The following is a 58101-nucleotide window of genomic DNA, read 5'->3' on the forward strand; positions in this document are numbered from 1 at the left end:
TCGACATGCCACGTAGAATGCATTTGGCTGGATAACGCGGCAAGGAAGGGTCGACATCACATGATACTTTTTTGGTAAGAAAATATATTAATTTGTTTAAGGGATAATTAGACAGCATATAGTAGTAGGTAGGGTATGAGACAATAGTAGGAATTTAATAAAAAGTAGTGGAATAATAATACTAGCATAAACAAATTAATTTTATCAACTATCATTGAATTCGCTATAGCTTAGATGCACTAGTTGGCGTGGTAATTAAGGCAATCATTTTTTTATCAACAACAATTAGAGAACAAAAAGAATTTTGTCTCAACTAACACTTCAAAAAGTTAAAACTAGTTGAAGATTACATCACTAATTCAATTAATAATTTCTTCTAACTAACCCTCTTTAGAAAAACTATTGAGAGAACCATCGTTCTTTTTGGGTTCTTCACATAACATTCAATTTTTGTTAATTTTATCCTCACCTTACAAATCATGTAAGATCTTCATGTAACACCTGATATTTGTTATTCAATTGGATTTCTATTTTTTTTTTTTTTAAATTATGTAGTGACTCCAATTATATCTAACTCAGAGAGAACCAAAAAAAGAAAAGAAAGGGTTGTTTAAAGCAAGTGATGGGACGGGGTGGGGGTGCATGATGCATGAACCGCTCCACAAATGGGGGCGCGGGTGCAATTACAGAACCCAGCAGCGTTAGTGGCATTTGCACCAAATGGGATGATGGCAGAGGTGGCAATAGCAACTTCGCATTAACGGACAGATGTCTCTGCCGCAGGGAGGCTGCACCGCCCCTGAAAATGGCCATCCCATTTTGAATTCCCCCAAAAGCTTCAATTATTCGTCCCCCCCCCCTCTCCCTCCCTGCTGTTGGGTCAAGTCAAAGCGCACTCCCATCCTCCCACGCGTTGACCGTAAAATGTGTATTTTATTTGATATATTTTTTTATTAAATAAAACCCTGGGCCGACATGTTTTCAAGGCCAAAATTTAATACAAATATGTAATGTAGAAGAATAATTTTAAATACCATGATTAATAACGATATTATTAATTATATAACATCTTCTTCTTGTTATTAGAGGAGATTAAGGAGATTATGTACCATTGTCTCCTCTATTTAACACTTCTTCTAATAAAAATAAAACACATAATTGATGACATAATTATTAGGTATGACTCTTAACATTAATCAATGTAAAATGGGCGAGCTCCATAAGAAAAGCGAACCTTAGCATGGTGGTGGGCAATAATATTTTGCATATTATTGTGGTAACTACTAACCGAAGGTGTTTAGGGTTTCACCCAATAATTGAATTCAATTGCATTAATTCGATTTCTTTGGTTTGGTTTGAGTTTTTTAGTAACTTAGTTTGGTCTTGAGTTCGAAAAAGTTTTAAGTGAAGATAGACTTGATTGTGGATTTAAGTCTTTGAATAATATATATATATATAATATAAATACATAAACATTCAATGATGTTTGACATTTTTTATGAACTTATTAGTTAATTATTAGACAAAAGGCATAAAAATACCCTTCAAATTTGGATAAAAGGTCGTTTGGCCCCTCAACTTTAAGTTGAATCTATTGTATCTCTCAACTTTCAATTTCAAACCTATTATATTCTTCAACTTCTAATTTTGTAACAATCACTCACCAAGATCCAATAAGCATAGCATGTGAGTTATATGCGCGGTCTAATGTGGGCTTCTCATTGACTAGGACAATGAGAATGCGCCACGTGTCTCGACACTACAAGAGATGAGGTAGGGCCAGCCACAAACGAGGCAACAGAGGTCATATCCGACGACCCCTGGCCTTGCGGAGGAGGAATGTGAAGACAATAAAGACCTCTGCCTGTACTTGGCATTGTCGATTCATAACTTTATTTGCTTAGTGTCGCCATCAATTCACAAACACAAATTGGACTGGACCGCGTGGTGATTCATGAACACAAATCGACATTTCTTTGCTCGATGCCATTATTTTCGTGCAACACAAATCGTCGCTACCCCTTAACGCATTTGATTCACAAACACAAACTCTGATTGCTCAATGTCATCATCGATTCGATGATAAGGAAAGAGAAATGAGGGTTGGTCAATGACAAAAAATGTGAGAGGTCAATTGACGGCATGGTAGGCGAAAGGTTGTCGGCGTTGAGAATCAAGAAAAATAAGATGATAATGGTGCTACCTTCACGCACCTCAATCGTGTGTGTGTTTCACATGCTATACTTACTGGATCCTAGATGTGTGATTGTTATAAAATTAAAAGTTGAGAAATAATAAGTTTAAAATTAAAAATTAAGAGACACAATAGGTTCAACTTTAAGTTAAGGGAGCCAAATGGCCTTTTACCAAAAGTTGAGGGCCATTTTATGCCCTTTGCCTTATTTGTAATGAGTTATCTGCTATTATTAAAATAAATAATTAATTGTTATATACTATGCTTAGTTGTGAATTATTTGTTGAGCATTAATATTATTGAGTCAATTTGCTCATATTAATTAAGTTTTGATGATTAATAAAAATATTTTTTAGATATAAATGTATTTCTTTCTCATATAAATAAGGGTGAGCACAACTTCGATTAAACTAAAGTAACCGAACCAAACCGACAAATTTAGTCAGTTCGGTTTGGTTTTTTTTTTTTCAAAATTTTGATTCGATTAATTTTTTTAGATGATTCAATTTTCGGTGTTCGGGTCGATTTTTACTTGAAATAACTGAAATATCATAATCGAACCTCCACCCGAACACCCCTTCCCCGTGAGCACGGCACCCCATGCGAGTTTTGGGTTCTAGCAGAGATAGGACAACACCCCACACGGGTTCTACAGAGCGCGACACCCTAAGCTCCTTTTAGCAAAACACAACACCCCACACGACGCGAGTTATGTTCTCATGTTCTCGATCCCTTGCCTCATTCTCCCTGCGTGACATCTCACTACGAATCTGCGATGTCCCTGAGCCTCTCATGTTTGTCTCCTCTTGAATCTTCGTCCCTTCTGACGGTGCCATTGTGCCTGTCCATGGTGTTGCCGTCCTTTCTGACGGTGTTCTCCATCCCTCGCCTCACTATGAGTCCTTTCTCTCTCCCTCCACCATCCCTCACCAATGGCGAAGACGAAGACGAAGGCTAGAGATGAAGACGATGCCGATGGCCCATTCAGTAAGTTTTTCGGCTACTTTTATTTTATATTGAAACTTAGATCTACTAAAATCCAACCATTAGATGCTTTTGATTTTCGGGTATATGGGTCGCCGTGGTTTGGGGAATCCGATGATTCGTTCCGATCATCGGAATCAACGGTTGGCTAGGTAGCAAGCGGCAACAGCAAGGCCGAACTAATGTTCAGTCTCTTGCTTATTTTGTGTTCCAGTTCGATTTTCGGTTCGATTATCACACTTTAGATTTCGATTAGTTTGGTTTTGGTTAGTTTGGTTTGTTAGGGTTAATTGGTCTGTTCAATTCGATTCATGATTTTTGATCGATTCGGTTCGGTTATAACCGATTGCACACTCTTACATATAAAAAATAAATTTATTTTGAATTAAAAGTGGGTCCAAAGAGTAAATTTATTTTTGAATTAAAGGTGAATTGTCTTTAAACATATTTCCTTGTTTTAATCATTTATGTCTCAAAAGCTTATATTTAAATTTTCAAATCTTGATTTCTCATGCAAAAAGTAAATTTATTTTGAATTAAAAGTGAGAATGTTTTCTTATTGTTTGAGAATGTATAAACATTTTTTGAATTTCAAACTTTATATTAATCTTTTTTTAGTGGCTAAAATACTTATAAATACCTCACAAACTCATTTTTTGAGTATTCATTGCACATATTGCACATCCAAAGTTTCCAAAAGCTTTCAAACTAATTTTCAAACATTTCAAAACTCTCAAAGATTCATTGTTCATCTACTGAAGAGCCGCAAGGCAAGAGAAGAAAAAGAGATCATAAAGCCGAATCCGATCTTCTCCATTCAAACTGAGGTCACCGCTTATTTATTTATTTAAATATTATTACCTTGTATAATTTATTCTTAATTGCTTATTTGTGTCTAAATGTGGACAAATTATTTGTAACATTTAAATTACTATTATGGATTGTATAAATTTCATAAAATCGTTAAAATCTAGGTGAATTTAGTTTTTAATGTAAGATAGGGAGAAAATCTTGGTGTTAGTGGTTTTCTTAGAACCCATTGTAATCTAGGAGTGTATCTAGTTTCCAATGCGAACTAGTGTGAAAACTTTGGTGAGGTTAGTGGAACCCTAATGGTGGTTGAGATATTGAGAAAGTTGAGTAAGTGTGTGTGAAAATATTGAACCACTATAAATTGTCTTGTGCTTCATTTATTTATTTTTGTTATATCTTGTAGCTTACAATTTATTAATCTCAAACTTATATATACATAGTTACAAAATTTTAATTTGTTTAAAATTAAATAACAAGAATTTAATTAAAAAAATAATTTATATATATTTTTAGAGAAAATAATTAATTAATAATATTTATTAAAAGAGAGAAAAATTTTAAAAGCTCAATTCACCTCCTCTTGAGTGGCCATGCTTTAAGAGACCAACAAATATTATTTCTTTTTCAAAGTTTATAGAACAAATTTTTTATATTAACATATTATTATAGATAATTGGAACTAGGAACCGAACCAATAAACTTTTAGTGAGCTGGGTTGGTAACTCGTTTATGGGCCTAATTTTATGTACTTTATAAAAATTAATTTAATTCTAAATTAGTATCAAATCTGACCTAACTTGACCCATTAACACTCCTAGTGATAACATAATAATTGTAAGTATTAAAATATATTATTCTTTGGGAACTTTAAAGATAAAATGTGTGAAACTCAATCTAGATAGTTTGGTTTAAAGATGAATAAAATATTTTATGAAAAGAGTGGATAAAATAAAATAAGTATTATGAATTATAAAAAATTTAAAATCAAATAGACTAATATATCTGAAATTTGAGTCAATTTTTAATTTTATTCAATTTTGATCTTTACTTTAATTTAGTAATCAAACTTTCACTTTTATTTCAATTTAAAACAAATTTATCATTATTTTTCTCTTATAATAATTTATCATTATTCATTTTAATAAATATTATTATGTACCCAATATTGCTCCCATCGCATGTCTGCCGGAAACCTAGATCCTCTACTTTCCTACTTCTTCCCGAGGAGGCCAATCTCTGCCGTGGAAGCAATTTCTTCCAGATAGCTGTCGCGAGCTCGAAAGAGCATGCTCCTTGAGTCCGCGACGTGTACGGACGGACGAATGCAATGAGCAACGTAATTGCGCAATGGCAAAGACGAGAGCTGGGATTGTCCGCTCTGGCCATGCTCACCCAAACAAGTAATGCACCCTTGAATAACCCTCCCTTTGATCCCCGAGAAATTGAAAGAGCATAATTAATCGCATTCACTCCCTCAGAGTTAAGAGATTAATTTTCTCTATAATTTATCTGATGGTAATTGCACTTAACATTTTGAAATTGGGACGGTGAAGGATCGAGCAGTGCCCAGTTTTTTATCCCAAACGTTTGTAGGTTTATGAGGTTAGTAGTTCGGATATTGTGTGGAGCGGCTTCATGGCTCTACAAGAGGCTGGTGTGTTGGGTAGGGAAAGCCCAAAGCCTGTATGGGCTTAAACCCACTGATACTGGAAGATTTGGGTGGATTTGATCCCATGGTCTTTACTCTTCACACTGGGCATTTCCATGTATATCTGGTGTCCTTTGTACTTGGTTTGTTGGCTGCAATTTTAGTTTGTCTTGGACATATCTCTATTTGATCTAATTCCTGTTAGGTTCACACAAGTGGGGGAATATTAGTTTACTCTGGGCATATTTAGGTATCATGCCCAGAGTAATATTTAGGATATTATTTTACTCTGGTAGGAGAGATTGCAATCTCGTTGGTGTTAGGGAAACTCATGGTAGCTCTACTATAACCTTCTATTTGTGCGTTGTGCGTAGTATTTGATTTGAGTTGTTTGTCAAGCAAGAAGCCTAAGTAAAATAATATCACCACCTTGCATATGATTCATTGCATAATTGTGTTGGATGAATCTAACAAGCTCTCAGTCTATTGTCTTTGTCTCGAGATAGATTATAGGAGATCAGTGCAAGTTTTGAAAATTTATCGACTGGATTTATTTTAGACAGTTAGACTTTTATTTCTCAAAATATAATTGTTGTATCTTTGGAGTCTAACTGTAATATCCCATATTTGATTAGTTATATAGAGGTTTTGTCTCTTCTATAAATAAGAGGGCAAGGCAGTAGTCAAGAGAGATCTAATATTCTTTTTTAAGCTCTCGGTTGCAATTGTGAGTACTTGTTGTTCTAAAGAAAGTGAGGCTTGTGTATGAGTTATTGGGCTTTCTTGGATTGAATGAGGGATTGTACTTGAGCGATAGGATTGTATGAGAGCTTGAGTTTTGTATTGATTAGTTTCTACTGAATATAGGCTGCTCGATTGAGGGTGTTGGACTACTCGATGTAGAGCCAATTCAATTGGCTTGAGTCAGGATAAAATGTTGCGTCTCATGTGGTTTGATGTTTCTTCGTTGTTCTGTTTTATGCCTTCAAATTCTGTTCTTTACTATCTGATATGTTGTGATTTGTTGGCTGGTGAGTTGTGAGTGTGTTGAGTGGTGTTTGATTGGTTTTTTGGGTGTTTATAAAGGCTGCCGGTGCTCCCAATTTGTAACGCAGTCCCTTCAAGTTAAAATTGAATCTGGAACAAGAGATTCAAATTTCATTAACAGTGATCTTAAGACAATAATTCTAGCAAACAGAAGAGACAAGAATTTACCTAAAATCCCATCTCCACAATATTGGTGCTGTTTACTTTTCAGTGCTTCTGTTTGTTGTTCAAGCTCCTTGTATTTAACCAGAACAAGCAATGCCTGTCTTTTCTGTTTGCTTGAATAGGGTGTCAAGTAATCCCTCGAGGTATTATCTTTTCAGCTGATGTTATTGGCTCGACCAGATTGGTGCAATTGTAATTAGGATACCATGATCTTCCTGCCTATTAACTTGACAAAATCTTTCATCCCATCTGACTAATTCTTACAAGAAAAAGTACAATGGCCAGTACGCTTGCATATATCTTAAAGGTGATGGGAGAGGACATTACAGCTGTAGTTGGGCATGCGTGCCTCAGGTATCATTTTATGATTCACAACTTTGCTGGCAGTTTCAATTTCAAGACTTAATATAGTTCCTTATGCCCTCCCCTTCCTTCTTGTGTAAAGTTTTTCTTGTTGAAAGGGGCCTCCTTTTTTCATTTTTGTCCTAGAGGTAAGTCTAATCCTGTAGATAGATGATTGCTGCACTTTAAAACCCTGGCGGATTGAAATTGTTTGATGCATTTTCTCTCTCCAAGTAAAAATTTATCCCGAAAGAGGAATTTGATATAGTGTAGAAGTTTCTGCTCTGGTTTGTTGGAGGAAATATCATCCCTGGGAGTGCCCACAATTTGTGTATTAAAGGTATTTCCGTTAGTCATTAAGTTGCATTAACTTTGTATATTTATCTTTACGCCTCAAGTGAAGTGGTTAAGAAGAAGTTCTTTCTTAGTTTGTGGACAAAACAAATGCAATAGTTTTCTCCTCAACCTTTGTAATAAAAGCTTAATGGTTATACAACGGCAATTGGTGCTATATTTAGTAATGGTATTTAAGAATTCCTGGCTGGCAATGGGAGTTAATATCTAGACAGCAATTCCACTGTCTCAGTGTCTCTCTCTCTTCCTCTATACACATACACATATGCACGTGCACATAGATACTTAGACTGCAGGTGGTAATGCATATTTAACTTGTTTGATCCTACTTCTGAAGGATTCATCTTTTGGATTCATCTTTTATGTTTTGTTAAATGTAGGCTGATGGATATGATGGTCTACTATTGCACCATAATGTTGCTGCGGTCACAAAGGTGGAATGAGAGCATGTAGACGACATCTTTGAAAATGAGTTGGTGGCTGATTAAGGCTTCAAGTATAGAAGGCAAAGTAAGTATTTTCTTTTAATATCCTAGATCGGTGTAGAACTGATATAATATATTTCCTGTCAATTAGAAGCCAGTTCATACTATTTTCAGGAGATTCCTGAAGCAAATAAGGGCTGCTTGACATCTAATTTTATGTGGGGATAGGTAAAGATCTTTTAGCCACATTGATCACCTTACTATTTTTTGATAAATAATTAAGTTTGAAGATGGATGCCTTCTTGAAAAAGATATCTTTTTGTCCTTTTGTGAAGTTGTCTACTGGATTATTATCAACTACGGATGGTCATGGTTACAGAAACGGAGAGAGGGTTAATGTACTTGAAATTGAGAGACTAACATTTTGTACTCCGTAGATTTCTTGGGAGGAAATGAGAACTGAAGCCTGTTATCAGCCTATCTGGATGTGGGTATGCATTGATCTGGCAGGGGACTCTGGGAGTTAAACATGGAGAGAGAGTTTACGCAATCAAGATTAAGAGATTGGCATCTTAGAGTCTTTGAATTTCTTGGAGAAGAAGAGACTTTGAAATCTTATCAGCCTATCTGGATGAAGGACACTATTTATCGAGGTGAAACTAAGGAGCTTATCCAGCTTATCCTGCCAGTAGGTTATCCCTAATTGATATTGGAGATGTGGAGGAAGGGACGCTATTATCTATAGAGGTATTCGGTCATATTGGAGAACATGAGAATATGATCTATGATGTAGGTACTTAGTGAACTGTGTTTACTCTAGGATTAGAAAAAATCTCTCTCTATACAACTGATCAAGGTAAAAGTTCCCCCTTAATAAAGGAAGGTTAATCACCTTGTGACCCCCCGTGGTTAAGAAATGGCTATGAAGGCCCATCTGGTTCATATTTTTTGCTCAAATACCCCCTCCATTACAAACAACATTAAATAAAAAAATAAAGTAAAAAAAGCCTCCAGCAGTGGTTCATGATAGTGCTTTCTTTACGAGAATATCGTTAATATTTCAAAGAGTGGTGGCATTACTAGTGGCATTCTAAAGCTTAACTTGAAACGTTGAAGAGTTAGATAGCCATTTTAAGGAAATATGCCAAGGTTTGTGTTTATTTACAGTACCCAATCCACCGTTTCAGATCCACTTGATGAGTTAGGCCTACTCGTAGATTGTTCTGAACTTCTTATATGTGTGTCGTGCATAAGTTAAATAATTCTAGATGGATAGAATGAATGAAAATTTAAAATTCATGTAATCAATCCCACACAGTGGGATAAAAGCTTGGTACGATGATGTCGTTATTGTCTGAGCTTTTTCAGTTTTTAGTTTTTGTTTTATCAGTACCATCTCCTCAAACCTATCCCTAGCCTGCCCCCTTGTACATTGAATTACTGAAAAACCATGATATATTTCTCAAAATAATTGGATACCTCTACTCTACTTGGCCACTTTTTTGTCCCTCACCTTAGTCCCTATCTTGGGAGTAAGTCAACTTGGGAAGCAGTCATGCTCACACATGCACAAGCGGCCATCTCTCTATCTATCAGCATGGTTAGCCTATATCGCACAATGTAGATATTTACATCTGGGTGGCATTTACTAAGGTGATTGTTTTCCTTACATGTACATAATATGCATAATACATATATAAACTTACATATGCATTCAGAAATGCAGGCAACTGATTCCAAGGTATTTATTTGGTCTTTCTGTAATGTAAATAGATTGGGCTGGATGGAGGATTGGGTTTTTAGGACAATGGACAAGGTCAGGCTTGAGGGTGAGTTTAGCTGCTTGCTGGGGTCGGTGGAGTTGGTTAATGTGCTCCTTGACGGGCAGATTGATGTGAGCTGCCCCCGCCCCTGCCCCATATCAGTTATTGCCATCCTCTGTCCTGCCAAGATTAGAGAAGTGCTTTCAAATATATAACAAGCGTGGAAAGGTTAGATATATAATTGTTTATTTATGATAAGTCTTACCTTTATGTCTACATATCCAACTAGGAGAGCACGGTTGCAGAGGTGAGACTGGGGTTTCATCCCCACCAACTTGTAACATTGATGTGATGTGGAGATTATTCAGATATTCAGTAGTTGTTGGTGTTTCCCATTATTCTGCTAATTAGCATGCTTGCATATTCCAACCCAAAAAAATGTCGCAAGTAGACCTGCAATCTCGTAGACTTTACAATTGTGAAATGAAACATGAAGTATTAAACTTGTATTTTATTTTCAACAATTGGACTTAGCAAGGTGGCATATTTTGTTCACAAGAAGGTATTTGAATGAACTTTACAGAAATTCCAAAGTAAAGATTCAAATATATTCTGTATTCTATAATCAATGAACCAAGAAAGATTGAGAACTGGAAGAGGAAGCCACACAGGGAAGAAGGAAGGTACTATAAGTAGATTGGAAGCTTTTTGAACTCTTGGTCTTGGACAAAGGTAGAGGTTTCTACTTTAGGTTTGCAGGTTTCTAGAGATAGTGTCATCCTCATAGGATTAGGGATCAGAATTCGGAAATGGAGAAAGGAAACGATGATTAAGTGTCATGAAAATGGACAAAGTACATACGGGTGGTGGCTGGAGGCCTGATGAGAGACATGAGTTTCATCCATATTCCCCAGGCTAAGAAGGGAGTTTGGAAAGAAGTGGGTTTCAACCTCAGCCTTAGTCACCTCTGGAACTATAATATCAAACAAGCCAGAGCAAGTTTTGATACCGAAAATATCCAATATATGTACTTCTCCGGATAGAAGGGTTTGTATGACTGGATTTCCCTATTTAAATGAACTAGTTGGATTTTTATAAGTTGAATGCAAGCAAATCTATTCTTTCTAAAAAAAATAAGACAGTTTGAGACCATAAACAATGAGTTTTCTCATCCTTCTTTCCGTTTTCCTTTCCCCTAACTTTTAGTATATTGTCCATTTTACATGGCTTTGTTGGCATATAAGTTGGACGTAGTAGACCAATTGGGACTTCAGATATCCTAGGATCCTGATTGTTAAATTATTATTTTAATGCATGGAGCAGGTACAAATTTTGGTATCATTAGCTATATATATTATCATCCATTTAGTCATTGTTATGGTTCTAAATGCTGTTTAATTAACCAGGAGATGTTACTTCTAGGGGCCAGAAGCTGCTCTATGAACAACAACAAAGATTCAGGTCAATTTGAAAGCATAAATTTTCCTTATTTGGAGACTCTCTGAACTGTTGATATAAAAGAAGGGCATCTGACCAACATCTCAAGGTCGTGCTGCTGGTTCTTGTGGTTTGGAAATTCATGTTTTAAATGTCCTGAGTGGCTTCAAAATAGTAGTGAAGAGAAGTTGATTACACACACACACCCCGCAATGATGGCTGTTCCTAAAGAGGATGAATCTCATGGGCCCATGGCAGGTGAGATCACTTGAAGACCACTTCACGATGGATGCATGCATTGGGGGCAGATGAACTGTTGTTCAACTACACTTGCTTTTGTTGAGTGTTCGTGTATAATCAATTCTTAACACTACTTGGTATTGAGATCATTCTTCATACGCCCTGTATGTTGTGCAGTAACACTTGACAGATCTACAGTTTGAGGTATGCATTCTAATGGACTCAATGGAGATAGAAGAGATCATGTGGATTCAGCAATTACTGTTCCAGACACTTCATCTGCAAAAACAGGCATGATCGATCTCTACTCCTACCGCAGGGCAGAGACCATACCCAGTTGCTTGCAAAACCCGAGTAACTAGCATTTGATCAGGGGGCTGCAAATTAAACCTTGCCCAGATTGCCTGTTATGACAAATCAACTGGCATTGTTGTCTTCCCAATCCCATGAGGTTTCCCTCGGCCAGTTTGGCATTGGGGGGCATATAAGAAATTTGTGGGGAAAAAATGGAAGTTGCAAGTCTTAAGATGGCTCAAACAATGATGTTGGAATGCATAGAATCTCAACCCAAACATCCTTTCTTGAAATGTTGCCCTACTATGAGACATCCATTCCTACTGATGACACAACCAACCAAGTTTACTAAGATGAGTAGTAAAGGCAAAAATGCATCTTTGGACGATCATAAGTGCTAGAAAAATCATAGAGTGGAATTGAATTGAACTGACACAAATCACAACTGCAAATTAGCCAATTCGAATTGTGGCACTGAAACCCTAGCTAGAATCATCAACAAAACAAGAAAGAAGAGTCCTCCCTTCCCAAATCCCCAACTATACACAGCTTTCAATCTCCCCCTTCCTCATCCCCAAAAAACCCACTTACTACGATTGAACTAAACACAAAGAATCCAATAAACTGCATGCAACTTACCAAAACAAAATTCAATCTGGATCCAATTCCTCTACCCTCCAAAGAAAGAAAACCAGCCCCTCTTCTTCGGCTCCTCTTCCACCATCACCGCCTGCATACTGTCCTGCTCCACCAGCCTCCACGCCGCCTGCTCGAACGCCAATCCGGCCAATGTCGGCGGCCTGTTCAGCACCAGAGGGTACCCTCGATTCGTGCTCCGAATAACCTCGGAATCCTCTGGAATCACCCCCAACAATGCCAGCCCCAACATTTCCTGAACGTCGAGCACCGACATCATATCCTCACCTTTGATCATGTCCGTCCGAACTCGGTTCACAATCATCTTGATATCCCTAATTCCGTCGCATTCGAGCAATCCCGTAACCCTATCGGCGTCGCGCAAGCTCGTTATGTCCGGCGTGGTCACCAGAACCGCCTCGTTCGCCGGCGTGATCGCCGTGATGAACCCAGCGTCGATGCCGGCGGGACAGTCGATGAGTATGAAGTCCGGGCAACCTTCCTGCCGGTCTTTGAGGGCGTCGACGAGCCAGACTAGGGCTTTGCCGCCGAAGCCGATTGGAAGCTTGGAGCGGGGCTTGGAAATGCAGAGCAATTCGAAGTTGGACCACCGCTTGTCGCGGACGAGGGCTTGGTCCAGGCGACAATCGCCGTTGAGGACCTCGACGACGGTGTAGTTGACGCGGTTCTCAAGGCCGAGAAGGAGGTCGAGGTTGCGGAGGCCGACGTCGGCGTCGATGGCGACGACGGAGAGGCCAAGGCGGGCGAGGGAGAGGCCGACATTGGCGGTGGTGGTAGTCTTTCCGACGCCACCCTTGCCGGAGGTGATGACAACCACTCTGGGAGTCTCGCCGGCCAGTTGAGGCTTGCGGTTGTACTGAAGCACTGATCTTACGGAGTTGGCTTTGAGTTTTCGAGATTTTAGGGTTTTGGATTTGAAGGGCGTGGGAGTGGGAGAGTATAGGGTGCAGGGTTTAGGGTTTGTGAGAGACTGCAAAGACATCATTGATCTTGTAGAGACAGAAGAGATGATGTATTTGTTACGATTTTATTGGAAGCAAAATTGTCGACGGAGAGGATTGATGAGGTTTCAGATTGAGAGAGAGAACAGTGGCACCCAGATCCACTGAGAATTGAACTTGTGTTTGGAAAGTCAGAAAAAGGGGAAGAAAATAGATTGTTATCTTTTTCTCTTTTGTTTTCGCCTTTTTTTCTGTTTTCCCTTTCCAAATTCCAAGGACCCGAAAAATAAATTATAATAAGAAGCACCACCTAATGCTAATAATAATGCTAATGGTTTAAGTTTTGGAGTTTTTTCTTTTTTCCGCTAATGGTTTAACATAACTTCATAAGTTTTGGAGTTTTGGTTTTATATATATTATAGTTTGGTTAATTTTGAATTTAAAATTATAAATTTAATCAATAATAATATTGATACAAGTTTTAATCAAACTCAAATTGATAAAAATTAGGTGAAGAGTCTTATCATAATGCATATGTTGATCTCATCTTTATTAAGAACATATTGTGAAAAATGTGGTAAAAAAACATATTTATTATATGCATTGTATAAGGGATAAGAAATATTTCTAGATAATAATTTCTTTTCCATTAAATAACATAAACCTAGCTCCAAACAAAAGGATTTTAATATTAAAATTACTACTCGTCTTTACCATTTTGTTGATTTCATATCTATTTTGTTGCTCATATCTTCTCATTTTGATAGGAAAAAAAAAAAATGAGGTCACTAGAGATACAAATATCTCCAATTAAAATCAACATATTAGCTATTTAGAAAATAAAATTATTATGAATTATCCGAGAAAATGTAATTGAGTTACCCACCCGATAATTCGTAAATCATCCAAATATGACATTGCTTAATATAAAGTTTTAAGTATAATTAATAATTAAATATTATAAAATTATCATTTAGACCCATCATATTTTTTTATTTTTAAGGAGATATCACAATAAAGAGTTTCTCTCTAATTTTTTCTAAAAACTTGTCATTTCATCCAATTTATACATGGAATATTTATTATTTTTTCACGTAATTAAATTATTTTCATCGTGTCTCGGGCATGCTTTTATTTTATTTTTTACAAAATTACTTCAATCTCATTACATATAATCTCACAAAAGATAAATATTTATAATAAATCACAATTATGAGCACAAATTTTAAAACTAATTAAGGAAAAAATATTATTTATTTATTCCTAAAACAGGAAAAGATAAAAATTAAGAAATGATTTAGAGACATTTCAGTAAATTATAATTTTCGAGACACATTTATAAGTTCGAGTTTACTGTGCAAATGGGGGTTAATATGTAATTTGGGGTTTAAGAAGAAATACATAAGCTTCAATGAGTTGTTACAACATATATAAAGATGAAATATTCAATTAAATATCAAATAATTTAAAGATTAATTTATAGTGAGTTTGAATAAAAAAATAAAAATTGAGAATAAAGCTAAGAAAATAGAGACAAAAAAAAAAGAAAGAAAAGGCAACATTTATAGTTAATTATGTGGAAGTTTCTACTTTTGTAGTTTGACATCATACCCTGCGTATCTCCGCTTATCCACACCACCAACCAATCATGTCCAGAATTAGCTGATCCACAGTTCTCCTTTTCTCATCAGCTTAGATCTCACATCAGGCCTATCCGACGGCTGATATCACATCCCAACGCCCCCCCAATTCGGCCCCAATCAAGACGAACCGACGCTTCTTCTCTGGCCACGTGGCAGCCAACCACCCGGGCAGATCACTGCCCAAACTGAAAAGTCAAGGCCTTCTAGATCAGCCCCACAGCTGCAACGCTTAATCAATCGCCACGTGTACCGACCTACTTCTGAAATGACTGTTTTGCCCTTCTCCCACTCTTCCCCGTCACTTCTCCTAGGCGATATCTCATGTGACCAGTTTTATATCTTCCCCCCCCCCCTCCCCCCCTCTCTCGTTTTTTGGCCTAGGAAATTAGGTTTTCCGTAGATCCAATCACCAGAAAGCTCGTGGATTTCTTCTCTCTCCGCTGCGCCTCCACAAGGTTCGTCGATTAACCCGTGTTTTTGATGTTTGGTTTCTCCTCGTTCTTTTCGATTTGGTGTCTTAATTGGGATGTCGTTCGTAGATTTCTGTAATTTTGCTGAACTCGGTGCTTCGATCCACTGCTAATTGGTTTTAACTTGGTAATTGGATTTGTGGATTATGTGTTAAAATTGTGGGTTGAAAGTAACGTGGGGTAAACTAGGGTTCCCTGTCAGATTTTGCTGAATGGATCTGGTATTGGAAGTTTTGGTTTCGCGTGATCTCGTGGATTGGATTTGATTAGGGTTTTCTAAGGCTTGTGGTTATTCGGAGCTTCTAGTTTAGGGCTTCAATTTCGTCTGTTTAATATTTGTGAAGTATGTTGAAATTCCACTCCAATTGGGGAAAGAATTCTTTACATGGTGTTGGGTATCGTCGTCTGCCCCTTTTTGGAGCCCTAAGTAGGGAATTATCTTTTTCTTCCGATTTAGAAATAATTATGCTTGTGGGCTTTATGTATTGTTTTATTTGTATATCTGATGTCATTTGAGTTACCAAGAGTGATGCTGAGATGCTGATTTTTCCCAACTAAGAGTTGATTTTGTTATTTTATCCTTGCTTTTTTATCTTGGTATGAAACTAGAATGAGATTGCGGCCACAATACAGGTTTAGTGAATTATTCGTTTATTCTCCACGGCTTAAGTACTTATAAATGGCATTAAGGGATAATGTATAATTTCTGTATTTGTTTTTATTCTACTGGTTGAAAACGTGACTTTTCTTTGAGTCTTTGTTTTCTCCTGTCAAATTTCAGGCTTTACTTCGGTTTTCTTCATTCTTATGCAGGGGGGAAGGCCATGTAAGTCTTCTGACTGTGCTGAAAGAATTGCCGTTCCAATTTGAATAAGCTTATTTGGTCTATTGGTTTCCAGAACATGGGTAAATGCAAGGGTTGTGGGAAGTTAGGAAGAATGGTACCTAGGGATGGGCTTGTGAGCTCTTATCGTTTCTCTCTTATGCAATCCCCTGTTGTTTCTGTTTGGGAGTGTGTTGTTCGTAAAATGAGGTATTCCTTCAGACCTGAGTGGGTGTAGGTGTAAGTCTTGAGCTCGATTGTTTTCAAATTTGATAAGTAATTAGGATAAATTAGTGGTATAGAAGTCAGGAAAAGCAGGGAAAAAATATAAAATTGAATAAATGGTTATGATGTATACATCCTAAGAAAATTTCAGAAGAAGTTGTTCAAACAAGAGTAGGTGACGTGACTGAGTAGGTAGAGAGGTGGTTAGTTTTTTGAAAATGGAATGTAACAAAGTGGCACCTGGTGTTAGAAAAGCAAAGAAGAAGCAGGTTAAGGATGAGTTGGATCGTCTGAAGCAGGCTGAGAAGAAGAAGAGGCGATTGGAGAAAGCCCTGGCCACTTCAGCTGCCATTCGTTCTGAGCTAGAAAAGAAGAAACAGAAAAAGAAGGAAGAACAGCAGAGACTTGATGAGGAGGGTGCTGCAATTGCTGAGGCAGTTGCTCTGCATGTCCTAGTTGGTGAGGACTCTGATGACTCATGCAAAATTATGCTGAATAAGGATGAGGGGTTCAGCCCTTGGGATTACGCCCGAAATGTTGACTTCTTCATGGGTGCAAGGAACGCAGTCCTTCATCAACATGATCTCTCAGAACATTCATTTGAAGGAACTCGGTGGGTTCCTAATATATATGGACCTGGATACGAGTGGGGAACCAGTGACAGGTCAGTCTCATCTGGGGCTTATGGAGAGGACCTTTACATGCCGTATTCTTATGATGCAGATTGGGGGACTGCAGAAATCTCTGCAGGCCTTCTTGCAGCACAGGCTGTTGCATCCCTCCAAATTGCAGAAGACGCCCAAGTTGACGCATATGTTTTCAACAGAATGTTACAAGGTTGATCGAACAGAGGCAGTTACTGATCCATCCAGCCCATGGTATCTACATCTTGGTCATGGTTCCGAAATAATTTTCTGTATATATTCTGAATGCGTGTGTATCTCGTTCACTAGATATTGTGCGTTGGCTGTTTTTGTTTTTGTTGACGTGTTGAGCTTGTATTTTTTCTGGTTGCTTCAAAGAGCTTTATATCTATCTCCCTATGAGAGTTTGTCACAATTTACAGACTTTAATGAGGAATATCTCATCTTTGTTTTCGCCTCATAGGGTATTTTGTTTCATGTATTATGTTCGTATTGTCCTTCCTGAGCATACTGTTCTGTTCAAGCATCTTTCAGGAATTTCCCTTCCCCAAGATGGGCGAAAATCAATTAAACTCACGTTTCCTGAACAAAATCGTGTGCTTGCGTGCAGTATGTTCAGGACAAGTTGTGGGTTCTTTTTTTATATTGTTTATAAAGGTATATGCAGGCAAATGAGATTTCCCATTTCCCACCCCGCAGATAAAAAGATATGGTTGTGTTGTGTTATTCGGCCAGCAGTGGATAGGATTATTCCTTATTACTTTCTCATCCACACATCACATTTTGTCGGAAAGGTGAAGTTTGTCTCTTTTTTTTTTTTAATTCTTTTGCACGCCCGTGACCTTGTCTGCAAGTTCCCAGATGGACTAGAGTTGGGTGGCTATCTAATTGCTCCCATTTAGACTTTGGAATTGCTACCTTGAGAATCTGCATCCTCAACTTGAAATGGAACATACGGTAAAAAGCACAAGGAAAAGTTTCAAGATTGAATTACTTGAAGCTCGGAAGACATTTTTTCACTTGGATCTTCCAGAGTCGGCTTTCTTTTCTTATTCGGTCTTAAAGAAAATTTGAGTGATTCCTATTTTCATCTACTTTGGCAAGAATCGACACACTTAACAATTTTGGAAAAAAAAAAAAAAATATCCTTACCAACATTATCATCTCCCCCTATGCCTTCGATATGCGACTCACTCAAGCAAAGAAAGGCCACCAAGTCCAGTTCCAACTCAAGACGACTCTCACCCTTGGGTGATATTTTGTCAAAGAGTTTAATCCGCCAAATGTGATTACAAGATCACTCAGGCTGATAGAACTTGCCTACACAGAATGGAAGAATTTGGTGCATGATCTCCAGGCCTTTGCCGTTCTAAGCTTATTAGCATGACGGTGGGAACGAATGACGGGCTTCCCAAGTCATCATCATGTTGAATTTTATTTTATTTTTGCTGACAATGTAGAATTTTATTTTAAATCACCTGCATACTTAGGAGGATAACAAGTCAAAATATGTTACAACGAAATAGATGGAGATTCCATAACAAAAAGATAGAATAGATAAAAAGGGGTATGGTAGGTACCTTAAGAAACTCTAATGGTAATTGCAACTTATTACAGCAGCATTCACAAACAGTTTGGCCGTCCTGAAGTGTCTCACTTTCACTTCGTACCTGCTTTTTACCAAAGACGTTCCTCAAACTTGAGAACAATTTTAGAACTCATGAACACTACCAAGTATACCCACCTGCCTGCAAATTTTTGATAAATATAGATCATCCTCATATGGCGTATTGTAAATCTACTTGAGCCCAAATCGCGAGCGAATCACAACAGGACACAAGAGATGGCAATAATTCAAACCCATTGGATAGGTGACAACGACTATAGCATTTTACACTTGATTCACAATGAACAACTTCACAATCACTTTTTGCGTGGTCCTTAAACAACAGGGAAAACACTGATGCACCAGCACCTGATTTGCAATCAACAACTTCTGCCACTTACTTTTGCGTAGTTTTTTAATTGGATTGCACCAGCAAAATACTTCCAACTATTGGGGCCTTGGATTCTGCTTAAGGGGTGCTTCAGAATCACGTTGCTGTTGCACCTGAAGCACTTACAGCTTCCTGGTCTTCCAAAGCTGAACTGCTAGATGGTTTGGCACCAGAAACTAGGTTCTTAAACCAAGTAGCTTGGAATCTAGGCGCCCCTCTGTTGGAATTGCTTGGGGACTCTGAAGCAGCAGCCGATTGGTTGGAAGTGACACCCAAGAGGAACCGGTAAGCCACTTTGCTGGCTGACACAATCTCTGTCTTAGCTTGTCTGAACTGCAACCCACAAAAAGCACCACACAAAAGCTAAATTTAACCATCAAAATCAAAGGAAAACATGTCCAACACATGGTAGAAGGGCCAATGATAATATAGCACACACAAAATTATCCCTGTATTTTCAAATCTATACCCATCAGACCAGTTAAAATTCTTGTTGACATATTCTAACAAGTTCAAACAGCAAGGGATAGAAAACTTGGATGCAGTTGAAGGGTATATAAGCAATTTTGAATACTCCATATGATGGCAGAAATCTAATCCATGTGAAGTGCGGGCTTGTGTATGTGCTGTTGGGTTTAGGCATAACTGAGTGAGAGGAGTATGATATGAGTATCTCACCCGTAAGGCTGTGGTTTCTGCTATTTCCACTGCTGTATCACCCGCATGAGCAAAGCGGTTTACCCAGCCTGTTACAGAAGAAGCTGTAAGATACATTCTCTATACTTTAAATAGAAACCATTCCATTCTCAGAACACAACTCTTTCTCAATAGAAAAAAATAATGTGGGAATCAGGAGCGGAGCCCAAAGGTTACCACGAGCCACTAATCAGGGAAAAGCTCTAGTATAAAGCATGAATATTAGTAATGCATCCATTATTTGGATTACTTGAATAATACAATAATGGTTCCTGTTAATTTGATTTCATAAAATATGAATATTGATCAAATTTATAGAATTTTGACTTTGCAGTCTAATGTTCACAGCATTTTGGAGTTGGTCTCTTGAGTGAATGAAAATTTCCCCCTTTTCTTGTTCAAAACCAAGGTAGTATAAAAGTACTTGCAGTTTTTAACTATTGGTGGTAGACAGATGGTTGCCCCATACATGCTCATTATACAGCTTGCTAGGGTGAAAATGAAATTGACACTCGACACAACAAAATATTATAATAGGTCAATGAATGAAAGGCAGATTTCTTCAAAATCCATATCTGCGCTCTAGTCCTTATGGCATCCTCAGCATCAAATCCAGCATATGGCACAATTGTTTGTAAAATTGAGGGAATGGGGAATTTCAACTCACAATTTCAAGGACCAGTAGACTTTTATTACGTGCTTATCAATTCCTCAATAAATACACAAGCAAATATGTAAATATTTACAAATGTCTTGTCTTGAAGAAATGGACAAAAAAATCCCCCAAAAGGGTGTCAAGTATATTCAGAGAGAAAGATACAGAAAGAGGCTGTGGTGCAAATTACCAGGAAGTTTAGGCACTCCAAGCCTTTCACACAATTCATCGCAGAAATGATTGCAGTTTCTTGATAAAAGATCATATGTGCATCCTGGCCAATCCCTACTTAATTCCCTGAGGATCTGACTGACCTTGTATACAGAAAAGTTTGTTGTTCCAAGAACAATAGATTCACGATATGTATACATTGGGTTCTTTCCAGCCGGGTAACTAAAAACTCCAGAACCTTGTTCACAGTAGCCAAATGACCATTCATCATCCCCATAAACCTGTCATCCATCACAATAACATATAACAACATGGCATGAAATCTCCAGATGCCTTACACTCAATTTGGATTCATAGAACATGGTAAGGTCATGTCTACACATGGCTAATGAAGCTCAACAAAAACTGAAGGAGCACGCCGTGCAAATGGAAATCAAGCATGAGAGCTAAAGTTCCATGAAACATGATGCAAAAGGTTCCAGTCTAACCAAGCAAAAAGATGAAACTGATGTAAGCATATTGGGGCACTGAAACCAATCCACATGTTTGGCTGAGTCCAGATGACAATTACAAATCATTTCTACCCCTCTAAAACTGGATGCATTTTGATTGCTTGAAAAAACCAACTTGATACCACTTAACAATAACTTGAATAAGGGAAAATGAAATGAGCACAGTTCATATTCTCCCATTTCAATCATTATCAGTTTTGTATTAGATTAACAAAGGCCAAAGAAAAGAGACCGGTTGCTAAAGTAACTGAGAAGAGAAAATCAGATTGAGAGAGTGTTAGAATGATCAAATTCTGCAGAGTATCATGATATCCAATCAATATTAATGCTCTGGACAGCACTAAATACGTTGATGGCACAAAAAATTTGGGATTACCAAGTAACCCACTGTCAATGTTCATAAAGTATTTAGATTACATGAATTTATAAGCACACACTAGAAGTTATTGTTAGAATTAAGTAGCAAGTAAAAATCATCTTAAAATAACTGAGTTTAAGAACATAAATATGTACAGTCAGGGAGTAAAAGGACAAAACAAAAAAGATGAGGAACATGACAGGAGAAGAAGATCAGGAAACGGATAATTATAATCATTAGAAAGAATGAAGAATAGTGAACAGGCAACAACCAAGATGAAGATTATGTAAATCAACATTAATAATATGTAAAACAGACAAGTCAATTGTATGGGATGAATTGCGTTCATGCACTATCAATCAATGGTTGAATGTCAGCATTGGGATGCAATATTCAAAAATGAAAAGGTTATCCAATCTTTATTTGCTGATATGTGCAGAAAATATCCAAGGATGTATGTACATATAAATACAAACAGGCATATATGTGGAGTTTGTAAGGAAATTGGTCAGCAATTTCCCCAAACCAGATGTCTGCAAGAAAAAAATTTCCAAAATCCATGCCTTTTAAAAGGCATGGTTCTAAACCACGGTTATGGTGAAGCAATTACTCAAAACCAAAAGTTCATTCTGCACAAAAGAAATCTTTTGATCAAAAGGATAGCAACAATCTTGTTCATGCTGCTGTTCCCTGAGCTACATTTTTGCAAAGTGTATTGCTATTTTCAAACAAACAAATAATTCATAGTTTCAAACCAGCAGTTTCAAATCATGATTCACACGAAAGCATGATTTACAAACACAAATTTATCAAACATTTTATTCTAAAAACACTGGATTTGGGAAAATCAATCTATAAAAAATGGGAGTGCAAACTTTGCTAGCAACGGTAAGGTAGCTCTTTTATGATTGAAAGATCGTGGGCTTGAATTGTGGAAACCACCTCTTTCCAAAGTAACAGTAAGGCTGCATAAAAAAAAAAAATCCTTGCAATGCAAAGAGCCTCACGCATTGGGGATGCCCTTTAATTCATAGAGAATGAATATTGCATAAAACTCTATATAAGTGTACATATCACATGTAGGGGCCAAAGGAACATCAATAAATGTATTATATGCATAAATTTGAATTTGATAGTTCTTCAAGAGAAAATATCAAAATGGATCAATTTATGTGCATCCTAAATTTGATAGTTGATATGTCAAATTCAAGAGGCAAAAGACAAAAGCTATTAGTTACCAGATCAACCCAAAACATGTCCATAAGGACTTCAAAGCTACATCTAACAGTCAGCATTATTAAACTGCAATGAGAACAATGTATCTTCTGCAAGTTACAGATGACAGTTTAACGTCAGAATGAACCCACTTGGTCTACTCGGTCTTTTCTCAAATTTAATAATTAATGTAAGCAACTTCATTCTGAACAAGTTGCTGTTTTTGTCCAGCTACCAATTCAGACCAAAGCCTAGACAATTCTCGGAAGCTACAGCTAAGTGAAAGCACTTATTACTAATAATGATAAACTATTCATCCAAATCCAAACCTCTCAATTGTTGATAAGAAAACACTCTGGAAATGCAATCCAGGCACTTCAAATTTCCAAAGAACACCGGATCAGAACACTAAAACCTAATCTGTCATTCATCACATGACATCTGTGCAGTACGAAACCATACAAGAGATATATATAAGTTCAGTTCAAGTTAAAATTTCCACATCAGAGCAACGGTTACCGAAGCAAAAACCCTGGATCTCACATCTTGTACAATACGTACGTATATATATATATAGAGAGAGAGAGAGAGACAGAGAGAGACCTGGACGGCGCTGTGGAAGATGCCGCCGAGGCCGATTCCGTCTTTGAAGATCTTGTTGATCTGAACAATGGTGTTGTTCGTCTTGTCCGATTCGCTGTTCGTCACGTCGTAAATGTGGAGGATGACCTCCGTCATCTTCAGCACCGCTTTCTCTGCTCTCTCCCTAAGTCGATCCAAGAATCCCTAAACCCCCAACCTCCCTCTCCGTGGACGGTCTTCAGCTCGGAGATAAAATTGGAATGATGCGTAGCGTAATTGAAATCAAGAAGCGAGGGCAATCTTTATCCCCACCGAACCGAAGAAATCATGAAGGAAGGAACAAAAGAGAATCCTACTCGTCGCCACCGTCAATTTGTTCTTTCTTGCTCGCTGGCGTCTCTCACCTCGATATGCTCAATCGCTGTAGCTTTTTATTGATTTGCCGGTTGCCGAACGCAAATTATAGCGTTTGATTTTTGAAGCTTTGGCGTCCAAATTGTGAGTTACTTGTGTCTGTCCGCCGTAAAATGGAACCATAGTGACATGGAGATGGAAGCCGATCACGCGCGACGCATGTGCGAGAGTTTGTTCTCGGCAAATCTGGAGGGAGCCCAGTATGCACGAATAGTGAAAAAATGTTCGAGCAAAAGCAATTCTCAATCGGAAAAAAAACAAAAAAAACAATTTATAATTCAAAAATAATTAATTAATCGATACATATATTTAATTAATTTACTATATCTCAATTAAAGTTGAGACTTGGTGGAATTTAATAAATTTTAGTATTTAATATTTATTAAATCAATTAAAATGTGACACTTGACTAGGGATGGCAATTGTAACCGAAATCGAGGGAACCGGACCGAAACCAAACCGGTCAACGCGGTTAAAAACCGTTTGACTGGGTAATGGTTTGGTTTGGGGAAAAACCGAACACTGTTTCAATGGGTATGGTTTGGTTATGGTTTTCACTAAAACCAAACCAAAACCCGAACCGAAACCGAACCGAATAGTGGGTAACCGAACCAAACCGAACCAAATCGAACCGAATATATTATATATATAATAAAATAGGTATAATATATATATAATATATATATTATATAAAAATTCAACCCAACCCACCCAAGCCCAACCCACCCGCGCCCACCCCAGCCCACCCGAGCCCAACCCACCCGCGCGCAACCCACCCCAGCCCACCCGATCTGGCCTTCTTTCTCCCCTTTCTCTTCTCCCTTTCTCTTCTCCTTCCTCTCTGGATCTGGCTCTCGCTCTATCTCGTCCGCGCGCCCTAGCTCCGCATCTCTCTTGCTCTCGCTCGTCCGCGCGCCATAGCTCTCCGCATCTCTCTTCCTCTCGCTCGTGCTCGCTCGATCTCTCTTGCTAGGGCTCGACTCGGCCTTTCTTGCTCTCGGCTCTCGCTCACCCTCGCTCGATCTCTTTTGCTAGGGCTCGGCTCGGCCCCTCTTGCTCTCGGTCGCCCTCGATCTCTCTCACCTCGCGTTTCCTTTCTCTTGCTCGTCGGCGGGAGCTCGCCTTCACTCTCTACCTCTCTATTTCTCTCGCTCGCCATCGTTGGCCCTCTCTTGCTCTCGGCCCTTCTTGCCCTCACTCGCCCTAGCTCTCTGCCATTCTTGCTCTCGCTTGCCTTCTTACCTCTCGCTCGACCCCTCTCGCCCTCGCTCGCCCTTGTTGCCTCTCGGTTCTCGCCCTCGCTCGCCCTCTGCCTCTCGGCTCTCGCCCTCTCCCCCACGCTTGCTCGAGGGCTCGGCCAGTCAGCCTCGCCCGCCTTTGCTCGCCTTCTACCAGTCAGCCTCGCCCGCCTCTTGCTCGCCTTCTGCCGGCCTCTCGGCTCTCACATAACTGGTTATTGGTATGGTTTTTTTTTTTTCGGTCATATTTTGTTTACTTATTTATGCTTGATTTGTTGTTGAGGTTGTTGTATTTTTTGTGCAAATTTTTACAGAATATGGCATGCTCATTTGTTGTTGAGGTTGTTGTATTTTTTGTGCAAATTTGGCATGCTCATTTGTTGTTGAGGTTGTTGTATTTTTTGTGCAAATTTTTACAGAATATGGCATGCTCATTTGTTGTTGAGGTTGTTGTATTTTTTGTGTAAATTTTTATAGAATATGGCATGCTCGCAAAGTGGTAGCACACAACAATGTTTTGCGAGCGGATCTTCGTCCGGTGAACAAACTCATCAATCAATACCGGTGGAGAGTTCTCGAGACGTAAATATTTCTGATAAAGAAATTGGTGGTAGGACTAGAAGTGATGTATGGAAACATTTTCACAGAGTGGTCATTAATAAAGAAATTAAGTCTCAATGCAACTATTGTAAGAAATTACTTGCGGGTAAATCAACAAATGGTACATCAACTATGAAGCAACATCTCAATAGGTGTCCTAAGAGAAGATTGGTAGGAGATATAAGGCAAATGTTTATAAAATCTGATTTGAAAGGAGAGATCTCTTCTGGTCCATATGATGAAAGAAAAGGAAGAGAGAAATTAGGAAAGATGATCATTATGCATGATTATCCTCTTTCGATGGTGGAGCATAGTGGATTCAAAGATTTCACAAGTACCATTCAACCTCTTTTCAAGTGTCCTTCTCGTAATACTTTGAAGAATGATATCATGAGGATTTACACTGAAGAAAGGGATAAAGTGATGAGTTTGATTGAAAACATTGACAGTAGGGTGGCTATTACAACGGATATGTGGACTTCTAGTAACCAAAAAAGGGGTTTTATGGCTGTTATAGGACATTTCATTGATAAGTCTTGGACATTGCATAGCAAAATTTTGAGGTATGACAAGTATTTTTTAACTTAGTATATTGTTTTATTGTTGTTAAATTTGATAATTGTAGTTCTAAACTTTAAATTTACTAATAATTTATAATTGTATGTCATTTAGGTTTATCTATGTCCCTTGCCCTCATACAAGTGATGTGTTGACCGATGTGTTAATTGATGCTATGCTTGGGTGGAATGTGGACTCAAGATTATCCACAATTACAGTGGATAATTGCTCTACCAATGATAGTATGATTGGTAAGATTAAAGCAAAATTGAATGTTGGATGTCTTTTGAATGGTAGATCTTTATTGCATATGCGTTGTTCTGCCCATATCTTGAATCTTATTGTTAAGATTGGTTTAGATGTGATTAAGCATGACATTGATAATGTGAGGGAAAGTGTAGTTTTTTGGACAACATCTCCAAAAAGAATAGAAAAGTTTGAGGACGTTTGTCGACAAATGAAAATGTCTTATACTAAAAGGTTGGGTTTGGATTGTCCTACTAGATGGAACTCTACTTATTTGATGCTTAAAACTGCTTTGGTTTATAAGTCTGTGTTTCCTCGACTTAAATTATTTGAATCACAATATAAGAATGTGCCAAGTGACGGGGATTGGGAAACTGCAAAAGATGTTTGCGACAGATTAGAGTTGTTTTATAATGTAACTGAGTTGTTTTCTGGGACAAAATATCCAACTGCTAATATGTACTTTCCAATAATTTGTAAGGTCAAGTTGACATTGAATGAGTGGGTTAAGTCTCCCAATGAAGTGATTAGTACAATGGCAAAAAGCATGTCAGATAAGTTTAATGCATATTGGAATGTGATTCATAAGTTGATGGGTGTTGCTGCAGTGTTAGATCCTAGGTATAAGATGACTTTTCTTGCTTTTTACTCTCCTAAGGTCTATCCTTATGACTATGATGAACAAATTAGCAGCATCAAGTACCTTTGTTATGATTTGATGGAGGAATATCACATTAAAAAGAACAAAGTGAATGATGTGAATAACCAAGAATGTACATTGGATGGGAACGTCACTCCAAGAGAGAATTTCATTTCTTTTGATGATGAATATCAATCTTTTCTTAAAAAGAGGAAAACTACTAAAGTTACTAGTTTCAGAACTGAATTGGACCTTTACTTGGATGAAGATGTTATAGTAGATAATGGTCAGTTTGATATTTTACTTTGGTGGAAAGTGAATGGGGTGAAGTATCCTACCTTGCAAATTATTGCAAGAGATATATTAGCCATTCCTGTATCTACTGTTGCTTCGGAGTCGGCATTCAGTTCTAGTGGGAGACTAGTGAGTCCTCATTGTAATCGACTTCATCCAAAGACAATAGAAGCATTGATGTGTGCCCAAAGTTGGTTGTCAAATGAAATGAAAAAAGGTGAATTTATTTCATTTACTAGTTATTTTTTATTGTTAAGACTTTAACATTTTCATATTAATTTATTTTCTATATTTATAATTTTGTTAGATGGAGTTGGCTCATTCATTTCAGATGGATATGCATCAATTTATGAAGAAGATATTGATGTTGTTGATGAAGGTATTAACTTTCGTAGCTAAATTTTTTTTAGCTTAAATTACAATTTAATTATGCAAATATTAATTTATTGATCTTAACAATTGTAGGTTTGGAGATGTGATTTTATATCCAAGAAGTTTTGTAACTTTATACAAGAATAAGGTAACTTTATTAGTATTTATCTTTATTTGTTGTGAAATTATCAAAAAATTTTATGAATGTTATTTGTCTTTATTTGTTGGTATGGATTAAACTAAAAAAACCATGGTTAAACCGAAACCGAATGGTTTGGTTATGGTTTTAAATTTTTAAAATCAAATGGGTTTTGGTTTGGTTTTGGTTTTAGAAATTTAAGTTTGGTTTGGTTATGGTTTTGACAAAAACCGAAACCGAACCGAACCATTGCCAACCCTACACTTGACCACCATCTCACTAGTTTATGAACCCAATCAGTTCATTGAGCTTTTACCTATCCTCGTTTAATAATTAAGATATATTAATTGAAATATATTAAATAAATATATTTTATCCCATGTCCAAGACTTTAAAAGACTAGGCGTAAATCTCACAATTTTTAAATAAAACAATACACTTTATTTTTTATATATTTCAATTTTTCCTTATATAGTAATTAAAACAAATATTTATATATACTCTTCCTTCCTTATATCATTTTCAGTCAATTTGTTATCTTAACTCACTCAACTCAAATATTTATTAAACAATAACTTTCAAAATTCATATCAATTTGCCTAATTTACCAAACATTTTTCTATAATCAAACTCATCTTCACCTCACCTCAATAAAATTCATCTTATCTCAAGAGGCTAAACTCAACTCAACTTACCTCATATCATGCTTAGACAAACTCTCAATTCCCTTAAATTTTGATAAAAAAAAATATAGATAAACTTTTATATTTGAGAAATAACATAGATTTTATTTTTTATAATTTTATAACTCTAATTATACTTTCTCTTTATTGTCACTTTACATATATTAAAAATTTTAATAAAATAAAAATATCAATCACAATTTTTCTCCCCTTCTATATCTCTTCTATATCTTCTATTCACACAATGAATTAACTCATATTTAATTGTTTTGTCATTTTTTCTTATTCAACAATGGACAATTCCCTAAATGGAAGAGGAGGATAAAAGAAAAAAAAGTGATGATATTTTTATAATAATAAAACTAAACAACTAGAAATAGAATTTTAAAATTACTATCATTTTCCATATACTAAAATGTCTATTTTTTTTTTACCAAATTTTAAATATATTTAAGTGTTAAAACAAATAGGTAAGTAATTTGTGTGTATTTACAAGATGCTACTACTTTATGCGTTTGGATTTGTGCCAAGTTGGATGCGAGCCTTAGCTCGTGCATTCCATTATTAACAGCTTAACAATTAAGGCTCCTTCTAACGTTTCACAAAAAATGCTCATCAAGACAAATAAATAGTGAGGCAACTTGATTTAGAGGCGTCCAACGCTTCTCGCCATTTCCAATTCACTTGCCAAAGTTTTGATGAACACCAATTCTAAACCACAATCGCTATCTCTCCTCTACAATGGCCATTTCAACACTAATGCAATTTGATTTGTCATTAGAAAAGGCCTGCCATTACAATAGATCCATATGTCGAAGGTCTAAGTGATCGTTTGGAATGGGAAATTGACTAAATAAGACAGCCAGTAGACATGGTAGAAGGTGAGCAGACACGGTGAAAAGTGAGCAGACGCAATGACGATGACTAGTAGACCAAGAGATAGCAATGGCTGAAGGGAATCGTTGATACAACGGTATAGACAAAAATAATTTTTTTACCATGTATCAGATATATGCAATAAAATATAACATACACTAACTTGCGTATATAAATAATACGCATATTCAACAACTGAATATAAATAAATGCATATCTACTGCCTAATATAAGGATGGAGTATATAAATGGTTTCTATACTGAGATTGAATCTACCTTAAGATGTGGTGATCCTAGTTAATTCACATCATTATGCTGAATAGTATCGTTCTGATCATCTCTTCATGTGTTAGACACAGAGATTTTATGTATCATCAATGCTCGCATCTCAAAATTATATGCATAACAATTATACGTAAAATATTTTTGATGATAGAATATTTTCAGAAAAAGCAGAGGAAGAAGAAGCTGCACGCATAAGAGATAGAGAGAAAAAACAAAGGCCCTGTCTCTATCATTTTATCTAATCTCCCCCTCTCTATTTTCTCATTCTCCCAAAATCAAACTCCATTTGAAATCCGCCCCCCTTTGATAATGCAGTGAATCATTACACTGCATTATGCACTATTATTATGTACTATGCACTATTCGCATGGGGTCAAGGGTCAACTTTCGACGAACAATTTTTAAAGACATTTTGGGCATACAATGTTAATACTAAATACAACACTATATGGTGTGTGTGACTTTCTAAGTTCACTACCCACTAACAATCAGATAAATACCCAAACCCTTTTTGGTATTGATCAACCATTGATCCATCACCATAACTTTTTCAAATCTTGATGATGTTTTGAGAGTTCCTGAATAGTGCCTAACAGTAGTTCAAGACAATATAAGTGACAGTAAAATTTCATTTTTAGTGAACCTGTTATAGTTGAGGATTACCGTGTGCTATAATCCTTCCATCACCTAACGTCTCGACTGAGCGAAAGTCATGGAGTAAAAAACTCACAAATTCAATAACTATGTATCAAAGCTCATTAATATGACTAGAAATCACCTCATAAAACACATTTATTGACTTTCAATATGCCTTGCCCAGAGACTATCCCATCACATTAATAATAGATCATATAGGACATTCATCCCATCAAATACCGATGAAAGCAACAGATCTTATTCTCAATACCTGTCTCCATATACTAGTAATACAAAACCACATAGATGAACATTCCTACCTCCCAATTTGATGGTTTGACTTATTAGTAAATCTCGCACACCAATACACAAAACAACCATGCTTGTTTAAATCTAAGAATCAACACACCATCACAACTTGATGACATGACTATTATTCACCAACCCACATGCTCAGTTATCGACGTCACATTCAACTAATCATTCTCCAATGACCACCCACAGGTTTACTAGAGACATTACATGTCATATAGCGCGTGACACACCATTATCCCATCAATACCCTTATATCGAATGAGATAGTAACCTCTGTATTAGTTCATACTCGATTAATCGAAATTCTCATCTAAAGAATCTAACAACTATGAATAATTTTAGAAGTTCTGTTATCAGAGAATCCTATCACACAATTTCAACACCTTGAGAACAAGATTATCACATAAAAGATCCATTGACTCATTCATATAATTGATTGAAAAAAATATAAATGAAAAAAATCTTGTCTTTTATTAGATTTATACAAAGATATAATAAATATATAAATAACAACCTCGCTCTATATTATCAAAATCTAGTATAAGAACACACAACACTAACAACGACCACCTGGCGATGACGACAACTAAATTGCTTGGTGATAACGATGACGAGAATAGACGTGACATGATTAGGGTTTGTGATTATTGATTTTAATTTTTTTTATTAATTTGTGTATTTGATTAGTGATGTGTATTTTTTATTGATTTGTGTATTTGATTATTGATTTTATGTATTTGTATATTTGATTATTAATTATGATCGTTGTTGAAATTTTAATTTTAATTTTAACATATTAAAACTTAAATTTATTATTATGGAATTATTTTAAATAATTTTTTTAAATAATTGTATTTAAAAAATATTAGTAAATTGATTTAAAAATATATTAAATAATATTAAATTTTAATATTGTAATATTTATTATTAAATTATAAAATAAATAATAAATTTTTATAGTAGTAAAAATTATAGGTAAGTAAAATAAATAAAATTAAAATTTATTAATAAAAAAATAAAATAAAAAATTAAATAGAAAAAATAAAAAAGAGTGTCGTTGGAATAAACATAATTTTTGAGATTAGTAAAAAATATGAAGTGAGTTATTTATAATATAATAATTAAAAAAAAAAAAGCATGGCTGAAAACAACCTAACACACCAACCAAAAATCTTTTCTCCAACTTGAGCGGCACATATATTTCTGTTGTTTTATTTTTTCTATTAAACAAATAATAAGTGACCATCGTTAGTACCACAATTAAGTAGAGTCAGACATATAACTTGTAAGGACTCAGTTTAATTTTAAAAATATTTTTTAGTTTTTAAGTTTTATTAATGATGTCTTTATATTTTATATTTTAAAAATATAATATTTATTTATAAAAATTTAGAATTAAAAAATATAATAAGGATCAAAAAGCAAAATTTTCAATGCTTGATCCACAAGATTGAACAATGAAAAACTGAAATTGTAAAATCGTACAATTATACTTTATTATTTGGGATGGTCGTTTTTGTACGACCCCCATCACTCGTGTCTTCAATTTTAGTAAAAGAGATAAATTACAGGTGGAGGCTTTGACTATAAAGAATTGAACCAAAGATCTACTGGTATAAATCCCAATTTATCATGATCTAACCACATGAATTTAATTAATATCCTGTCACACTTTATTATTTAGCTTGCGCAGTTTGTATTTGCCATCCGCTCCAACACAGATATCATGATGACTCCAAGAAGGGTCTACAACAATTTGATATATATATATATAGAGAGAGATATGTATACTTGCATCTATTTAAGCCATCCATTAACATGTTCTCTGAACATAAGATGAAAAAGGAAGTGATGAGGAGACCCTAGAAAGACTAGAATTCGAAGAAAAGAGGATTGAAACCACATTTATTACCTCTAAATATGTTCCTGCTGAAGCCTCCAGCTTTGTAGTTGATGTCAGTACTTAAGCTTATGGTTTGCTTATTTTCTGGTGTGAACCTGTAGACTATCTACCTTCATTAGTCATTAACTGGGAAAATACTCGGCTGCTTGTTATATCTGAAATCCCGCCATCGTCATCTCCCTCGTCTCTTAGACGGCTTGTTGGAATTTGGAGAGCAACTCTAGGTATTGGGAGCTCTGTTGCCGTGACATCACTATCTTCATGAGCTTCCCTCCGTGGTCCAGTTTCCTGGAGCTGAAGTGCATATTCCAAATTCCATAACACATCGCCCATTGTGGGCCTGTCGACGCCATACTCAGCCACACATTTCTCTGCTGTTTCGCCAAATTTTTTCAGAGAGCTCGGTTTTATTGTTCCCATGAGGTATGGATCAATGATCTGGTCGAGAAGACCCTTCTTCTGCCACTGCATTGCCCATTCAGCCAAATTTACCTGCTCCCTTGTCAGCAACGGGTCAACAGCAGGCCTAGCACAAAGGACTTCAAAAAGCACAACCCCAAATGAATAAACATCGGATTTATCTGTCAGCTGCTGCCTGCGGAAATACTCCGGATCAAGATATCCGAAACTCCCTTTGACACCGGTGCTTACATGGGTCTCATCGAGACATGGACCGGATCTTGAGAGACCAAAATCAGCAACCTTAGCAACATGATTTTCATCAAGCAAAATATTGGTAGATTTAATGTCGCGATGTATGATTCCCTGTGCTGAACCCGTATGAAGGTAGTGAAGGCCTCTTGCTGCACCGATGCATATTTCAAGCCTCTGCTTCCAAGACAAAGGTGATAATCCTGAACCATATAGATGATTTTTCAGCGGCCCCTTTTCCATGTACTCATAAACAAGAATCATTTCTGACTGTTCTTCACAATATCCGACCAGTGAAACAAGATGGCGGTGTCGTATTTTTGATAAAACTGTAATTTCTGACTGGAATTCAGGGAGGCCCTGCCTGGATCCAGGTACGCCTCGCTTCACAGCAACCTTCGTGTTATCTCTAAGAACCCCTTTGTAGACCATGCCAAATCCACCGGATCCAATAACTAGATTTTTGTTAAAATTATTCGTAGCCATCTGTATTTCAGCAAAAGGGATTCTCAAGCCAAGATATCCATTAAGCCCGGGAGATGCATGGGCAGTCCCGTCAGATAACCTAGTATGCGAACTGCCTCCATCGACACGTAAAGGTGTCCAACCCATACTTTCTGCAGGTTTTGGTTTCTGTTTCTTCTTCCTCCCTCTCAATATCCACAAAACTACAACTGTCACCAAACATATAAAAACAAAGCCTCCAACAATCGAACCAACCAAAACCCACGTACGAGTATTCTTGGACCCAGTTTCTGGAGGCGCAAAATTTATCATCTTCATGATCTCGACCCCATTCAAAATCGCATCCCTTCTCAACGAACTACTAAGAGCAGATGGACCGAGGCTTATTCTAACAAGTCCTGAATCATCCGAATCCAAAACAAAATCAATGTAGTATGGAGCTGCTAGTGCATGGACTGTAAGAACAGACAGATCAAGATCTTTGTAGGCAACAAACCCATTGATAAACACATTGAAGTAGAGCTGGTTAAGAGACCGGCTGACAATGTCGCAAAAATGCAACCGGATGAAGTATCGAGAAACCCCTGAACTAACAGGAAAATCCCAAGATATATTGAATTCTGCATTTGAAATCGAGTTATCCTTGTTCATGTGCTGAGCAGTCATATAAACATTATCAGGGGCAATCTCTCTGCTCGCACCGCCTATTTGATAATTTGGTATATGGGTTGTATTCGCGATCTTGGCAGCCGATTTCAAAACTATAAAATTCTCATCAGGGATCCAACTTCTCCAAAGGGTGTCATTGAAAGGGGTCAATTTTGATCCCCCAACGTTGATCCTATGAACAGTTTCTAAAATGTGAGATGAAAGATTCCTAAACTCTTCAGCCCCGTTAGGGCCAATCAATTTAGCCCCATAATCAACAATGAAATCATCTGGAGCCGAAAACAACTCAATTCCACTAACAAATGCAAAGCCTGATTGGCTGGCTGGCACAAACAATATCTCAAAATGTTCATTGTTAACAGCGACAATAAACTCCTTAAGCTCGGTGTATCCAACACCATAATCCCTCAGAATTGAAACCCCATTAGCCGAAACAGCGAAACGTGCATGACTAAGATTATAACTTTGAGAAGTGAATGGAGAGAAATGAAGGCGTAGAAAGTGCAAACCAGGGTTCTTGATGCCGAATTCATAACTCGAAGAGCTTGTAAAAACCCTAGCCGTCTTGTAAAGTGGAGCTGAACTCGAAGAAGGGTTTGGATTTGTTAGGGATGTGGATTTGCCCGAAGAAAGATAGCTCGAGTCGCCGGCAAAGAAGCGGCTATTTACGGTTGCATTTGAGCTCGATCCGCAGTTGATGAGGTAGTTATCTGGCGGCGCGAAAGCCATGGGCGAACCGAGAAGTGAGAAGTAGAAATTTAGAAGGAAAAAGTGAATGAATTTGGCGTCATTCATGGAGAAATCCTGGGGTTATTCCTCAAGCTCTGCAATTCAAGAAAATTCTCTTGGATGACGTGAAGATGGTGGTGGATTAAGTTTCAGGGATTTGATTTGGTGATAATTTGTAGGAAATTATGGAATTGCTTGAATGTGAAATCAGGATTGGGGATTGGAGAATGTGGAGACGGGTTCAGTGGGGGTGGCGGCAGAAGAAAGAAGGCAGGCTAGTGCTTGTGACTGTGAAGCAAAGCACATGGGTTTTTTACTTTTGAGTGGAAGCAGTGGTGGTGTACAGTCTGGACTGGAGGAAGCAAGAAGAAAGAAACAGTGAGTTTTGGCTATGGAGGACGAGAAAGATAAGAGGCTCTTTCTGGTAAAAATTCCAAAAGCTGGTTATGGATGTATTCTTCCCACCCGTTCAAAAAGAGGCCCAAATGCCAATTTGCAGGGAGGATAGATAGCCCATGGCCAATGGGACCATGCTACACTACCAAGGCTTTTTTATGACAAAATTACAGTCACACCTATATGCTTAAATATGGTCATATTTTCATAGCATCTATTTCTTAGTTTAGTATCAAATTTAGTAAATAAGGTATTTGATCTTTTCAGCTCAACTCATATTAAAATGTATTAAAGGGTCCTAAGTTAACATTTTAACATGTTAAATAAAATTAAGTATTTTTAAACATTTTTATATAATCAAATTTGATTCACCTTCTTATAATCTCAAACAAGATCTAAGTAATTAGCAGGCAAAAGGCTTAGTGGCATTTGGGGGACCCATTTCATGTAGGCGATAAGCTTTTTTAAATTTTGTCACCCAATCTCATAAAAGTCAATAAGGGTTTTCAGTGGGCACTACTAATGTTTTGAGTAACTATGAAAGCACTTCCTTCACAAATAGATAATGTGTTCCAACTCAAAGTGGTAGAATCCAATAATATATCGCATGCATGTCCATGGTTGCGTCTCATCATTTATTTGTCAAGAAATGACGCAAAATATTCGCAGCACTCAGCGGAGTCACTCATTTTTGCAATTAAATTTATGAATCTTATAAACAACAATCATAAATTGAGAAGAAGAATGAAAGTGATTTTTATCAACTCAAGGCTATCATCAATGATTGCACATGCACTTGGCAGTATTGGTGGGCCACATTCGTTGAATTCTGCTTGAGTTGGTTGGTGGACATCGCTTTCGTTGGTGTTTCATCACACCACCGCCATTTGGAATTTGTATGAAGAAGCCACAGTCCATGTATAATGTGCTTTCCTCTCTAACCAAATGTGTAATTTCAAAATCTCTCCTCAATTTTTAATCTAATCGGTTTATATTATTTGGTGTATATGTTTTAAGCACCATTGTTTGCATTTTTAGATTTATTTAATATGTTTCAAAGTGTATTATAGGGTTCTTCTCATAAACACTTTTTATTTAAAAAATCAGCTTGTTATGTTCATGCTTATCTGAGCCAAAGTGGACAATACATTATATTTATGGCTGTAAAAGTATTACACTGTTATTATACATTATTTTGGTATATTCTTTACAAAAAAATTGTTACAATAATTTAATATCATCACCAAAATAAATATTTTCTTGGCTCCATAGCTTGCTTTCGGCGATAATTATCGAATTCAGATTTGGGCTTCGAATTTTAGGCCCAACGTAACATTGTAATTAGCAGTGGCCAAGGCCCATGATCAAAATGTCGTCGTATTGGAAACCACCGCCACAAATATAAGCGACCATGATGAATGCCTCGAGCCGCAGATGTACAGTATAACCTCAGCCCTTTCCGTCTCTCTCGTTCGTGAAGCTCTGGATCTTGTGCTATTCTTGTTCGGCCAAGGTTGGGCGCCTCGATGACCTCTAAATCGCGAGCGAGCAATCAACCCTAAAGGTATATTAGATTGACTAGTGTTAATTTCTCAGTTTCAGTTACTTCTTGCATTCCTAGGGTTTTCTATTTCTGATCATTGTTGGCGATTTTGGATTCATCGCTCTGAACAAACCAGGTCACTTGTTTTTATGTCTACATCTTGTTTTATTCTGCTATACGTACTGCATTTGTGCATGTGTGTGTGTATAACTATAAATCCTCCGCTTCTTTATGATAAAAATTTGTGTTCTGTAAAGTTCTGTTCTGAAGTGGTGGAATATTGATATGTTAGTTTTGAAGTCAGGAGAGTAAGTTGGTGTGAAAAGACAGTGTCAGGTTAAGGTCGAAGGTTGAGTTGGTATTGGAATAGTTTGCGGTGTGTGTGGAATTAGGATCTGTATAGGGAAAGAAAAGGAAAAGGAAATGCTAAAGAATAAAATGAAGGGTTTGAAACTATATTTATTTATTTATTTGGTTGGGTTTTGTTCTTCCTTCTCCAATGAAACAATTATTTTCTCAAAATCTTTTTCCATGTAGAATTCAACTTGAATCTATATAGAAATATCTGATGAGAGATCTGCCTATTTGATAGAAACCCTTTTGATGACTATAAGTGAAAAGGGGTTTGTTGTCGTATTTATGTATAATAGGCACATATTTAATTGCAGGAGTTGAGTCACTGCGCCCTAGAATGTCTCACAGTCGTAGTGAATAATGGCCTGCTAAATTCTTTCACTCTGCTCCCAAATTTATTTTGTTGCATTGGAAAATGGAAATACTACTTTGTTCTTTTTTGTGGAAAAAACTCATTTTTTTAACTCTGATCATCTGCAAAAGGTACTATTGATTTGTCTTTTCTTTTCTTTTTTCTTCAAATTCATCCTTTCCACTGCATCAGGGAAGTCATCAAACTCTCAAAGACCCCCACCTGGGAAACACCAGGACATCAACAACTGGTCTAGGGGTTTATGTAGCTCCTAGATTAGAGACTCACCGGAGGCCAGTGGTTAGGAGAAGGGGAAGAAAAAGAGTATCAAACATGTTTTCATTTTTTTTAAATGGAAACCAAAACAGGACACAAACAAATAAAAACCAAAACAGAGTTTGTACCTTTCAGGGTTAGCCTCTATGCTTTTACCATAGGGCTAAATCTTTGGTACTCATTTCTATATTTCAATCAGTGAATGAATCTACGTAGGGGGCCAATAGATTTTACATTGTTCATAGTTGAGGATATTGCTTTCAAGCTGATTGAACTGTTATCCATTAACCATTATACTCTTGTGGGACAGAAGGACATTAGCGTACCATGAAACTTTAAGTTTTTGTGTTGCTTTATGTGGTACTTTGATCAGTCGAATTTTAGGTATATTGAAAAATTTTATTGGGGTGATTTGTGGAGTAGACCTTGTAGATATCTCAAATTAGCTAGAGGGAAAAATCTGATTTGAGAAAACAAGTTCTTTGCTTAATAAGAATCCTTGTATTGCAGGAATGAAAGTGTTGATATGATCGTATAGCATGTTATGAGAATTTTAGTAAATCTCAATATGAGTTCAAGTTAGATTTGGGTATAACTTCATCATTTTTTTGACTTGGTTTGCTTAAACTTGTAGTTATGTTGTTTTTTTTTTATAAATATTTTATTAGTTGTTATAAATTGGGAGCACTGGCAGCCTTTAATCCTCTCAAGAAACCGATCAAACACCACTCAATACACTCACAACTCACCGGCCAACACATCACAACACAAATAACAAAGAACAGAATTTAAAAGCATAAAATAGAACAAGAAAGAAACATCAAACCACATGAAACACAGCCTTTTATCCTGGTTCAAGCCAATTAGATTGGCTTTACATCCAACACCCTCAATCGAGCAGCCTTTATTTAGTAGAAATTGATCAATACAAAACCCAAGCACTCGTACAATCCTATCGCTCAAGTACAATCTCTCATTCACTCCAAGAAAGGCCAAAAACACATATACAAGCCTCACTTTCTCTAGAACATGTACTCACAATAGCAACCGAGCGCTTGAAAGGATGTTAGATCTATCCCGATTGCCACCTTGCCCTCTTATTTATAAAAGAGGCAGACACCCCCCCCCCCCCCCCATTATAACTAATCAAATATGGAATATTACAGTTAGACCCCCAAAGATACAACAATTACACTTTGAGAAATAAATCCAGCCGATAAATCTTCACAGCTTGCACTGATCTCCTATCATTTATCTCGAGGCAAGCACAACATTAGTTAGACCAAAATACTCTTTCCGTATGAGAACAAATTTTTTTACAACCTTGATAGGCACTTATTAGTTATCAGTATCAGGCATTTGAATGAGACTCGTGTTATTATAATATGTTAAAGGTGATTATGAGTTCTAGAAGTAAAAAGATAAATGGGCTTAGAATTTTGAGACAAAACTCGATCTAGGAATGGGTTGGATATGTGAGAGAATTTTCCTATTTAGGTCAGGTATGCCTTGAGCGACCTTGATCCATACCCAACTTGTTGCCATTCTTACCTAGAGCTAAAGAAGTTATAACAATGGATTTCTTATTACAGGAGGTGGTTCTATATATGTGAAGGATTGTTGTGATGGATTTCTTATTGTTGTCATTTGCTTATAGAAAACACAAGTAGCAAGCTTACAGTATTTTGTGATAGTTAGGTCTTTACCCAAATGACTTCTAAGTTATTATCCTTGGCATATTCTCCAAGTCATGATGACTAGCTGCAAACTATAGTATGGTTATTCCTTTGTGATGATTTTGAGAATATCAACTGGGAAATATGCTTAGGACTTCTTAAAAATTTAACACAATAAATTTTGTTATTTTTTTTCTCAGTACCCTAAAGTTAAATTTTTTGAATGATTGCCTCTCATAACTTGCTCAACGAGGAAATGAGTACACCTACTTAAGACGTCTTGAGAACATTAAATGATGCGATCACCAATCAAAACTCGGCACAAGGCCGACCCAACCAAACTGGAACAGTATCACCAAAATAGTAGTGCTATAATGTTATTTTAATACTTCTTAAGTTTTAGAATCCTTAGAGAGACGAGATTGAGAGAAGGCCGACAGCCAGTTTAGACATGGAGACGAATGAAGCAGCTGTTAAGAGGTAGGTTTTTGCCTCCTGATTATGAACAATATATGTTTATCAAAGATGTGCACAGGGAATGAAGAGTGTGGATGAATATACCTCTGAGTTTCTGCGATTGACGAAGAGAAACTAATTGTCAGAAAGTGACAATCAACAAGCAGCTCGTTACTTGAATGGATTGAAGCCTGCTATTCGTGATAAAATTGGGGTTCAGATGGTTATGAGTGTGCAAGAAGCAAGGAACTTAGCTTTAAAAGCTGAGTTAATGTTGAGTGAGAGATCTCGTAATGATAACTATCGTCAGTATAGTAGGAATGAAAATAAACAAGTAGTTTTTGATAAAGGCAAGTCGGTTCAAGGAGCGCAACCCTCCAATCCACCCCATACAGTCAACCCTAATAAGACTACAACGGGGGGAAACATTCGAGGTACTACTTCTAATATTCCAAAATCCCCTAATCCGTATGCAAAGCCTATTCTTTTAAAATGTTTCAAGTGCAATGGGGTTGGGCATCGATATAGTGATTGTCTAAGGAGGAAAATAGTTAACATTGTAGAAAAGGAAGAGGAAGATGTTGCTGAAGAAGAAGTATATTGCAGGCTTGATGGGGAGGATGACGAAGAAGATTATAGACATGGGGAATATACCTGTGTAGTGAGGAAGTTAATGCTATTTCAAAAGAATGAAGATACTACTCAACGGCATAAGCTTTTTCGCACGAGGTGTATGGTGAAAGGAAAAATCTTTGAGTTAATTATTGATAGTGGAAATCAGGAGAACATCATAGGAAGAGACGTAGTGGCAAAGATGCAGTTAACTCCTGAAAAACATCCAAGCCCTTACATGATTGGATGGATCAAAGAAGTTGGTGGCATACATGTGGATGAACGTTGCAGGGTGCCTTTCTCTATTGGTAAGTACTCCGACGAAGTCTATTGTGATATTGTTGATATGGATGCTTGCCATATTTTATTTGGGAGGCCTTGGCAATTTGATGTGCATGCTAAGCACTCGGGTAGGAAGAACACATATCAACTTGAGAAAGAAGGTGTGCGTTATACTTTGTTACCCATAGGGGAAAAGAATCAAACCAAAGCTTCTAAAGTGGAGGGGTGAAATTTTCTTACCATTACACATAAACACACTAAGTTTGTGAGGGAGTGTAAGGATACTCGAGAGGTTCACTTATTGGTTATCAAGGGAGAGAGTGTGAGTGAGCCACTGAAGGTGAATCAAATTCCAATGGAGGTGCAAGGATTGTTGAAGGAATTTCATGATATGGTTCCTGAGGAGTTGCCTAATGAGCTACCTCCTATGAGAGATATTCAACACCACATTGACTTGGTTCCTGGTGCTAGCTTGCCTAACCTACCACACTACAGGATGAGTCCTAGGGAGAATGAGATTTTGCGTGAGTAGGTAGAAGAATTGTTGAGAAAAGGGCACATTCAGACTAGCATGAGTCCATGTGCAGTGCCGGCATTATTGACACCAAAGAAAGATGGGAGTTGGAGGATGTGTGTTGACAGTAGAGCCATCAACAAAATTACTATTGTGTACAAATTTTCAATTCCTAGGCTCGACGACATGCTTGATCAACTTGATGGGACTGTGATTTTTACCAAAATTGATCTTAGAAGTGGTTATCATCAAATCAGAATTCGACCTGGAAATGAGTGGAAGACAACTTTCAAGACGAGAGATGGGTTGTTTGAGTGGTTAGTCATGCCTTTTGGACTAACCAATGCACTAAGTACTTTCATGAGACTAATGAACCAAGTATTACGCCATTTCATTGGTAAATTCGTTGTGGTGTATTTTGATATACAATAAGTCTATTAATAATACAGTGGAGGCAGAGGTCAACAAACATGGCAATGACTTAGACCCATGCCAACACAGATATGGCTAAGAAGGGGAAGAATGTCTTTGCTCATGTTCCCTTAGCAGAAAAGTTCAAGCGGTTCAAGAAGATGTCAAACAAAAGTTGCACAAATAAGAAGTACAAGGCGACAACTGACAAGCATAGAAAACACAAGGTACTTGAGATTGGAGATGAAGTCATGATATTCTTGAAGAATGAACGAATTCCAGCAGGAAAGCAGAGCAAGTTCAAGCCAAAGAAGTATGGTCCTTACAAGATTCCAAAGAAGACCAATGACAATGCTTATGTTATGGATTTGCCTAATCATATAGGTATTTCCAAACATTCAATGTGGCTAATCTCTTTTTGTACTTATCGGATGTGGATTTGTCCAAATAGGATCAAAATTCGAGGTCGAATTTTTTCTCAAGTGAAGGTGAATGATGTGGTCACCAATCAAAACTCGGCACAAGGTCGACCCAACTAAACCGGAATAGTATCACTAAAATAGTAGTGCCATAATGTTATTTTAATACTTCTTAAGTTTTAGAATTCTACTTAATTTAGGATTCTACTTTATATTTCTACTTGATTTATGATTCTATTTTATGTTTCTACTTGATTTAGGATTCTACTTCATGTTTGATTAGGGTTTTATTTTTATTAGGATTCTAGTTGACTTTTATTTATGATTTATTTCTATTAGGATTCTAGTTGGATTTTGTTTTCCAAATATTAGATGGATTTGGATTAGCCAAATACTATAAATATGCCTAGGATCTAGAGTTTATAATCAAGTTTTAATCAATCAAATTTCAGCAACCTATTTGGGTTTTCTTAGCAAAACAATCTTGTTTTTGCGTCTTCTTGAAAGTCAAGTTTCGGCCATTGAAGTTTGCTCTTTCAAGGGTTTATTTTGGTGTGTGTTTTTTCATACACGCACTACACGCTGCGTCATTAAATCTGCACAGAAGAATTTGGTGAGCTTGTTAGCTTAAATATGATGATGCCATCAGCTATTTGACAGTTGCAGTCTCTTATCTGATTTGTAGATCAGTGGTTCTAGCTAAAACCACTCATCTGTTTATATGGCTCAGATTAAATCATTTGATTTAGTTTGTTAGGAGTTGGTTACATCAGTTAGTTTTCTTCTGTATATAAACAAGTTGTATCATTTTTCTGATTCATTGAGAGAAATGACAGAATTCCATATTATGCGTCTTTCAATTTCTTCTTAAAATTCCATAGTTGGAACTTTCCATAGGCGCAGCTTTTTTAAATTTTGGTTCTTCCTATTTGACCCAAAGCGATTGATCTAGTCATCAGTAGTGATGATTAGATTCTTGTTTCTATGCCCTTATTTGCATGGGCATGCCTGGAGATGGAAGGTGTACCAAATTTGAAGACTTATGATGTGCTTGGTTGCAAGATGTTCCATTCCATTCCCTATGGTACTGGATGCATGAAAAGAGCTCAATTTATGGCTTTGCAGTGCCCTGTATCTCAGATGTGGCGGTTTATTTATCAGAATATCTGACTCTAGCGATACAGTCTGCTCAATTTTGAATGGGGGAATCAGGATAGTCACCACCTTCCATCATGGCATGGTTTGGGGGGGGGGGGGGGTAACGGTTGTCATGGCCTGCAGATCTGTTTTTGCTTCCAAAGAAACACCTATTTAATGCATAATAAGCAACTAGTTTCTTGATGCTAGTGTAATGTATACTATATCTAACAGACACATGGAGTAGGCAAAGGGTGTTGTGGTACTATTAATGAGGCCCAACTTTTTCCCATGTGCGCATTGAGGGGACAATCCTAAGAGGAGTAGGGATGGCATTAGGTATCTGCAAAACCTGTCTCAGATAGGGAGTTGGAGAAAAAGACATTGTCATGACCCTAGGGTACAAAAGTCATTAAGCATGCGGCAATTACTGATTTGTATTTTTCTTGTATTTCTTTAGTTACATTTCTGTTTTAGATGAGAATTTGTAATACTTTCAGTTACAAATGATAATTGAAAGCACTAGCAGTAAGAGTAGCTATATAAGCTACCCGAGAGGCTCTTTTGGAGGATATTTAAGTAATAATTGATTGAATGCTTCTCTCTCTTCAGTTCTCTCCCAGATTTCTCTCTCGCATCTTTGTGCTCTTCTCTCCCTTTCTCTCTATTCTACTTCTATTCTTGTGGTCTCCCTCTAATTCCTCTCTCTTTCTCCCCCGAATTCTTCTCAATTTTCCATCTAAACCCTAGCTAAACCCTAGGGTTGTAACAGACGGGGGTGGTTATAGACAAAAGAACGAATTTTCCTCGAGGATATGGGTTAGGGACTGGTACAGGATCCTTCAACCTGTCCTTGACCCATACATATTTTTAAAATATTTTTTATTTATTGTATATACATATCATTTTGTTTTTTTTTTATCTAGGTATAAGATTTTTATTTACAATATAAAATATTTTATGTTTAGATCTACTCATTATTGTAAAATTTGACCGTATGTTACTTTATCTTTTATTTTTCTTTCTGAATCTTTAAATTACTTTATTTGTTAACTTTTTTTCATTATTTTAATTTTTAAAATTTTAATAGTAATTTGAAATATGAAATGTTAATATGGTGGGAAAACTATGTCTGAGAGTAAAAAATAATTTTTAGGGATATACTATTTTAAAATTTTTAATATACATTGAGCAGGTAATGGGGATGGAGAGGAAAGTGTCACTGGAGGATGAGAGAAGGTGTCCCCAGTCTAAACTCAATCCATTGCCATTCCTAAAAGGGGATGGGAGTCAAAATCAAGATGTAGAACTGAACGGGCACATACATGCTACTACGTTAGCATGCTCCATCGTGAAAGTATAATTATGTGGAAAGGCATGTGTCATAAAATGTGTGTGCACCACCATGTTATTTTTAGAAAACCCATTATATGCTTGAACTATGATGTTTAATAAACAAGAACATGTCAAATGTTAATCCCATTAGGTGTGGTTGATTGCATAACTTATACCTCATCAATCATTTGTATCCATGGCAATATGTTTTGTTAGACTCTTTTAACTTATATCATACCTAAGAGTTCCCCACCAAGTTTTTCTTCATCTTTTTCTACCTGTTTGCTAAAGATTATATCAATCCATTCTCTCTCATGATAGCAACCTCTATTGCTCTTCTTTTCACATGGCCAAACTTTAATCATGTTTCGTATATCTTGTCTTTAATAAGAACCACTTTGATCTTATTATGAATAATTTTATTTCTAATTCTATCATTTCTTGTAGGGATGCACATCTATCGCAACATTCCCATCTCCACTATGTTCATATTTTATAGTTGTTGGTTTTTTACTGTCCAACAAGTTTCTGCCATACAACAAAGCTGGTTTTATAGCCATCTTATAAATTTTTCTTAATCTTTGTTCAATCACTCTCTCCTCTCCCAAAGGCTCGTGTGTGTGGCTCATTCGCTTGATTGCTCTATAATTTCCACAACTTTGAACATCTTTATTTTTATAAATAGCCACTAAAGTACACTTCCTTGCCATCCTTTTTGATTTAAGGATATCACAGTAAATAATTTTGTTAACCCAAAAAAAAAAAAAAGCTCTCTTCTCCCATGCATTTCCATGTTTCTATTGGGGTATTATTTGGTCCAATTGTACATGACAAACTGGCCTTTTTTCTCATGTTCAATTTTACCTAGACCAACATTTCGTGCCTTGCAATCCTTTATTTGCTATGTTGCATTCTACCAACACTTCAGAAACTTAAGAGCTGTAATAAAACTCAAAATGTTCTAGTTATGTGCTTGAGAATTTGTTAAGAAACTCTATCAACATGCTGAAGTAATTTTGCGTGGTTGAAGGTGTACATAAGTTTCCTTGCAAAATTTGTGAATGCAGACAAATTCAGCTTTGATACTCAACTGCAGAATATTTTGTGGGATTGAGCACAGAATTGCTACTTCGCGTGTCATCTATAATATCATGGTACCTTTGCGGTCATTGTGCTCCAATTATATACCTGCTGAATTCTTATTTACTATAGCTCCTGCAAATAATTAGTGCATCTTTGTTTGCGAAATTTATTTGTGACTTCTATACTGGTAACAGGTAGGGTGATTTTTGCTGCAGTTTGTCAGATAAGGATCTGACAACGGTTATTTCAGTGAAATTGAAAGTAGAGAGGGAGAATTGAGAAGAAAGTTGAGAGAGAAATGAGAGAGAATTGGGAAAGAAAGAAAGATTGAATCATCAATTGTCTAATTCCTTCCTCTTACAGCTACCCTTTTATAGGGATCCTCAACTACTCTTCAATTGCAGTAACTGAAAGCCCAACAGCCTTGTAACAGCCTTGCTTCTAACTGCTTTACAACAATCGAGACAACCACTAACTGCTTCTAACCAATCTACAACAACAGCAACCCTCAATTTACACAATTACCCCTCCCATAGCCTAGGGTTGTGACACAGTTGTAATCTTATCATATATTTACCATTTGCATACTATTCTCCTCAGGATTCTTCTCCATGCATTGGGATGACTCTTTAAAGGGATGGTCAATCATTAAAATATTGCATGATTGGTTTTTCTGAACCATATGACTTTATGCCATATTTCCCTTGTATATCCACATATTTGGAACCTATTAGTTTTTACATGCCAATTTTTTTGCCTTTGCCATGTGAAATGTGCAATATCACTTAATAATACTGTATTGTCTGCTTTGTTGCATGAACTTAGGTATGAGCGGAGTGTCTTGATGACAGATTTCTCTGGACCCCTTGACAGTGGTGGAGCTAGGACGGACCCACCCCTTAGTGGGGGCAAATTTTTTATTTTAATATCATACTATATATTATAAATTAAATTAACTGACTAATTTTTTTTTCTGCTATACCATACTTGAACTTTTGATTTTATCTTAACTAGCGTTAGCATTGTTTATAACTTTTTTCATCATCTTTTGATCTCACCACCAAATATTTAAAGAGATGATTTAATTTTGCATATTCCTCTTAAGAGACTTGTCTATAAATGTAACTTATTAAAAATGATTTTTTCTTAAATATGTATAATTTCAAAACTATCTATTAATTATAATATAACTTATATAATTAGTTTTATGTACCCCTTAAGTTTTAATTATAACATAAAACTACTGACCATTTAAAAATAAAAGATCTTTTTATTTTTATCCTCTCATTTTATAATTAAAGTAAACTTGCATACAATTGAAAAGCATTTTAAGAAAAAAAATATTTTTTACCCCTGCTTCAATAATTTTTCTTCAAGTACTCCTGGTGATTTTTTTCTATTACCTTTTTCACCCCCCCTCTCTCCGTCTCTTATATTTCTCAGTCTGGTTAATTTGAAGTGTTAAATATCTAAAAAATATTCTAAAGAAGATAAAAAATTATTATCAATAGCCTATTTTGAAGTTTTGTGAAAGTACAACTTTTTCATGTCATGTTTACTTCTGTTGTGATGTGGTTCTAAACATTTTGAAATGCTATATAATAATTCACAATTTTCTCTTTCTAGTTACTCATGACTTTTTTGGTTTTTTTTTTACTGATTGACCCATATATTATAAGTTTTTTTTTTTTTTTGGGGGGGGGGGGGGGGGCAGTGGGGGCAACTTTAACAAATTTACAAATATCAGAAATAATCTGTAATTTTACCAGACTTGGCCCCTTGATCTTATTTGTATGAAGAAGAGACGTGTTTAGCATTTATATTTGCACATCACAAAACTTTATCACTGATACTGTTTAGGATTCAGCGTTATATGGAAATAGAATTTAGGGGAAAGGAAAGGAGATTTCCTTGTTCACCAATCTTCACTGTCAAATTTGAGCTGCTTCGCCAAAAAAATGTTAAAATTAGTGTCCAGGTGTCTAATTTGGATATAGAGTCAGACAGAAATCCTATCATTTCCAGAGCCCATCTATATTTGGGGAATGGATGAATTCATTTACAGATGTGTTCTCGTACTTACCTGAGTTATCTCATGGGAATTTTTTTTTTTTACTGCTTTCTTTTGTTTATTATTATTATTATTATTTTCAATTATGTGCGCTGGATATTAGGTAGAGATGATTGGTTAGCTAGAACCCATGTAGTTGATCAAGACATAGTAGGATTAAGGTTATGGCTTGATATGAGTAATTTATATTTCTCCAGTTTATCAGTGATGTTCTCTAGTGTTGATACCAACTTAGGGAATCAATGCTTGTAATGAGCTAGAAACGAGCAGTTGGAAAGTAAATTAAGTTGCCGACTTTACATCTCTTTCCCCCATTTACCTTTGTTCATTTTGTTATATATCTTGTGGCTTGTGAGAAAGGCTCATTGGATTGTAATTGTTGATGAGCGCAGGATCCAAATAATTTTGTTGATGAAAACTGTAGACTCTATATTGGCAATCTTGATCTGAGGATAACAGAGTAAGGATAATCTTATAAAATAAGCATTTCTATGGCAACTATAACTATATATATGGCAATCTATGAGAGAGAATTATTAATTTTTATTTATTTATTCTGTAGGGCTGCTTTGATTAAGATGTTCTCTCCATTTGGAAAGATTGTTGCGGAGGACTTCTTGTGGCATACACGTGGCCCCAAGCGTGGGGAACCACGTGGGTTTGCTTTCGTTCAGTTTAGCACCAAAGAGGTAAGTTGTTCGTTAGTTATGTCCTTGCGCATTGTCAATTCCTGATATCCACTTTTAAAGTGAGCATGCAGGAAGCTAAACTGGCCAAGGAAAATATGAATGGGAGACTGGCTTGTGGGCGCCCGCTGGTTGTACGTCTTGCTAGTGAAAAGTACTTGGCAGAAGCAACAGATGGTTCTGGGAGAGCATTGGGCGAGGCAGCCAAGTCGGGTTTTGCTGGCAGCAGTTCTGGACAGATGAGCCGAAGCGCCAAAATTGCAGCTATAAAAAATAAATTGAAGGCCATGGAGGAAGAAAGCCATAGCTCGAAGAAGCAGAAACAGGAGAGGATGGGATAGGGGCTGGGGCTGGGTTGGGCTGTGCTACCGAAGTAGTAGTCTAAGAAATCTCCTAAACCAGTATAGCGTCTACTTCCATCAGTATGATATATGTGTCGCAGTTTCTTTGTTTAGGATTTTTAAGATGCAAATATATGTGTTATGTATGAACATTGTAATGATATCCAGCATGGGATTCTTCACATTTCCCTTTTAGTAGACTTGTTTTACACTCTCTTAATAATACCCTTGCCAATTTTTTGCTTATTATGCAGCAATATCTCCATTCTTACAGCTTGCTTTTATCTCATCGACTGGGGTCTGGTCTGTTACATGAATGATGCTAATATTTAGTTCTTCACTTCTATATTTTGTCTCCTTTGAATTGTTATTGATGCCAATATTTATTTATTTATTTTTATTATAAATATAGAGTTACATGGAAATAAACGTGATTTTTAATTAAAGTTTTTGGTTTTAGATGTAGTTAGCTTGTCCTTTCTGTTGAAATTAGTACGAGGGAGATTGGCTCGGTAATTTTATTTTCACTTTAGAATTTGGTATGTCGTATGTGGTATGTGATTTTAATTCAAAATTATTATATATTGAAAGACACGCGACATATCTCGTTAACTTAATCAGACGGAGATTTTATTATCCTTATATTTATATATGCATATTTATTTATTTATTTTATACCCTCCGCGAATCTTACATGGAAGTCATCGAGACAGGAATACTGAAACGAGACGTTGGCCCGCTCTCTCATTTTCTCTGAATTGAGCTGGCCGGAAATGGCGTCGAAGCTTCTGTTTCTACAGCCTTCCCGGCGTCTTTCGTTGCCGTTGCCGGAAAACTCTTTCTCATGTTTATGCCAAAACACCTTCACGGTTTCAACTCTTAACTTCAAAGCCTCAATATCTTTTCTCCTACGCTAAAGATCAAGCTCCGGTGATCTCACCTCTCGTTCTCCCCACTTCGGCAAGGAGACGCGTAGAAGTTCGATCGCATTTGAATTTCCCTCTGATTTCTCCCAAAGATCACTGGGGATGGCACTTGGACCGCTCTCTTCGCCACCGGCGCCTTTGGCATCTGGTACTCCTCTTGCATTTAGTCTTCGTCTCCCTGTCACTTTGATCTTCGTTTTCCGTTTTCTTCCTAAATGTTTATGTGCCATCTGTTTCACGAGCTTGATTTTTTTAGTATTTCCTTTTCACAATTGAACAACTAAAATATAAGTTCTCAGAAAGTGAGAAAACGCCGTTTTCAGAGTTGAAACTTTTTTATATAGGCATGGATGTGAAGTTTTGAAGTTGGTGAGCATGAAAAAAAATGCAGAATGTTGAAACTGATTTCTGTAATTTCTTTGCTTGTGGCTGTTGGTTGAAGGTCGGAGAAGACAGATATAGGGAAGACATTGAGTGGTGCGTAGCACTCTAATTGGACTTGCTGCCAGTAATTTGGGGATTATATCGAGCGAAGCTCCAGCCTACTCTGTTGTCTTGAGGTTTCTGCTCCCTTTGGCTGTTCCATTGCTGTTATTTCAGGCTGACCTGCGTCCAGTTATACAGTCAACAGGGAAGCTGCTCTTGGCTTTCTTGATTGGATCAGGTACCTACTTGTTCACATTGCAAGTTTCAGTTTTATCTTTTATATACAAAATATCTGTTTGTAAAGGACAAGATTATGTTTGCTTGTGCCATTAATAATTTGGTTGGCCTCCTATAGAGCACGTGAAATAATATTTGAAAAATGGTTGGTATCTTGATCACTCTGAGCTGGCTTTCCCTTTGTTGATAGGTACTTAGCTTCAGTTAAGAGACTTTGAGCAATGGAATTCATTGTTGAATACTTGTGCAATATGTCATGGGAAAATGATAATGTAATTCAGATCGGTAGCCTTGACTTCTTATTTTTGGATGGCCACTAGATAAGAAGGTCATGTTGAATTGTCTGTGATGAAATTCCTTTGTAAGATAAATAGCAAGAGGTCGCACAAGAAAACATGAAGTAGAGAAACAATAGAAAATGTGTTTCTTTTTTCCAAATTCAATGTGGATTTCTTTATGCCTCCTTAAATATATCAGAAGCACATATTATATAATTCCATTTTGTATACTTCAAATTGTAGAATTTTTAAGATGTATTATAAGTTAGCATGTGAATCTATACATCTATATATATATTATAACAAAACAGTCGTCAATTTTTTTCCCGCCCATTTCTAATTACTATTTTGATATTTTATTATATATTTTAAATTTTTTTTACTTACCCGAAATAGAATTTTTATAAGTCATTAATTAAATTTAGATTTGTGAAAAACATGTAGTTCTTGGAACATATAAATGATTTTTTTCATGACTAAATAGTATTTGGAGAGTGTGTAAACATGCTGGTATATGAAGAGTCAAGATCTAATCCATATTATTAATTTTTAAATATTAACATAAAATTTTAATTGAAATAAATTACAGAAAAATGAAACTTTTTTAAATAGGGAGAAATTTTAAGATATCAGGTAATATCGTCGAATATCGACTGTCAAGTAAATTTTTTATTTTATTTTTATTTTATGTATAATTTAATTAATTTAAATTTATTTTTTTATAATTTTAAATGTTATAATTTTATATATAACTTAATTGTTATAATTTTATTTCTTAACTTTATTTTTTTTGTTACTTTCTTAAAAATGTGACCTGTTTTAAATGTGATAATTGATTGGTAGGAGGAATATGTAAAGTCACGTATGGATAATTAATTTCAAAATTTTGATTATTATTATTTATATAATTAATTAATTATTTAAATTATCTTTATTTTATATATAGTTTAATTATTTTAAATTTATTTTTTTATAATTTTAAATGTTATAATTTTATATATAACTTAAATGTTATAATTTTATATGTAATCAATGTAAAAATGTGACATGTCTTAAATGCGGTAATTTTGAAAATTTGATTATTATTATTTATATAATTAATTAATTATTTAAATTATCTTTATTTTATATAGTTTAATTAATTCAAATTTATTTTCTTATAATTTTAAATGTTATAATTTTATATATAACTTAAATGTTATAATTTTATTTTTTAACTTTATTTTTTTGTTGCTTTCTTAAAAACTTGATATGTCTTAAATATGGTAATTGATTATTAGGAGAAATATGTAAAGTCATGTATGGATAATCAATTTTGAAAATTTGATTATTATCATTTATATAATTAATTGATTATTTAAATTATCTTTATTTTATATATAGTTTAATTAATTTAAATTTATTTTCTTATAATTTTATATATAACTTAAATGTTATAATTTTATTTTTTAACTTTTTTCTTTTTTTTTTTGCTTCCTTAAAAATTTGACGTGTTTTAAATATGGTAATTAATTGTTAGAAGAAATATGTAAAGTCATATATAGATAATTAATTTTGAAAATTTAATTATTATTATTTATATAATTAATCTATTATTTAAATTATCTTTATTTTACATACAATTTAATTAATTTAAATTTATTTTTTTATAATTTTAAATGTCATAATTTTATTTTTCAACTTAATTGATTATTGTCATTTATTTAATTCTCATTTTTCCCATTAATCTACTCTCAAGATGTGCTATATGTTGGACTTTGAGAAATTAAATACAAATTAAATTTTTGTTTTGAAAATTATGTTAAGTGAGTAAGATTTGAATTGTGTGGCAAAGCGGGAAAAAAAAGAGAAACTTAATGGTGGCATGTGATTTGATAAATTGAGAGAAATAGGAGAATTTGAAAGAAGAAAAATTAATAAAAGAAAGCAAATATCTCTCTCTTCTTTCTCTCCATTCTCGTTTGACCCTTCCATTTCCTCTCTTCTCCTTTCTTGATTCTTCTTCTCAAATTTTCGCTTCTTCTTTACTTTTATTTAGTAAATTTAATTGTATTTTTTACCCAATTTGATCTTCTGGTGTAACATAGCACCACTATTCTGTCAGGTGAGTGATGTGAATGCAACTAAGAAAAATTAGGCCTTGAGGGTTCTTGTGGTACGCACATATGAGATAAATACACGTGAAAATCTAAAAAAAAAAATCTACCCTTGAATGCATATTTTAGAATAAAGATGTTGGTTATCGTTTTTTTTTTTCCTATTATTGTGTAATTTTTGTATTTTTTTACGCATTACTTATTGTATTACATGTTAATTTAAGTTTATTTTTTACATAATTTCGGGATAGAGTTATGTGCTTTTAATTGTTCGTCTACCCTTAAATGCATATAAGGAAATATTTCAAAATCTGTAATTCTTTTGTTGTATTTTCATGATTGTAATACGATTATTTTATTTATTTTTTTACTTCTTTATTATAATTTTCATTTATTGTAACTATTAAATTATATAACTTTCACTTTAACATTTTTTTTTATACGATATCCATGCATCGTATGGGTGATCCACTAGTATGATGTTAAACAATTACCTAGGTGGTGGTATCAAGTCCTAATTTTGCTCCCATCTACCAAACAGATAATATTAGTTTGTACAAGCTTGCTTGAGATTTATGATTTGTTATAACATTGAGAAGCAAAGAATTTCAATCTAATGGCCACCATTTTCTGTGAATTTCAGAAATTAAATTATTTCTGTTGTATGCCATTCGACAACCAGCGTAAAACCTAGTCGGATCCAAATATGAATTCTAGACAAATTATCTATTGGGGTGTAACTCACATAGAAGTCTAGAATTCATATAGCCGACCCCACATAGTGAGATAAATGTTGGATATGTTGTTGTTGTTGTATGCCATTATTATTGTTTTTTCCTTATCATTAATTTCTCTATCCGACTTATACTATGATAACAATGAAAGAACTGGTGTATTTCCCAATGTTACAGCCCTACTGATTTATGAAGTTTTTTAGCTACATATGCTTATGGCAGAAGTTAATTGTCCCATTTGCCATAAAAATCAGTTTATAGTTGTCGTGACTTTATATTATCAAACTTGGGCAATTAATTCTATGTGGCTAATATGGAGATTATGCAATCAATAACTGTTTTTCACATTAGCTCCTTTGTTGAAGGTGTGGCTATGGATAGGGGTGTTTGAAGAGCTAGAATTCTTGTATCCAATCTCACCTAGTAGGATTAAGGCTTGTGATTGTTGTTGTATTGGCTCCTCCATTGTCTCTTTAGCACATATTTATTATTGCCTTCCACAATGACAGTTGCAACAACTGTTGGAACAGTGGTGGCTTTTTTCCTTGTGCCAATGCGGTCTCTTGGTCAAGATGGTTGGAAGATAGCAGCTGCCCTCATGGGTAGACATATTGGTGGAGGTATTTGCAGTGAAAAATGGACAAATGCAACTCTTTTGGCTTCTTGTATCTCATTTGGCATGTTATTGACAAAATGACAGGGAATGCTGAAATAAAATTGCCAAGAAAAGAAAAGGCAGTCTTTATGTTCTGTGTCATGTCAAAACCTTTTCTGCCGTTGCTTCTTTTTCTTTGTGTGGGAAATATGGACTTAATAGTTGCTTGGGGATATTACATTTCTTTTTGTTAATTCGCGAATATGTAGAATATAAGATTTCCCCATTAAGAAATTGTTATTAGTGTTATTATTAGAGAGAAAATTATTTTTCTTTAATTGCTACTTGATTCTCAATAATGTAGGCTATGACAGTATTTTAATTTCACTAATCATATAATTTCTTGAAATTTTTTTTTGTGGTTTTCAACGTTTGATGTGAGATTTCCACATTTAAAGAAGTTATTCATTTTATCATTGGAGATAAATTTTTTGAGGGACACTCTTAACTCTTATATCCTTCACGTTTCCTAGCACCTTTTCTTGAATAAAGTGTACAAACTTAGGTAAGATTTACACTAAGAGCTTACTTTATCTTGCCTATGGTTTCCGAGCCACTGAGATCAAGCTCAGTCGTCATGCTAGTTTCCACAAATAGAATCAAACATGCACACATGTATTTTAATAATAGATATTTTCCAATTTGGGAATGGCATGCTTTTCCATTTTCTCTTTTCCCTCTTTTATTCTTTCTTTGATTGATATGGTTGCCCATGCCTGGAGATGTTGATATTCTTTTGCAACTGACGTTTTCCTTACCCTTTTTTTTTTAATCACGACTTATGAAGTTTCCATTTTTTGTTACATGTAGCTGTCAATTATGTTGCCATTTCTGAAGCTCTCGGTCTCTCCTTCAGTTTTAGCTGCAGGACTAGCTGCAGATAATGTGATTTGTGCAGTATATTTTACAACATTGTTTGCTCTAGCTTCCAGAATACCTCCCGAGTCTTCAACATCTACCGATGGTGTGTAGAGTTTGCTTTCCACAGTGATTGATTTTAAATCTTTCATCTCTTGCATTTGGTGCTTAGTTGGTTCATCATGATAGTCTTTGAACTTGTGAAAACTATGGACTTCAAAAACCTGTTTGTTTTTGTTGCTAATAGCTCTTGCTGGAATCATTTTTCTTTTCCACACATATTGCATGGTGAATTTGATTTTAGAACAAAAACCAATGATTTTTTCATTAGTTTGTTTTTGTCTGTACTTCTTTGCAAAATCTAAAATGCCCTTTGTTAGGAAGAGCTGAAGGCATCAAACATTCTGATAGGAGATTAATGCAATTCTGACTATAGCATTTAATCTTTTAATGATAGCTGGAAATTTTCAGATACTATAATGAATGTGGGGTCAAGAGCTAGTGACAAGCTTCTTGTGTTGCAGACTGCTATTGTAATACCTCAAGAATCCAAAGAAGGGTAGTATATATATCGAGGATAAGTAAAAAAGGAAACAACACCAACTGGATATTTTTTGGGTTGAAGGTAGGCAAAGAACTCCCAGATTAAACATGCTTGAGCTAGGGAAGCTCAAGGATGGGTGACCCCTGGGAAGTTCGTGTAGGCCTATCAGGGTAAGTTGTTCCGGTCCTTTCTATCGCTCAATGTGGGATGTTACAGGTGGTATCAGAGCCGACCCATGGAGAAGGCAGTCTGATGAGGGTGGGGAGTGGCATCGGGTCACAAGGGCCTGAACAAGGAGCGGATCCTAGCAGGCTTCTAGGATGGCAACCCCCTAAGGGGAGAAGATTTGAGACCAGTTGTAAGGTCGCATGATGAGGTCATGTGCTCGAGGGGGGGAGAATGCAATACCCTAAGAGCTCAGACAAGGATAGTATATATCGAGGATAATTAAGGAATGAAACAACATTAGCTGGATACCTTTTGGGCTGAATGTAGGCAAAAAAATCTCGGGTTAAGCATGCTTGAAATAGGGAAACTCAAGGATGGGTGACCCCATGGGAAGTTCGCATAGATCCATCAGGATAAGTTGTTCCGATCTTTCCTATCGCTCGATGCGGGATGTTATAGCTATGACCCTTGCTGTATCTCTTGCTATTTGTAAAGTTGCTAATTCATTCACAAAATATTTTGGAGTTCAAGGAGGTAGCCTTCCAGCCATCACAGTGATTGTTGTTATTCTAGCAACTGCATTTCCAACACAACTTGGTCACCTTGCGCCTTCTGGTGGTGAAGCTTTGGCTTTGATTCTAATGAAGGCAAGTTAGTTTCTTCTTTGTGTGGCTAGCTAGTGACTATGCTTAACAGAGTCTTGCATCAAGAGCCTAGAGTTATATTATCCAACTTAATTTTCAATCAAGGATGTTAACTGTGCGACATTTGTGAACCTTTTAGACTGTGTAATTGTTGCACACTGTCATATCTGCTGCAAAACATAATGCAATTATTCCTATTTTTGAACTTGAAATGATCTGTTGTGCCAAGAGCAGGAAAATTGGGGGGGGGGGGGGGGGGGGGGGGATGATATTGCATGCATAAAACATATTAGTTCTTAGGTTGTCTTGGCAACTCTTTGGTTGACTACTGGAGTTCTAATCGTGGATGTATAGAGAAATAAGCCTTAGCTTTATTGATCGAGCTGACTTGTTTCTGACTGACAGGTTTTTTCACGGTGGTGGGTGCAAGCGGGAACGTGTGGAATGTCATCAACACAGCACCGAGTATATTCATGTTTTCTCTTGTCCAGATCGCTGTTCATCTTGTGGTGATTATTGGAGTAGGGAAGTTGTCTCGCTTCGAGCTCAGGTTATTGCTTTTGGCTTCAAATGCCAATGTTGGAGGGCCAACAACAGCCTGTGGAATGGCTACTGCTAAGGGATGGAGCTCTTTAGTTGTTCCTGGTATTCTTGCAGGCATCTTTGGCATTGCCATTGCTACCTTCTTAGGAATTGCTTTTGGGATGACAGTTCTCAAGTTCATGTAATTCTGCAGGCCAAGATCAGGCTAGGTTTGTAATCCAACAAGCCATGTTCAAATTCTCTAGGTTTGTAATCCAAGATCAGGCTAGGTTTGCACTTCCCAGGATAAAGCGGGAAGCTGATAATGGAGATGTGGCCAAGAAGCCTGAAACATGAAGTTTCATGTAGCTGTCCATGGCTCGATCCCTTGCACATTTTTTAATCATTTGTTTTGATTAACTAATGCCAGCAAATGACGATAAAATTTTCTTGGTCCCGTGCTGCTGTTGCTAGCTTGCCAGGGGCATGCTGTCTTCATGTCTCTGAGGCATTGTATATAATCTTTTACTTACAGGAAGAAGGTGCCCCTGAACTTTATGTTGGGTTAAGGGAATTTGGTGCAGGGCACAACTTATCTGGACATGCTGTTATTCTGCCAACGGACTTTAAAGGTGTATGCTAGCTTGGTTTGTGTCCAAGCGATTTAATGATTTTGATCAAAACATTTTTATAGTAAGAGTCTCAAGTAGTTACTCCTCTTCAAGTAAAAGGAAAGGACATCCAAATTCAGATACTACTTGGATTAGTGAGGAGGATTTTTGAGTTCCCGACCTTGAACTTTTGGAGTGGTACCTGCAATCCAACTATATCATAACCAAATTCTTTTCATCCATGGGAGAATGATAGACATAAAAACAAAAATTTTGGAAAACATTATTCTAGGCCTAGAAATAGGAATTAGGATTGTTTATTCTTTTTGTTTCCTATTTTCTTTTTTGTTTCCCTCAGTAGATTTCACTAGAATCCTAATTAGATATTAGTTGCCTATATATAATTGTTTAGGATGTAATTGAAGGTAGCCTTTTGATTTTTAATATTGA

At 36.1% G+C, this 58101-nt stretch overlaps 6 protein-coding genes and 1 long non-coding RNA gene across 11 annotated transcripts; 4 read left to right on the forward strand and 3 right to left on the reverse strand.

Moving 5' to 3' along the window:
- The first annotated feature begins 5185 nt into the window (after positions 1–5185).
- LOC127793541 (uncharacterized) lies at positions 5186–12366 on the forward strand. The gene is made up of 3 exons (XR_008021442.1): positions 5186–5391; positions 7928–8057; positions 11142–12366. It is a non-coding gene; the product is annotated as an uncharacterized LOC127793541 (long non-coding RNA).
- LOC127793540 (septum site-determining protein minD homolog, chloroplastic) lies at positions 9598–13500 on the reverse strand. Of its 3 annotated transcripts, none has more exons than XM_052324290.1 (3): positions 12346–13500; positions 10001–10188; positions 9598–9910 (listed from the first exon to the last, which is right to left on the reverse strand). In XM_052324290.1, the coding sequence occupies exon 1, from the start codon at positions 13346–13348 to the stop codon at positions 12377–12379; it is 972 nt and encodes a 323-aa protein (XP_052180250.1). In that variant the 5' UTR covers positions 13349–13500; the 3' UTR covers positions 9598–9910; positions 10001–10188; positions 12346–12376. The 3 variants fall into 3 exon arrangements, with proteins under 3 accessions (XP_052180250.1, XP_052180248.1, XP_052180249.1); XM_052324288.1 differs by having other exon boundaries at positions 9598–9915; XM_052324289.1 differs by having other exon boundaries at positions 9598–9915; positions 10001–10203.
- A 1730-nt stretch (positions 13501–15230) lies between these two features.
- On the forward strand, positions 15231–17569 carry LOC127806039 (uncharacterized). 2 transcript variants are annotated; one of them, XM_052343001.1, is made up of 2 exons: positions 15231–15402; positions 16231–17569. In XM_052343001.1, the coding sequence occupies exon 2, from the start codon at positions 16684–16686 to the stop codon at positions 17305–17307; it is 624 nt and encodes a 207-aa protein (XP_052198961.1). In that variant the 5' UTR covers positions 15231–15402; positions 16231–16683; the 3' UTR covers positions 17308–17569. The 2 variants fall into 2 exon arrangements, with proteins under 2 accessions (XP_052198961.1, XP_052198971.1); XM_052343011.1 differs by having other exon boundaries at positions 15297–15402; positions 16199–17569.
- Positions 17570–18844: 1275 nt separating this feature from the next.
- On the reverse strand, positions 18845–23891 carry LOC127806034 (uncharacterized). The gene is made up of 4 exons (XM_052342988.1): positions 23317–23891; positions 20648–20909; positions 19785–19852; positions 18845–19439 (listed from the first exon to the last, which is right to left on the reverse strand). Exons 1-4 carry the CDS (start codon positions 23449–23451, stop codon positions 19203–19205), a joined length of 702 nt encoding a protein of 233 aa, XP_052198948.1. The 5' UTR covers positions 23452–23891; the 3' UTR covers positions 18845–19202.
- Positions 23892–32334: 8443 nt separating this feature from the next.
- On the reverse strand, positions 32335–35509 carry LOC127791627 (probable receptor-like protein kinase At5g24010). The gene has a single exon (XM_052321611.1). It carries the CDS (start codon positions 35072–35074, stop codon positions 32597–32599), a length of 2478 nt encoding a protein of 825 aa, XP_052177571.1. The 5' UTR covers positions 35075–35509; the 3' UTR covers positions 32335–32596.
- Positions 35510–36817: 1308 nt separating this feature from the next.
- On the forward strand, positions 36818–49134 carry LOC127786873 (uncharacterized). 2 transcript variants are annotated; one of them, XM_052314595.1, is made up of 5 exons: positions 36818–36968; positions 45839–45925; positions 48318–48385; positions 48488–48614; positions 48686–49134. In XM_052314595.1, the coding sequence occupies exons 2-5, from the start codon at positions 45923–45925 to the stop codon at positions 48950–48952; spliced, it is 465 nt and encodes a 154-aa protein (XP_052170555.1). In that variant the 5' UTR covers positions 36818–36968; positions 45839–45922; the 3' UTR covers positions 48953–49134. The 2 variants fall into 2 exon arrangements, with proteins under 2 accessions (XP_052170555.1, XP_052170547.1); XM_052314587.1 differs by having other exon boundaries at positions 36835–36968; positions 45802–45925.
- A 66-nt stretch (positions 49135–49200) lies between these two features.
- Positions 49201–57771, forward strand: LOC127794049 (uncharacterized). Its single transcript, XM_052324934.1, is given in 10 exon segments — positions 49201–49255; positions 49716–49978; positions 49980–50026; positions 50321–50359; positions 50361–50542; positions 54159–54269; positions 55115–55145; positions 55147–55268; positions 56924–57163; positions 57255–57771. Coding segments are annotated over 10 exon segments (1233 nt in total). The 3' UTR covers positions 57398–57771.
- Positions 57772–58101: the final 330 nt, after the last annotated feature.

Source organism: Diospyros lotus, chromosome 1 (genome assembly GCF_014633365.1).
Source record: "Diospyros lotus cultivar Yz01 chromosome 1, ASM1463336v1, whole genome shotgun sequence".
Lineage (NCBI taxonomy): Eukaryota > Viridiplantae > Streptophyta > Magnoliopsida > Ericales > Ebenaceae > Diospyros > Diospyros lotus.

Excerpts from the sequence above, each read along its gene's own strand:
- LOC127793540 (XM_052324290.1), bottom strand. The coding sequence starts at position 13,348 with ATGATGTCTTTGCAGTCTCTCACAAACCCTAAACCCTGCACCCTATAC.
- LOC127806039 (XM_052343001.1), top strand. The coding sequence starts at position 16,684 with ATGGAATGTAACAAAGTGGCACCTGGTGTTAGAAAAGCAAAGAAGAAG.
- LOC127806034 (XM_052342988.1), bottom strand. The coding sequence starts at position 23,451 with ATGACGGAGGTCATCCTCCACATTTACGACGTGACGAACAGCGAATCG. Across the intron at positions 20,910-23,316 it reads TCTTCCACAGCGCCGTCCAG|GTTTATGGGGATGATGAATG; the intron begins GTCTCTCTCTGT and ends GATGGATGACAG. Across the intron at positions 19,853-20,647 it reads TGGAGTGCCTAAACTTCCTG|GCTGGGTAAACCGCTTTGCT; the intron begins GTAATTTGCACC and ends CTTCTGTAACAG.
- LOC127791627 (XM_052321611.1), bottom strand. The coding sequence starts at position 35,074 with ATGAATGACGCCAAATTCATTCACTTTTTCCTTCTAAATTTCTACTTC.
- LOC127786873 (XM_052314587.1), top strand. The coding sequence starts at position 45,833 with ATGCAGACAAATTCAGCTTTGATACTCAACTGCAGAATATTTTGTGGG. Across the intron at positions 48,386-48,487 it reads CTTGATCTGAGGATAACAGA|GGCTGCTTTGATTAAGATGT; the intron begins GTAAGGATAATC and ends TTTATTCTGTAG. Across the intron at positions 48,615-48,685 it reads TTCAGTTTAGCACCAAAGAG|GAAGCTAAACTGGCCAAGGA; the intron begins GTAAGTTGTTCG and ends GTGAGCATGCAG.